Raw genomic sequence first — 72,089 nt, forward strand, 5'->3', positions numbered from 1 at the left:
AGTACTTAACATATTTCTCTATAGTCATTAAAAGATCATTTATAATATCTTCTTTAAAATTTTTCTGTAAGTTATTGGGGATACAGGTGCTGTTTGAGTTACGTAAGTTCTTTAGTGGTAATTTGTGATATTTTAGTGCACTCATCACCTAAGCAGTATACACTGCACCCTCTTTGCAGTCTTTTATTCCTCACCTCCCTCCAACTCTTCTCCTTAAAGCCCCAAAGTCCATCGTATCATTCTTATGCCTTTGGATCCTCATAGCTTAGCTCCCACATATAAGTGAGAACATACTGGTCTCAAACTCCTAACCTCATGATCTGCCCACCTCAGCCTCCCAAAGCGCTTTAGTTCAAACAATTTTTGAACTATTGTTGTTTAGTTCAAACAATTTTTTAATTTTCATTTTGATTCATTTTTGACCCAATGATTATTCTAAAGCAGCTTATTTAATTTCCATGTGTTCGCATGGTTTTGAAAGCTCCTTTTGGAATGGATTTCCAGTTTTATTCCATTGTGATCTGAGAGAGTCCTTAAAATAATTTCAATTTTCTTAAATTTGTTGAGGCTCATTTTGTGGCCTGTCATATGGTCTATCTTGGAGAAAGTTCCATGTGCTGTTGAATAGAATGTGTATTCTGTGGTTATAAGATAGAATCCTTTATATATATCGGTTAAATCCACTTGTTACGAGGTACAGTTTAAATTCACTGTTTCTTTGTGGACTTTCTGTCTTGATGACTGTGCTGTGAGGGGAGTATTGAAGTCCCCTACTACTATTGCATTGCTCTCTATCCCATTCATTACGTCTATTAGTAATTGTTTTATAAACTTGGGAGCTCTGGTGCTTGTTGGCCTCGTGCTGGGAGGAGGTGCTTTTCAGAGAGCATCAGCTGTGGTAGTGTGGAAAGGAACTGTTGGTGGGTAGGGCCCTAGAACTCTCAGGAGTATATGCCTTTTGTCTTCAGCTACCAGAGTGTGTAAGGAAAGACCATCAGATGGGGGAAGGGCTAGGTGTGTTTGAGCTCAGACTCTTTGTGGGTGGGTCTTGTTGTGGCTGCTATGGGGATGGGATGAGGTTCCCAGATCAATGGAGTTGTGTACCTAAGAGGTTTATAGCCATAAACCTCTTAGCCTCTGGTGAGTCATGCAGGTTGTCAGGGAAGCAGAGTAAAGCCTGCAGTCACAGGCCTCACCCAGCTTCCATACAATCCCAAGGATCAATCTCATTCCCACTGTGCCCCCCTCATAGCAGTGAGTCTATTTCCAGGCAGTGGACAAGCATGGCTGAGAACTTGCCCCAGGCTATCTGCCTCCCAGCTATGAAAGGAAAAGGCTTAGTTCCTCCTCCGCCTGTGGAGTCTGCATATCAGATTTGTGCCCTCCCCCAAGTTCTGATCAGGAGGCTTCTCAACCAGTTCAAATTGTTACAAAGTTCAGTTGGGGACTTCCTTCTCCATGTGGAATTTTCTCTGCACTTCTGGCTGCCCTCCCAAAGGATTCCAGTGGTACCAGGCAGGCAGGAATAGTCTGCTTGTGGACTCAGAGAGCTTCCAGGGCCTTTCTCACTGCTTCCTCTACCCCTGTATTTCACTGGGTTCTCCAAATTGACTCAGCTCCAGGTAAGATGGGAATCTTCTCCCACAAACTGGATCTTCAGCTTCCCCAGTTGGGGGTGGGGTGGTGTCTGTCAGTGGAGGATCTCCCTTTCCCCCTTCCAGTTTGGGCACTCACTGTTTTTGAGGTGTCTCCTGGGATATGCAGGGGCATTCTGCTTCCTTCAGAGGGTCAGTAGGTCCTTCTCAGATTCCTGATTTATTCCTGGAGTCATTCTGCAGCTAAAATTCACAATGTGAGCATCCACGCACTGCTCTATCCGAGTCTGAGCTGCAATCTAGTCCTGCCTCCCCTCCACCATGTATTTATTATATCTTTTTGCATAAATGATTCTGGAAAATGGGGACTGTCTTCTGGTCTAAACCTGCTATTTACAGATGTTGAGGGAGTAGAGCTTAAACAATACCCAAGCTTTCTGTCATCACAAAAAATCTTGGAGGAATCACAGACTGAAAATTATAATTGTCAATCCAGGGAATAGTAAATTCCCCAAAATGAGGGCTCTTGTGTTCCATCTTAGTCCATATTGAACTGACCAAAAAGTTCAGCAGAATCCACAAAGACCAAAGGAAAAGCTATTTAGAGCTAACAATTAGACATATACTTAAAGTATACTAGGAGTTTCCAGAATAAGGCACCATCTATAACAGACTGTGTTGTCTGCCTTGCTACCTATCCTGGGTCAAATATCTAGGATTCTAGATCGGACATCTGTGTCTACTGTCCTAAATATTCATACCAGATATGCAGCTGCCTCATCCCTCTATCAGTATTTAGTCTAGTGTAAACGTTCCCTATGGCCTAGCCTTCCTGGTATCCCTTGGAGGCATCTGAGGAGTGTGCTTACATACATTTGAATAGCCCTCAGTACAGTTTCCAAGTGAAACTCCCAGGTTTTTCCCCTTTCTCAGCAACTTCAGAATTGGTGTCATATCTGCCTGCATCACATCCTTTTCACCCAGTGAGGACATTCTGAGTCCCAGTTTTGTTTCTTGGCTTAATTTTTCTCTAAATGTAGTGACCCATGAGTCATAGGCTGATGTTGGAAGAGATGGCAATTTTGCACCCTGGCTTATATACAGGTTCTGGGGCCTTGCTCATACTTGGTTATGGGTCATTGGATTCGGCACTAAAGTTCAAAGATCCTGGATGATGTCTGAGAATATGGCCCATATCACAGGCCCCTTGTTTTTCTGTCCCTCATGATGCACCTCTAGTACCTCTAGGGTATTGCTGTGGACCAAACGTTTGTGTTGTATAAAATTTTGTTATACAACATACAAGATTTTGTATGCTGAAATCTTAATCACTGATACAATGGTACTAGAAGGTGACTAGGTCATGAAGGAGGAGCCCTCATAAACATAAATTAGTGCCCTTATAAAAGGGACCTCAGAAAGCTCCCTTGCTGCATCTACCATATGAGGGCAAAACATGGCAACTTATAAGCCAGAAAGAAGGCCCTCACCAGACATGAAATCTGTCAGTAACTTACTCTTAGGCTTCCTGACATCTAGAGCTGTGAGAAATAAATTTATGTTGTTTATAAAACACCCAATTTATGATACTCTTTCACAGTAAACAAAACTGACTTATATACATATAGAAAACTTACCAGAGGGACCACACTGTTTCTTCAGCCTAATCAGCCTTTTTGGCTCATAGTGAAGGAATGAAAAATGCCTGTCAATTGGCCATGGAGACACAGGAGGTATTAGGTATCTTTGCTCCTTCCCCTATCTGGGATACCTTCTCACCTTTTATTCTGCAGTGAAAATCACACTTCACTCCGAGGAAGTTTAAATGTTAGGCGGGATCCATTGAAGTTGCTTCTATTCAACCGGTTCCCTTTGATTCAACATAGTTCTTCACAGACGTATTCAGGCAGGTGTCTCAAAGTCTTATAGATCTGGAGGGAAAGAAAAGAAATCGTGGCCTTTGGTAAGAATAATAGTGGAGATGAATGGCCAGAACATATCTACATTCTGGGTTGCAATTGGTTGTCCCCAAAAATATCTGACATTGATGAAAGTCATTTGCCACATCAAAGGAATACAATATTTCTTGATTGCACCTCTGGTCTTCCAAACCATGAGAGAATAATAAATTCTGTTACTTTAAGCAACCTAGTTTGGGGTAATTTGTTATGGGAACCCTGACAAACCAATATAAGAGGCTACAGCAAATATCCAAGTGAAGCGTAATGGAGGTCTGAACAAGAGGGGGAGGAGGAAGAAGCAGAAAGGAACATATATGGATGTGGGATGCGAGATTTACGATAAAGCTCATGTGCTGTAGACTCTCACTTGCACAACGCTCCTCCAAAGACTGTACCGAATTATCTATGAATAATTTGAAATTCTTTCATTCAAATAAAGCCCCCATTATATAAATTGCTGGCTGAACAGAGCTTACGCCAGCCTCTATCATATGCCTTGACAACTAACCTACTTAGGTAAATTTTAGAATAAAAGAAAATCAAACATTTCTAGGCTGGCAATCTGAGAGTGATGGTATTAGAAATTGATTAGAAATGAAATTTCTTTATCAGAAATTTGAATTCAGACACTCTTTTTGAAATTAAAAACAATTCATGTTTTCTAAGTATTTGTGACCTACTTATCCTTCAGCACTCAGCTCACTGGTGGGCAGGCAGTATGTAGTTTACTGACTCCAGTATAAAGAAACAATTACAGTCATGGGCTGCATAAAAACTTTGTGATCAACAACAAATGCATATAGGATAGTGAGCCTATAAGATTATAGTGGAGCTGAAATATTCCTGTTGCCTAGTGATGTCTTAGCTGTTGTGACTTCAGGGTACAATGCATCATTACTCATGTGTTTCTGGTAATGCTGGTGCAAACAGATCTACTGTATTGCCAGTCATATGAAAGTATAGCATATACAATTATGTATGGTACACAATACTTGATAATGATAATAAAATATTATATTACTGGTTTATGCATTTACTATATAAAGTGTATTCCTTCTATTTATGAAAAAAGTTGACTTTAAAATAGTCTCTGGCAAATCCTACAGGAGGTACCCAGAAGAAGACACTGTTATCACTGGACATGACAGCCCCCTGCGTGTTAGTGCCCTTGAAGACCTTTCAGTGGTACAAGATGTAGAGGTGGAAAACAGTGATGGTTGTGATCCTGACTCTGTGTAGGCCTAGGCCAAAATGTGTGTTTGTGCCTTAGTTTTCAACAAAATATTTTTAAAAGACAAACCTTAAAATGAAAGCTTATAGAATAAGAATAAAAGGAAAGAAAATATTTTTGTGTCTGCGGTTTAAGATAAGTGTTATCATAAAAGAATAAAAATGTTTAAAAACACATAAAAAGTGTGGGTTTTGTTTTTCAGACAGAGTTTCGCTCTTGTTGCCCAGGCTGGAGTGCAATGGCATGAACTCGGGTCACCACAATCTTTGCCTCCTGGGTTCAAGTGATTCTCCTGCCTCAGCCTCCCAAGTAGCTGGGATTACAGGCATGTAACACCATGCCCGGCTAATTTTTTACTTTTAGTAGAGACAGGATTTTTCCATGTTGGTCAGACTGGGCTCAAATTCCTGACCTCAGATGATTCACCTGCCTCGGCCTCCCAAAGTGCTGGGATTACAGGCGTGAGCCACCATGCCCAGCCAAAAATTAAAAAGTTTTAAAGTAAACTAATGTCATAAAGTTTATAGAGTAAGTTAACGTTAATTTATTATTGAAGAGAGAACATTTTAAAAAATAAATTTAGTATAGCCCAAGTGTGTAGTGTCTGTAAAGTCTACCATAGTTTCCAGTACTGTCCCAGGCCTTTACATTCACTCACCACTCATTCATTCACTGGCTCGCCCAGAGAACCTTCCAGTCCTCTTAGCTTCATTCATGATAAGTGCCCTATACAGGTGTACCTTTTTAAAAAAATATTTTATAGCATATTTTTATTTTGCTTTCTCTAAATTTAGTTATACCAATGTTTACCATTGTGTTATAGTTGACTACAGTATTTGGTATAATAATATGTTGTGTGGGTTACTACACTTGAAGCAAAAGGCTACATACACATATAGCCTAGCTGTGGAGTAAGCTACACCATCTAGGTTTGTGTAAACATACTCCATGATGTTCGTTTGACAAACATGCCTAAAAATGCATTTCTCAGAAGGTGTCCCTGTAGTTAAGTAACACATGACTGTATAAAGAAATGTGAGGAATAGTATAATAGGGGTGTGAGTATGATGCAAAATGGACACAGACGGGGAAAGCAGTTTACTACCACTGTATACTCGGGGTACTACTCAGGGTTTCCTAGAGGGACAGAACTATGTATAAAGGGGTGTTTATTAAGTACTAACATACAGGATCACAAGGTCCCACAATAGGCCGTCTGCAAGCTTGACCAGCAAGGAGAGCTAGTCTGAGTCTCAAAACTGAAGAACCTGGAGTCTGATGTTTGAGGGCAGGAAGCATCCAGCATGGGAGAAAAGTATAGACTGGGAGGCTAGGCCAATCTTGCCTTTTCACATTTTTTCACCTGCTTTATATTTGCTGATTAGATGGTGTCCACCAGATTAAGGGTGGGTCTGTCTTCTGCAGCCCACTGATTCAAATGTGAATTTCCTTTGGCAACATCCTCACAAATACCAGGATCAATACTTTGCATCCTTCAATCCAATCAAGTTGACACTCGGTATTAACCATCACAGGGGAAACCTTTTTTCAGCTTCTATCGTGAATTGAGTCTCATTGGCCTTTTTTTCTGAGACCAAGTCTCTCTCTGTCACCCAGGCTGGAGTGCAGTGGTGTGATCTCGGCTCACTGCAATCTCTGCCTCCCAGGTTCAAACGATTCTCCTGCCTCAGCCTCCCGATTAGCTGGGCCTACAGGTGTACACCATCATGCCCAGCTACTTTTTTTTTGGTCTTTTTAGTAGAGACACCATATTGGCCAGGCTGGTCTCAAACTCCTGACCTCTTGATCTGCCCACATCGGCCTCCCAAAGTGCTGGGATTAAAGGTATGAGCCACTATGCCCAGCCTAATTGGCCTTTAAAGAAAAGTCTGTTGACCTGTCGTTTAAGCCACAAACTACTCAAAAAAAGGGAGGCTCGGTAGTTTTTTTCTTTGTGTCCACTGTGATGTACAGAACACATCGAATAGTAGCCACAGATGCACCTTTAAAAATGGTAACCTGAGTCTTGTGTAGTAATAGACTATCCAAACAGACCCATAAAGCAGATGATAAAAAAATATGAGCCTTGATCTAGGACAAATATCAGGGCTGGAAAGGTGGAATTAGATAATTAACAGAGAGATAATTGCTGAATCTCTGGAATTGACAGAGAGCCTTGAGCGGACGGATATAGAAAGGAAGAGACATGAGGTTGAGCCTTGACTAACAGGAGCACCATGTTAGTTTTTGTGATGAATACAGGAAAGCATTTTTAACTGTAATGATTGTGGAGCCAAAGAGATACTTTAAATAAATACATTCCATAAATTGGTGAAATTAAACTGTATTGTAACTGTGACTTTCTCTGGCTTTTTCTTGTTTGGCCCATCACTTACAGGAAATGTCAAGTGATTCCAAAGACCACCTGGAATTGCTTTAACTTCAATCCCCTGAGAAGCCTTAAAAGGTCAAGTATCATCCCCTACTGCTTCTCAGATTCCTTTACATCGTCCTGCCTTCCTAGTTAATCTTCCTTATTCCTGTAAAATTCACATGTGCCAGTGCTGTAGATAGAAATGATATACATTCTTTCAATTTTGGAAGGAGCTTTTTCTCATAGACTCAAGGGGATAATCCTACATTTTAAAGATAGATTTTTAAATTTTGAAAGCCATAAAGATCAAAAGATTAAAACAACTTTTTTTTTTTTTTTGAGGCGGAATTTCGCTCTTGTTACCCAGTCTGGAGTGCAATGGCGCGATCTCGGCTCACTGCAACCTCCGCCTCCTGGGTTCAGGCAATTCTCCTGCCTCAGCCTCCTGAGTAGCTGGGATTACAGGCACGTGCCACCATGCCCAGCTAATTTTTTTATTTTTAGTAGAGACGGGGTTTCACCATGTTGACCAGGATGGTCTCGATGTCTTGACCTCGTGATCCACCTGCCTTGGCCTCCCAAAGTGCTGGGATTACAGGCTTGAGCCACCGCGCCCGGCCAAAAGATTAAAATAACTCTTTAAAAATTATCTAACAGCACATTATGCAATAATAATGTACATTGTTTTAAAATACATAAATTTAAATCCAAAAAAGAAATAATTGTCAGTGATTTTAGACATACATATTAATCACACTATTGGAGTGTGTAAAAATACATGCACACATACGAATGTACGCATAAGGGAACCTAAGTGGACACGTACAGACAAGTACATGTGCATCGATTACCAATCATGAGGGAATGTGTTCTCTTTCCAGGTCCACAGGGGGCGCAGTTGCAAGGGCAAGAACTTCCCAGCGCCATGGCCCCCTCCCATCTCTCTCCATCCGGGAGATTTAAAGGTTTATGTTTGAATTTCGCGGGAGGGAAGAAACTAAGAGTCAATCACTCCAGCGGAAGTTCTAAGGAACTCCTTTTATGGCCCAGGGGTCTTGGAGAAGGTGGGGGTTCCTCCCAGGTTAAAAGCCCCCTTCTTCCACACCCCTTTGGACTCCGTGTTTGGGTCCCCTTCCACGAACACGCCCTTCGTGGAAGCCATCTTTCTCTCTCCTGGATTTTCCCTCTGGAGTCCCCTTCCACACTCTCTCGTGGAAGCCTGTCTTCCCCTCCTAAACTCCATCTCTCTCTGTTCCCTTCCACTCAGTGTGGAAGCTGCTTTCCTCTCCTGGATTCATCTTTCTGGATTCTCTCACTCAGTGTGAGAGTCAGCTGTTCCTTTCTATCTCCTTCTCCTGTTTCTCTCTCTCTAAATAAATCACTTTCTACAAACACTTTCGAGTCCGGCATTTACTGTGCCCTGCGCTGTGGCCCCGTCTCATTCTTGAGAGGGCAGGAGACCAAGAACCTGGAGAAACGTCCTCTCAGGGGAGCTGAGGGCACCCTGAACCCCAATATTACCTTTTGGTGAGCCGGCCATGAGAGGGGTACACCAGAAAGAGGGGTGCAGGAGGAAAGCGGTATAGCCGGAGAAAAAGACTTCAAAATCGTGAGTAAAACCGGCCCCATTCCGTCCTGTCTCTTTAAGAACACCGGAGCAGCGGTGCCGAGCTTCCTCAGGGCTGGCGGAATTAAAAGTGGTTTTTTCCGGTGGGAGCCTCTGGGGTGAAGAGGGGAGCACGGCCCCCAGGGCCTTTGGCTCCTTGAGCGCGGGAGCAGCCCAGCCCCAGGAGAGTTCAGGGGTCAGCTGGAGAAAACAGTGGGGAGCAAGCGGAGAGGTGCAGCCCCAGCCTGCAAAGGACCAGAGAGCGCGCAGCATGGCGCTTAGTTCTGGCAGGCCTCTCCGGCGTTCTTCTGTCTCAGGCAGCAGGTGAAAAGGCTCCCCGGGACCTTCGCCTGCTGGCCACAAGTCACTGTGTGGGCAGCGGCTGGAAGAGTGGCCGAGGGTCAGACGAGGTCCTGGCAACATGGTGGACGGCGTGCCGCAGAGCTGGGGGCGGGCCTTCCCCTCCGCACGGAGCGCGGCACCGAGGCCTGGCGTTTTTCCTTTGCCAGTGCAGCTGAGGTAAAGGAAGCGGCTGCTGGCTGTTGGCCATCAGCCCCAGCCCCGCCCAGCTTTTATACAGGCCACACCGCCTCAGGGTGCAGCATATTCATTCAAAATACCGCGTAAGAAAGCTTTCTGCCTTCCTTTAATGCAGGCGGCTTGTTTGCACAGTTGGTTAAGGTGTAGTGCCTGCAGCTGCGAGGTTGCTGGTTCAAGTTCCCAGTGGAGTCAGTCTTGAATTGGAACCTGAAGAAATGTCCTCTCAGGGGAGCTGAGGGCACCCTGAACCCCGATAGTGTAATGAGAGCTTTAAGATGCCACTGTATGTCAAAAATGAATTAAATCACTCTAAATATTACCTTTACCTTAACTTCATTTTCTCAACAACGGAATGAAGTAGAAAAAAATTATTTAATAAATTTTCCAACTACAGCTGTACAGCTAACACATATATAATCCTAAAGTGGGCAAGATAAGACAAAGCATATTCTTCGGTTTAATTCAAAAAAGTTGTTTATTGGATGTCTTTTATCTTCCAGTCAATGTGCCACATGCTTAGACAAAATTCCTGTGTTTGCCATAGAAAAAGATATATTAATGCAATTTTGAACATCAAAGGAGTTATTTGCCCCCAAGCTAAATACCAGTCTTTTTTCAGAAGTACAAAGGAGAGATTCCAGTTTGTAAACTATAAATAAGTAAATAATAAATGCTGACAGCCAGTTACCAATGGAGCAGTTTTTTTTTTTTTTTTTCCCCTAATTTTTATCTTTTCCCTTTTCTTTGCCTTCTTCTTCATCTTCTTGCTGACTCTTATAACTTGTCCCATCTTTTCCACTTCAGGTATTCCTTGGTTTACTTAAAAATGGAGTCAAAAGAGGTACGGAAAGGTTCAAATTTCTTACCTTTTATTCCCTAAGATATACTCTAAAGTCTTGTTTAATTTTGAAAATCTGGCTGCTAATATCTTTGAAAATAAAATAGATGGGAGATAATAAAAACTAACATAGGGGAATACAAAATAATAGTAACATTCTTCAATATATTTTCCCAGTTCTAACAAAGGTGGTAATTGAAGGGCTCATTAGAATTATACTCCTGTGTACATCAGAGAGCTTACTAAAAATGGTCTACAGTATGCAACACATCTGTGCTTAGAGTATAGGTTTGAAAAATCAGTGAAAGATTTTTAAAAAATAGATGATTTTCAACTTTGAGGAATTTAAGTTTGGGTAACATTTTATTCCCCTGAAACATAGAAGATGAACACATTGAAACATTTTCTCATACTATATGTTTAATTTTTTTTTTTTTTGATGGAAATAATCATGTAAGTGTTACTACATCCAAAACAAGAGTCCTGATTCTGTTCACTTCATCTGGATTAATGCTTTATGACATATACTAAGGTTTAGCAAATCCTGGGTATTCAAAGTGAGATTGAGCCTGTTCCACCAAAGAACATACAGTTAAATGTGGGAAACAAAAACAGTTGAGCACGCTGCTGTTCATTCATTCAATGTAGTTCATTCATTCAAATGTTTGCTTGAGCCTCATCAAGTACTTGATACTTTTCTAGGTGCTGGAGACAAAGCAGTGAACATAAGGGCCCCCAGATGAGATTGGAAGTCTGAGAGCAACACCTTCAACAAGGTATTACTTAACAACAAATATAAGTTAACTCTAGGAGAAAAATCTGAAAAAGAACTCCTCTCCTTAAGTGCAGAGGAACAATATGTGTGGAGGAATCTGGGAAGGAGATGGCATACTGACTTGGGCATAGATTTTGTTTATTTCTTTGTTCTTCTGTGTTTAGAAGCATTTAATGAAATAGAACATTTAATTAAAGTTAAAGCAATAAATGAGACTCATGAAGGGCCTTACATACTAAATTAAGAAGATTGGACTTGACCCTAAAAACTGTTAGAAATATTAAAAGACTTTATAGAGGGTTAATATAGCCTAGATTTATATTTTAATAAACAATAATAACATTTATTTTGCCCTTATGATGTGTAAAACAAAATGCTAGCTCTATTTAACCACTGTCTAATTTATTTTTTGAGGTCAAAAGAGCTGTCAAATGAAGATATTATTATCATTCCCACTTAAGAGATAAGAAAACAGATGCAGAGAAGTTAGGAAACAAAGCATAAGGTCTCACAGCTTAAGGTCAGCATTTGAAGGGAGGAAACCTGACTAAAAACTATCTGCTTTTCTATCTCAGCAAAGTAATTCTGTTTTCTTAGAAAGATCACACTTACTTCATCAATGTTAAATTTACTCACTGTATTAGTCTGTTCTCACATTGCTATAAAGAAATTCATGAGAAAGGGTAATTTATGAGAAGAGATGTTTAATTGGCTTATGGTTCCGCAGGCTGTACAGGAAGCATAGAGTCATCTGCCTCTGGGGAGCCCTCAGGAAGCTTCCAACCATGGTGAAAGGCAAAGGGGGAGCAGGCACATCACATGGCAAAAGTGGGAGAAAGAGAGTGAGGAGGGAGGTGCCACAAACTTTTAAAAGCTCAGATCTCCCAAGAACTGTCTCACCATTGTGAGGACAGTGTCAAGAAGATCGTACAAAACCATTCATGAGAAATCTACTCTCATGACCCAGTCACCCTCTACCAGGCCCCACCTCTAACATTGGGGATTACATTTCAATATGAGATTTGGTCAGGGACATATGTTTAAACTATATTACTCACCAAACATTTATCGAGTAGGGCAGGGCAATTTGCCATCTTCTACAGTTATGTTGATGAATAGGGATTCTTTGTGCTTCCAGCATACATCTACAGCAATATGAAAACCTCAGAAGTTTCATTGGGAGTTCTTTTTATTTGATTTCAGGCAGTAGTGTTGAGGATATGAATACGGGCACCATGAGCATTAAAAAGGATCAGTTACAACACTACTGCATAGCCAAAGGAGACTGGAGGAGGGCCTGGAGTAGGGCAAGACCTGATTCTCTCCTACCATGTGCTCCAATTTTTTGTTTGGAAAGTAGGATAGAAGTACTGTTGCAGCAGAAACAAACCAACCAAATCCTGGTTTTGTCCTCTGCACCATATACATTAGTGTTTTATTTACTGTGTGCAAGAAAGCTTAGCAAATCCTGAATATTTAAGATAAGAGTATTAGTTGGGGTTTTCCAGAGACACAGAACCAATAGGTAAAAGACTTATTATAAGGAGTTGGCTCCTATGATTTTGGAGACTGGGAGGTTTTCATGATTTGCCACTGCAAGCTGCAGAACCAGAAAAGGCTATGGTGTAATTCAGTCTGAGTCCAAAGAGCTAAGCACCAGGAAGCTGATGGTGTAAATCACAGTCCGAGGCCAGCACAAGATGAGATCAGATAGATGTTCCAACTCACGCAGTGAGGCAGGAGAAAAGGGGGGAAATTCCTCTTTTCTTTGCCTTTTGTCCTTCAATAGATTGGATGGTGCCCTCCCATATTAAGAAGAATACTGGACTTTACTGAGTCCACTGATTCAAATGCTAATCTCATCTAGATACACCCACCCAGACAGACCCAGAAATAATGTTTCATCTGAGCACACCTTAGCCTAGTCAACTTGACACATAAAATTGACCATCACAGTAAGACTGAGCCTGTTTCCCAGAGAACATATGGCCTAATGTAGGAGACAAATAAGCAGATGATCATACTGCTATTTATTTGCTTATTAGAAGTCAGGGTGAAGAAGAGAAATTAAGGGATGACTCCTGAAAACTGAGAGTAATGTTGACTTTCACCAAAGATGGTAGAATATGGTAGAGGAACACAGAGAGAAAGGAAAATGACAAGTTAAAAAATGTGAAAGACAAAATACACACTGTGTGAAACATTTAAGATAATTTTGGGAAGACAATGTATCTAGAAGATTACTAGATCAATCAGTTGATAGCTGTAGAAGCAATCAAAGCTAAAGATAAAGGCTTCCATGTCATCCCAATCTACTGGGAAAACATTTTGCCACAAGGGAGAATAAAAAGGATTTAAAAACACAACAAAACAAAACTTTGTGTGGGTTTGCAAAATAATGAGCAACTGATTTAGGATCCATAATGAACGTTAATATGAAACTTTACTTTTTTGGTTCCCAATTTGCTCTTCAGTAAAATTAAGAACTAAGTCTAAGCATTTTTCTAACGCTAACATCTATTCTGAATAAATTCCATTTCTTTTCCCCCTCTGTGCCCATCCCTCTGCCTTTTCCAAATCTTGAGATATTGTTATACAATAAAAAAATCAGCAATATAATGGGGGTAATTTTTTTGTCAGTTTGCTATGGAATTTCTCATAAATGGATCATGCTACTGGAAAAAGTCATCAATAAATAACCAAAAAAAAGTGTTCCGGGCCAGGCATGGTGGCTTATGCCTGCAGTTCCAGCACTTTGGTAGGCTGAGATGGGTGGACCACCTGAAGTCAGGAGTTTGAGACCAGCCTGGCCAACATGGCAAAACCCTGTCTCTACTAAAAATACAAAAATTAGCCAGGCATGGTGGTGCATGCTTATAATCCCAGCTATTAGAGGGCTAAGGCAGGAAGATCACTTGAACCTGGGAGGCAGAGGTTGCAGTGAGCCAAGATCATGTCACTAAATTCCAGCCTGAGCAACAGAGCAAGACTGTCAAACAACAAATAAACAAACAAACAAAAAAAAACCTGTTCCTTCCTTTTTGCAGGAGTCTTCCTCGATACCCAGGCTGGAGTGCATTGGTGTAATCACTGCTTACTGCAGTCTTCACTTATGAGGTGAAGCAATCCTCCGGGACCACACAGGCACACCACCACACCTGGCTAATTTTATTACATTTTTTGGTAGAGACAAGGACTTAATATGTTGCCCTGGCTGGTCTTGAACTCCTGGACTCAAGTGATCCTCCCACCTCAAGTTCCAAAAGTGTTGGGATTACAGGCATGAGCCACCATATTTTGCCAAAAAAAAAAAAAAAAAAAAATCCTCCTTCTTTCGCTGGAAAATCCACCTTGTTTCTTGTTTCCCCTGCAACTGGGCAACATCTGTGTTGTTGGAAACCCAAAGGACAGCCCCATGGAAGCCCCATGATAGCTGTACTGGAAGCTGCTCTGCATTCCCATCCCAAGAGCTATCAAGCTGGGGTTCCTCCGCAGAGAGGCCATGAGTTTCTAGCACAAATAAAAGGGTTTAGTTCTGATAACATATTACTCGGTCTTACACAGAATAGGTGCAAGTAAAATTTTCTAAATAAGAGTACCAGAGATCTTCCAGGTGTTGCTCATATCATTTTTTTAATTAGGACAGTAAACACTCTAAGATTGAGTAAGAACTTTGGATAAATATTAATCAGGAAAATGACAACAGGTATTTAGCATCTTTTGATCAAATTTTAAAAATAAGAGAGCATGGGTCACTGACTAAAAATGTATATTAAATTAATATGATTCCCATCTTCTAATTATAGTATAAGACCTGCTTGCCAATTCAGAATAATGAATTTTAGGGTATGGCAATTGATTACAACAGGAAAAGATAGGCCAACTCAAATTTGCAAATAAGAACAGTGAAGCTGAATATAGGTGAACTTTTTTGAATGAGATGGATGAACATCTCTGAATGAAATATTCAAGACTATGCAACAAACTGCCTCCCAAGGGAAATGAGAAAATTCAATTTCACGGGTAAATTAAAATTATAATAAAAAGCCTTTAAAACACAGACACCACACATATATATGCCCTAATATTTGTCTTTTGCAGGAATAAGTAGATCACTAGTTGAGCTAACAGATTTTTTTCAACTATGTATTTTGCCTTTTTCCCATAAATAATTGTAATCCTTGTTACAATTATTATTCTGAACCAAGATTGATTTATTTTCTTTAAAATTCAGATATCCTGTTTTTTTTTTTTTACCTCCCTCAATCCTAAAGTAAATGTAGACATTGTATATTTTTGAATAATTTATCACTTTGTGAAGCTGCACAAGTATAAGTAACAGATTTCAAACCGCAGTTGACAGAGAGGGCACTTGGCAATGTCAGGCTCCGGAGTCCAGAATTTTAAGGAGTTTTATTCACTTCTAGAAACCTTGTTTCCCTTCTTTCCAACTAAATAAAGCTTATTTCAACAAATTTCCTCATTTTTTAATATTGCTAACTCTAATTAAGTCACTTTAACGTGAGAAAACTCTGTACTATGAAGCTTATGTATCTTCTGTGATCCCACCATATTTTTATAATATAAATATTATTATGGTCTCCATGTTAAATATTAAGAAACGGAGATTTAGAGAATAAGTAAGGGACATAGCCAGGTTTACAAAGCTAACAAACAGTAAGACTAACATTGAAAATTGACTCTAAAGCCCAAAGCTTAATCACTACTCCAAATTCTTAAACGCTTCAAACATTAAATACGAAATCATTCGGATAAATCATATCAGCTTTCCCCAAAATGTTACGAGATTTTCATGAAATATACCCAAATGTGGCAGAAGATTATGGTGAGTTTACATCATTTTCAGGGTAATACTTTCTAACAAGAAAACCAGAAAATTTAGAAAAAAAATTACAATCGATATGCACAATAAACAATGTTAATGAAGAATAATTGTTTACCTTTAGCCAGTGACAAAGGCCAAACTGTAGCGAGCCTTCTTTTTTGAGTAGGCCTTAACCTTTGTTCCTGTCCTTCTGGGGCCTGCATTGCCCGGGATTAGTAAAAATCCTTCTTAGGTAAGTCTGTAGAGAATTCCTTACCTTTGATATCTGATAATCTTCATATCCCACCATATTCCTTACTTCCTCAATCTCTCATGTGATATCAGCTCACCCTGGCCTGCCTTCAGCAAGAATTGAATTAGATCAGCTTAATAGGAATCTCCCTATTTTTGATGTCTTCCATTAGTAATGTTGCATATACCAATGCCCTTCCTCACTTTTTGGCTATAAATCCATACTTGTTCTTGTTATATTCAGAGTTGAGCCCAGATCTGTACTGAGGTACCTACTGGACTATTTCCTGAATAAAATCTGGCTTTGCTACCTTCCTGTCAGATTTTGATCATTTTTGTTGTTGTTGTTAACACTGTACACATGCAAGGAAAAGAAACATGAGGAAAGGAATGTGTTTTGAGTAGAGTGATATTTTACACCCCATCATTTTTTTTTCTGCCTGTTTGCATAGAAGTTTTTAGAATATGATCATTTAGTTCAAACAGTTGTGGGAAAGTCATCTTTATTTGCTCTGGCAATATTTCTAAACTCGAGAGGGGAGCATGATTGTTTACTTAACTTCTTCAAAATATCAACTATGACAGACAGTGATAGACTGCATCTTTTAATCTACAAGTGGGCACTATCCTACTGAAAAATTATAGAATCAACCTGAAGCATGCTTTGGAGCTACTCCCTCCCACCAGTACTTTGCTTTGATTAGGATTTACTGTAGCTAAAATAATACCCTTATCTTCCTGTTTGCCAGCCTTTATGAGCAGGAAATATCCTTGGAGAAGAAAAAAACAGTTTGATCCCCAATCCCTTCTCCACAGGGTAAACCACTGTTATCATTGATAGTGTTCTTATGGGGTGAGATTCTATTGTTCAAAACTGCATTTCATGAAGCAGTCATAAAAGATTTTCAAATATCATCAAGTGAGCACTTTGAATACTAGAATAACAAAGGCAGAGTTTATCTTTCATTTGATAACAAGTCTTTTGTGATTTCTCCTGTATACTAAAGAAACCATTTACATTAACTGCAGTAAAACAACAACAACAAAATGCCATTTAGCAGCAGGTATTGGATAGACACATTTTCACCAGCAAATTTAGTCCTTTTCAAAAGAAAATGTATAACTTTCATTTTATAGTTTTTGAATTTTTATCATATATGATTAAATTATAACTTTCACAGGTCAGAAAAACTTGGAAAGCCCTATTTACTCCTACCAAAATGTTCTTAAAATAAGTCTCTGTTTTTTTTTTTTTTCAAGAACATGATTATGAAATGTATTCCGTTGCCCAAGGTCCTACAACAGACAATTTCCCATTATTTTCCACAAGATCCAAAAGAGCATTCTTGATTTCAATCAGGTCAGACACCCTGTCAGAGTCCAATCTTGACACATCAATGACAAGGCATATCAGAGCAGTCAAAAGTTTACAACATGTAATAAAAACTGAACTAAAGTCAAGCATGCTATCCTCTTGCAGGCCCAGGGAGACTCTAGGCAACTAGTGATTTGTAGGCTCCATTACATCCCAAATGTTCGATGTATCTAGCCCTTGGCAGGGTGTCAAGGACAAGAAATAATCAGTCTTTAGAGATCACTTTTGAAATGCTATGCCCTCTGCTTCTTTCAGGTGAATCATTCTTTCTGTGTTGTCAGGATCCACTGATGAAAGCTGACTACTTTCAATAGCCTGTGACAAGTGAGGCATCCCCCCTCCATATGTGGAGAAAATGATATTGTGCACACAGCTTTCACCAGGCATGCTGTGAGTGATGAGCCACTGCACAACATCATCCTAGAGAACTTCTTTTCCAGAGTGAAAAGTAAAACTGAGAAGGAGGTACATGATCTTGTACGCAGGAACATAATGGTTGACAGAATAGATGGGAGGATATTTTAAAATTTATTTCAGATGTTTTATGTCTAGAAACCAAATTGTGTCTTCATGCTGAATCTCTAGATTTAAAATGGTGGACTAATATTGGGTGTCTGAAAATAAGGTGGAAGTAAATGATGTACCGTGGTTGTAGTGTTTACATTGCAATACTACCAAATAAGCATTCTTGTCTTAATATGACTTTTAGTCCCCTTTACAGCTAATATATGCTGATTAAAGTACCACTATCAAACAGACAAAGCAAACTAGCCAAATAAGTCTAAGACTTATGCTAGTTTAATTTCTAGATCACTATAAAAAATAGCTTACTACCATTCACTTGGTATTTAGAATGGATGGCATGGTGTAGAAGATGGTATTATAATTCTAGGTAATTGCAAAACTTTTCTTACTGAGAGTCCCACAGCACCCAATTCAAAACACTGACAAAAATGACTGAGGACTCTGATTTAGGGATGTCAAATAATGAATCTTTTATATTCTCGGCATTCTAGACGTCTTATATTTTAAAACAATTACACATAATTGTCCATATATCTGTAAAGAGAATTGTTATTGATTTTCAAATAGCAACTTTTTTTCTCATGATAGGTTTAGATCTTTTTCACTCACTAGAATTCCCACTATTTAAACATGAAACCACAACAGGTAAAGTTTTTCTTATCAATACCCTATAGCTATTATACTTATTGACAAATACTAATTCTTAAAAACTGATCATGTCTTTTTTAGTTAAAGAGTTAGTTTCAGATTTTCCTCTCACATGTCCATATTTAGTTAATTTACTGTAATTTGAGATTAGCAATTAGATAATGATATTAAGGATAAAGAAAAGTAGAAATACTCAATATTTCTATTTTGGAGAAAACATGTAAAACAATACGGAGAGATAGAAAGCAAGAATTCAAATATAATATCAATTACTTGAGGAATCTACTAGATGAATTTTGGTTTTACCTTAATGCATTGTGCTAATGTGAGAATATGACACTTTGATTTCCCAAGTATTCTAAAAAAAAAAAATTGCATAGACTAGGAAATATTGATTATGAAACTTAATCAATAATTGAATCTTAAATATATTCCCAATAACATAAAAAGGTACAAGTATATAGGAATGCATAATCTCACATAAAATATTTTATGTTTTTACAATAAAAATTTGGTAAACATTTAATTAAATATGGCAAATTGTTATACTGTTTTGTATTCTATAATAGAAACAAATTTTAAAGTATAAAAGTCAGTTTCAAAAGTAAACAATTTCCAAATTACAGATAATTCTTCCTGTCTATGAATTATTTTTAATTACTTTACCATTTATTATTTCTTCATTCTTTTTTTTTAGACGGAGTCTCACTCTGTCACCAGGCTGGAGTACAGTGGTTTAATCTCAGCTCACTGTCACCTCTACTTCCTAGGTTCCGTTCACACGATTCTCCTGCCTCACCCTCCTGAGTAGCTGGGACTACAGGTGCATGCCACCACACCCAGGTAATTTTTGTTTTTTTAGTAGAGATGGGGTTTCACCATGTTGGCCAAGATGGTCTCAATCTCTTGATCTTGTGATCTGCCTGCCTTGGCCTCCCAAGTGCTGGGATTACAAGAGTGAGCCACTGCGCCCAGCCTGTTATTTCTTTCTAAGTGCTGACTTTTTTTTGTTTGTTTGTTAAATGTTTTCTTCATGTCTTTTAATAGTCTAGTTCAAGTGCAATAATATTCAGTCTTTATATTACTATTTGAAATACATATGAACTTGAATTTTAAAATTTTTGGTTGTATATGCCATTCTTTTAAAAAACTTATCTAACTATATGTACATGTAAAATATCTATATTTGTATTTAAATATATCTGTCTACATATTGATATTAAGTTATCTGTACTACAGAAATTTTCAGGAAATCTGCAAAGTTTTCGTTTTGGACTAATTACTATATGTGTATTTATACTGTAAAGGAGAAGTCGTTTTCAAGCATCCAGTCTCCCAGGCCTGTAGAAATGTTACCAATGCTTATGTTCTAGTCCCAGCCTCACATTTTTTTTGAGGGAGTTTCCCTTTTTTCTCTTATGTTTCTAATACCCCTCTGCACAACCACACACACACACACACACACACACACACACACACACACACACACAGTGGGAGTGGGAATATTCCAATTTCCCCTCTACTTTAAATACATATGTGTGTCTGTCTGTCTGTCTTTCTGTCTGTGTGCATGGTAAACCGAAAAGAAAATCCTAAGCTCCCTCAACTGACTCTGAGCCAAGGGAAACCTGAACATCTGAATTCCCTACTATGCCAGAAAGGGAGGTCAGACATGCCTCGCTATATCCCCTCCTTCTTGGAATTTAGGCACAACTGACCAGCCATAAGACTAGCAAAACAGATGCTTTGGCAATAAGATATTAAAGTTCAGCGTGACTCTGGTATGGCCTCACACGGCAAATAGATCTCCCTGATGGAAATCTAAATACTTTACCCCAATGTATGTTTTTGACATAGTTCCAAATGGCCTTGCAAAACCATTTTGTTGGGAAATTTTTATATCTGTAGTGAATCTCCATTGCTGCAGCTAGGCCTTTCCCACATTTAGAAGACATTAAATAACCAACCGTCTGACACTTTTTCAGGTCTAAAAAACATCATTTGTGATCTATTCTCTCTGAAGCCTTCTATCTGGAGGACTCATCTACATAGCAAGAACTGTGGATTTCACAAACCCCCTTAACTCAAGCATTTCTTCTGCTAATTTCAAGTCTTTAGTTTAACTCTTTCAACCATTGTCAATAGGAAAATCTTTGAATCATCTATGACCTATAAATACCACCCGCAACTTCCAAGATGTCCAATTGTTGTCGGTGGGTAGGTGCAGGTTCTTGACTTTGCTGCACAAAAGAATTTGTGGGCAAGCCTAAAGTGAAAGTAGGTAAAGAAATTTATTATTGCAAAGGGAAAGTATACTCTGATAGCTGGGTCAGAGGGGACTGCTCAAGAATGAGACAGTGTCATTCGGCACTGAGGCACTTCCCTTTGTGGGAGATTTACATTATTTATTCATAAAGGGGTGGGAAGAGGCGTTGGTTAAGCACGTTGTGGGTGGTTTCCCAAGCCTGCATGCCTAGTGGTTGTACATGCTAGTGCATATATAACTTGCTATTAGCATCTTCAATCTCCACCCAGGGATGTTTGTTACTATTATAATGAGCATATGTCAGCCCAAGGACACAAATCATCTGTTTCTCCACTTCTGTGAATTTGGGGATTTTTCCTCCTACACTTTTACCTCCTTGCTGCAGAATATTCTAACCACAAACCCAAGATGTGTTCTGTGTGCTGTTGGGTGGTTTGTTCTGTTCAGCTTTTTGGCAAGTTTGTTTCCCTTTAAGAGAGGCTGTGGCCACCTTGTCTAACCTACCTCACCACCTTTCTGGGCTGACCCAATGTATACCTTACACATGGTTTATTTTTGTGCTTGTAACTTCCATCTTCCTAAAATGTGTAAAACCAAACTATAACCTGACTGTATTACTCTGTTTTCAAGCTGCTAACAGAGACGTACTGGAGACTGGGTAATTTATAAAGGAAGGAGGTTTAATTAGCTCATAGTTCCATATGGCTGGGGAGGCCTCACAATAATGGTGGAAGGTAAAAGGGAAGCAAGACACATCTTACATGGCAGCAGGCAAGAGAGAGTGTGCAAAGGGACGGCCCTTTTATAAAATCATCAGATCTTGTGAGACTTATTCACTCTCATGAGAACAGCATGGAGAAAGCCTGCCCTGTGATTCAATTACCGCACACCAGGTCCCTCCCACAACACTTGGAATTTATTCAAATTCAGGTTAAGATTTGATTGGGGAGAAAGCCAAACCATATTACTGACTGACTCAGGCATACTCTTAGGACCTCCTGAGACTGTTCCTCAGACTGCAGTCACTCAAATATTTTACAGAGTTTGGTTTGTGTGTGTGTGTGTGTGTGTGTGTGTGTGTAAATTCCTTACAATTGCATCCTACTCATTCAAGCTGAATAATTCCAAAACAAGTCTATGTGTTTGAAATAAAGAGTTGTGGTAGATATTTAGGTTAACAGCCTATCTTAACGTGAAAATTCAAATGGGAAATGTTTTTTGAATGAGTTATGCAATTTATGTTAGTTTGAATTCAAATATCATCAATTGAATATATGTGCTTATATACAATCTTCAAATTTACAAGAAACAGTTAGAAATTTTAAAACATATACATCCATCAATTTTTTAAAAAGGAGAAAATGTATATCTGATTTAGCACATGTGAAAAAGATGATACCTTCACAAACATTGAGAACCAACAAGAATCTGACCTTGGCAAGGCTCGGGAATTTAACAGCTGGCTTTAAATGCAAGTCTTTAGAAGAAGCAGTTTGATCCCTGAAAGCCTGGAGCCTTCATATCCAGGCAACTTCCTCAACCTAATAATGAGGAAAAACAGGAGGTTATTCATCTGGAGATATTTAATTGGAAAGACTCTGTACTTTGGATATCAGGACAAGGTTGAGAGTAAAGTGAAGCTTAGTTCTCCTATTAGCTTGTTTTCATGCTGGTGATAAAGATGTAAGACATACCCGAGACTGGGTAATTTATAAAAGAAAGAGGCTTAATGGACTTACAGTTCCACATGGCTGGGAAGACCCCACAGGCATGGCAGAAAGCAAAAAGGCACATCTCACATGGCAGCAGACAAGAGAATGAGAGCCTAGCAAAAGGGGTTTCCCCTTATAAAACCATCAGACCTCATGAGACTTATTCACTACTACAAAAACAGTATGGGGGAATCACCCCATGATTCAGTTATCTTTCACTTGGTCCCTCTCACAACATGAGGAAATTATGGGAGCTACAATTCAAGATGAGATCTGAGTGGGGACACAGCCAAACCATATTAGTTCTCAATATAAAAAATTAAGGCAGCAGTCTCCTTATTTACTTTTAACCCACTGCCCCAACCAAGAGTATTAGAGAGTCTAAGAGAAAACATTTATAGATTCCTTCATTGAGGAAAAGGCCTAACAATACTAAGTCTCTGTTATCACACTACATTGAGGACTGCTAGTAGACAAACCTTGTTTATTCACCAACTGTTCAAAATCAACTTTTCAGTATCTTCCACTAAGATATAAATGGCACATAATAATCAGCATAGATCTGACGTAAGCCAGAGATATGAAAAATGAATCCAACAAATGAAAATGCAAAGAGCATGGGAGCAAAAAGATAAAGAGCAATTTCAAGGAAACAGGGAATGTGTAGGGAGTAGCAGAACTTCAAAGTGCCTATTAATCTTCAGAGAACCAAGACATGACTGTATACAAATGTTACCAAAAAATAAAAAAATATCAAAAACACTGCAGGAAAAGAAATTTATAGAATAAGAAAGAACTCCTGGAAACCATAAGAGAAGGGCAAAATTCAGAAACAACCACCACCACCATCATCACTACAACAGAACTAGAGAAAAATGGAGGACAGACTTGGAGACATGCTTCAGAAGGTTAGAAAAATAACAGTAAAAGTGAGATGGATACCTAGAAAGAAAAAAGACTAAAAAAAATTCATATGTTTGAATATTCAACTAATACAGAAGTGAACAAGAATAAAAATAAGAATGGGAAGAATCACCAAATAGATAATATAAGGGCATTTCCTTGAACTGAAGAATAAGATATATATTTTTTCAAAAGCCACTCTGGGTACTTCGCACAATAAATTAAAGAAGATCAACACAAAAACATATTTTTAATAAAGCTTCAGTATTACAGAAGGTAAAATAAGACTATAACCTTACAAAGAAAAAAAGATTCAAAATGAGAAGAACATCTGAATTCTTTAATAGTATTGCAATTGAAGTCAATGGAACAATGCCTTGTTAATAAATGAGGAAAAATGACTTTCAACCTAGAATTCTACATCAGTACAAGCTGTCATTCAAGGGTAAGACATAATGTTTCAAAAAGGTTTCAAAAGATCAGCAAAGTACCTTACTGACCAAGACAACCTTAGTAATTCCCTTGGCTACACTAAACTGAAGACCATCTTCCGTACTCTAGATCCCTGATCTCTCTTCTGTTAGAGCATTTACTTTAGAATAGCTGTCATTGTAAATTATTTCTCTGGCCCTCTGAGGTGTCAATTTTCTAAAAAGACTTGGCAGTTTTACAGCCCAGGAATCTTTTTCTCAGGGACCTGGGAGCCATCCCTTTGAAGTGTAATCATCAAGGAAGATAGAGCCCCTATCTCTCAGTTTTCCTGGAAGGGTAAGAGACTAACTTTAGCAGGTGTCTTTCTCTAAGTTGTAAAACCATCTCCTGTCATAAAATATGAGGAGTTTATTTTCATTTGAATAAAGCCAGTTAACAAGCACAGATGGCCTGTGATCCAGATCCACCCACTCCAGTTCTTAATAACCCCAGAGCCCCTTGCTTCAGTAGATAGAAACTCAGACTGTGTTTTGCCCTTGTTCCTGTATTACAAGAGCCTTTAATTATTTCTTGCCTGTTTAAATTTGTCCAGTTAAATTTTTGCTTTAACACAACTATAGGTTGTGCTTTAAAAGGTGTAAGAGATAGGATCCAAAGTAGGATTATGTAACAGGAAAGTGATGAATACAATCTCCAAGCTGATCATATGAGAAATCCTGAAGAACTGTCAGAGGTTGAAAGCATCAGAATACGTTGGAAGAGAAAGATAGTATCTTAGTCAGCTCAGGCTACTGTAACAAAGTAACCACAGACTGTGCTGCTTAAATAATAGAGAATTGTTTCTTACAGTTCTAGAGGCTGGGAAGTTCAGGATCAGGGTACTGTAGGTTTGTTGTGAGAGCCTGCAACCTGGCCTGTAGGCAGCCACCTTCCTGCAGTGTGTTCACGTGGGCTTCCCTTGGTGCATGCGCATAGAGAGAGAGAGAGAGAGCTCTGTCTTCCTCTTCTAATAAGATTAATAATCTCACCAAGAGCATCCCACCCTCTAATTTAAACCTAATTACCTTTCAAAGGCTGCACTCCAATACCATCACATTGGGGGCTAGAACTTCAATGTATGAATGTGGGAAAACAAAATAACACATATAAAGTTCAAGAAGAAAAATCACAGAAATGAAACTAGTAAATTTGCAGATAGCTTTAGTCATATAGAGACATACAATTCTATCAGAGAATTTTGTCCTGAATCTGTTAGAATATAAACATAATTTAACCAAAGAAGTATCTCAACAATTATTAACTCCAATGAGAATAATAAATTACATAAGGGAAGAAAAACATGACACCCTGCTTGTCTCACTTTTGAATATTTACACAGTCAACATAAATCTTAAATAAATGTGGATAGGACCAATATTACCATACAATTATGGTAGAAGGAAGGGGAGTAGAGAATGTACCTGAGAGTAATTAAGCACAGGAAAGCAAAATCTTCAACTGCCTTATTAAGAGTACAAAGATGTGTCTAAAGCTTAAATAGATAAATAATGCAAAATGGTTCAATACTGCAAGCAATGATAATCAATTTTGAAGAAATTGATTATCAGTTCAGAGACTTGGGGTAAAATGGGTAAGGCTAGAAAAGAGTTGTTTTCCCTTGTAGTCTGAAAATACTATCCAACTTTTTAAAAGGCAAATATATAAAATTGAAAGATAATAAAAGCAGAGTCTATAAGAGAAAGAAACATATATTCTTGCTGAAAATGAACATGAAGAAAAAAATGATAAGGGACAAGGGGAAGGAGCAGAAGGAAGAAAAAGAAAAGAAAGGAAAACTTGCATTTTTCATACCTAATAATCTTTCATGGGCTATTATCTCCAAATAAACTTGTGAGTGATCATTGGCCTTAATGAATACTGTATTAGCAAAGAGCAACTTGACTAAAACTCCAGTCAGAACCTCAAGAAACTGCACTCACTTATGAATCACAGCTAAATCTGCTTTTTTTTTTTTAGATTGAGTCTTGTCTGTTACCCAAGATGTGGTACAGTGGCATGATCTCAGCTCACTGCAAACTTTGCCTCCTGGGTTCAAGCACTTTTCCTGCCTCAGCCTCCTGAGTAGCTGGGATTACAGGTGTATGCCATCACACCTGGCTAATTTTTGTATTTTTAGTAGAGACGGGCTTTCACCATTTTGGCCAGACTGGTCTTGAACTCCTGACCTTAACTGATCTACCCACCTCATCCTCCCAAAACTGGGATTACAGGAGTGGGCCACCCTGCCTGGCCCTATAGTTCTGATTAAGTATATTGCAGAGTTACTGTGAGGTCTTCAACATTGCTCTGGACCCATTTACCTATCAACACTTTTTGTCCCAAATGAGATCTTTTAAGAATTCACCATCCTATTTAGGTCCATTAACGCCCACCATGCCATCTTTATTCTCAGCAATTAACCTTACCTTTTACCTTACAGAGAAATTAGACAAGATCAGATCTCACCTCTTTCTCATTCTTAAATTCTAGATCTTCAAATATATCCTAATTGTCAGCTACGCATTCTCCTTTCTCTCTTTGCAGGAGTGTTTGAAAACTGGATATTTTGCTTCACTTCGTGGTGATCTCTGTGAAGTTTCTGGCTAAAGTAGTGAGTACCAAGGCCAGTTCAACTCCGTTGATTGTGTGAAACCTGCTAGTGTCTAGCAACATGTAATGAAACACTTCTAGCCCAGCTGTTAAAAAACTTATTAGAAATATTTCTACAGGTATTTCTATTATTTAAGCAACTTCCCATGTTGTAAATGTTCTCCAACTCATGCAGTCCAATATCATCCTTCACCTCCACTATGAAGTGATGCTGCCAAAGAGAAAAATGGGACAGATTTTTATTTTGCACATAAAGATACTATATTCTTAAGGGTATGTGCCATCTTTCATATATATTGCCAGCAAATCTTGGAGGTGGCTTAGTTCACAAATTATTTTGGTATCAGGGATATTTTATTAGTTCATAATCATTCCTTGCAACAAATCCATTTTCTGGATCTTATCCCTTTAGTTTTTATGGATCTCACTCAGGTTTGTTTTTAATCTGTTCATCTTCACTGGTCTTTTAACATGCATATATGCTCATGTTTCTCCCAAGATAAAACATAGCATTTCCATACTTTCTGCTAGAAATTTTCCTTTCATCAATAAATCCTGCATATTTTACCTCATTAATATATCTTCATTCTCTTCTCTCACGCATATCTTCATCACTACTGGCCCTTCCTACTAATCATTGTAGTTGCTGCATTAATCTCTGATTGTTTTCCTGATCAGTTATTTTCCTCCAGCTCTATTTCACAGATATCTCTCCTTTGAGCTTCAAACCCCACATGTCCAATTGTTCATTAGTACATAATCACTGAAACTGACGATGTCCAATCCTGAAATCAGTTCTCCCTCTTATTTGTGTTCTTTCTTTCTGCCCTAAATCACTACAAATACTTGTTCCAAAAGATTTCCAATTGCCACTGTACATTGTTGTCTAAACCAGATTTCTGCTTATTTTTATTTTATTTCCTCTTATACGCTCTATACAGTCACATTCTCTTTAACAGTTATCAGATTGTAAAAATTCTATTTGGAAAATATCTCACAAATCTAGTCACATTCCTCAATTCCCACTGGCACTCTCCTTATTTAAATAATGATTATTTCCATCTGGATTTCCAAAACAACCACATGGCTGATATTTCTGCCATCAGATTTGATCCTCATCTGCCTAATCTTCTCAGAAGAATATACTTGTAGTGATTTTTATACACTATACATATGATTCTATGCTCTCCTGGTTCAAGACTATCATTTACTCCCTGTTGCCCTAAGAATAAAGTTCTAACATCCTTAACTTGGCTTTTAAACACCTTAATATCCAATTCCTATATTCCTCATTAGCTTAGTCTCTTGATCTTCCACTTCAATATTTCTTCTTAAAACAATTATTTTTGTTATGCAGGTGCAAAGTATTCCTCTCCTTTAGAAGTTTGCTCACCTTTCATTTTGCTTGAAATACTCTCTTGCTTTGCAAATTATTATCTTCAACATTCCTCAGGTTTGAGTTAGAGAATCTAACTACATTAAGGAGGGTGTCGATGTTAATAATATGTAATTTTAACTTTATGTTAAAATATTCATTTTTGTAGGCAAAACACAATACACATATCTTTTAAAATTTAGGAAATTTAAAGCATATTCTTCATTTCTCTTCAGTTCTACAGACACTTGTCATTTGTACTTTTTTCCCCTCATCCACTTTTCAGCTTATTTTAAACTCTTGAACATGCTTTTGAAATGCAACTCCATGTATAAGCTAAGCAATTCATTGTTAGATAAGCTACTCATAATTGACTTAATCTTATCACAAATTCTAGCTTAAAATAATATCAAAAGGAACTCTTCAAAGTTATTACTTTTGCAGCAGTGTGAACCTTTGCACAAAGGGACCCATTTAATGCTGATGGATTTTACATAATTGTTTTGATGAGAAAACATATACTTACATTTAGCTTGTTTGCTGGACATTCAAAATGCAGTATGAATGGATTTTTAAATTTAAATCAAAAACCATACTTTATTTTTTCTTTAAAGCATACTCATTTCATTGATTTCTACTTTTATTAATGAATTATTTTTCTCTACAGCTAGCAAAGACTGCATCAAAAGTCTCCATTGTTCTGAGATCAAATTTCCCTGGTTTTATATACAATGTAACACAAAGCCTTGTTTTTTGTTCCTCTCTATTGTCTTCCATTTCCTTACTATGCCTACTGCTGTGAGGAATAGTCAGCTCACAGCCTGATTCAGTGAGTCTTAGCAACATGAAGCAACATATTCAAGTTTGGATTTGGGGCATATTTATGTAATTTTCCTACCTGAAATATTGTGATATATCTGCTACTAAAATTAGAACATTATTTGAAGAGAAGCAATACCTTACTGGGAAAAAAATAACCAGAAATCATTGTTTTAATCTTCAGTTATTAAACATTGAATGATTCTTTTTACATTTCCCCTAAGTCTGCATTTTAAAAGATACTTTAAACTTTTATACTACACTGTATTTTGTAGAAAGCAGTTCTAAAATATAAAATACTTGAATTCTGGCAAGATCAGCTTACTGCTTCTCCAGTTAAGGAAAAACATAGGTAGAAGAATATATATAAATATTCTTATGTTTCATAGATTGGAAATAATAATTATCAATAACTACCAGACAATATGATACATTGTTTAGTTTAAAAATAATAAATTTTTATTTATAGCTAAATTATTTATAGTTACAACTGATTGATCATTTCCTAGGATAATTTGATTTTGCCAATAATGAGGCCAAGGTGTTTTATTGATACTACATGGACTTCTTTGCAGCTGATCTTCTCTGCCTGCTTAAAATCCATAGAATTTTGAGGGTTCAATTTTAGTCTAGGTCTACAGTAGGTTTGTCCATATAATTTCTCAAACAGCTACTAAAAATCTGTAAAATTAAAATCTCTTTCTGAGAGATTATATGGACAAACTGTCAATTACTTTCTCATCTATTTGATTTCAGTGAGACTCTTGACAATAGACACACCAAAAACTATGAGCTGAAAAAATGAGAGATCAAGAAGCACTAAGATTATTGCTAAATTTAATTGGGGTAACTTAAGCCTACCATGCTTCCACAAGAAAGGAATGCCTTTTTTTTCTTTTCCCTAAACTATATTTTTCCAACTGAAGGAATTTTCTGGGTACATTATAGCCATTGAAAGGTTTTAAAATGGGTGTTATAACTATATCCTAATATTGACCCTTAAACCAGCATTTTATGTGGCCTCTTAAAAAATAATTATTCAAATGTTTTGCTAGTTTTGTATATTGTAAGTGGAGATAAGTACCACCTAAACTTCCAGCTCAGAAAGCCATCCAACTCTGTATTTTCCCTACTTTCTTTAAAGTCTGCTTGCAAAATGGCCTGTTCTTTTCTGAGCTCATCTCTCTTATATTATCCTGGTAAATTCAACCAATAACAAAAAAACCTAACATTGTTTTAAAACCTTTTAAAGATAAAACATATTAGGTACAATATTTCTCACTTAAGTTATCATAGATAATATTTTTCTAAATATTTTTGCCACTGCATGACATGTGTTACTACTCTTCCAGCCTCTAATAAGAGTTTTCTTGACACCAAATACTTAGCCTCAAACCCAGTGTCATATATTTTATTTAGGTTGTCTGTTAAGGAAGCACTTCAACCCAGTACTAATTTGTCTAATAGTCATGATTGTCATAATTATTCTGTGGAAAAGAGCAACTTGGAAATCTTAGTGTCTGAAAACAATGATGTCTATATCTTCTTGTTCATGAGATGTGGTACTGCATATGTCACCACAGGGGCTCTTTTTCAGGCTAATAGAAATTCCATTTTAAGCCATTAGCAGAGACATAAGAAAAATGAGAGAGCATGGTAAACAAAGTGTTAACTCTGAAAACTTAAGCCTCAAATCACATAGGACATTTTTTTTGCTCTCATTTTATTGAGCAAAGCAAATAACATAATGTGCTGGGTTACATAGTATCTGCCCAAAATTTATGCTCACCTGGCACATCAGAATGTGTGACCTTATTTGAAAATAGGGCTTTTCCAGGTGGAATTAGCTAAGATGAGGTCATATTGGATTAGGGTATCCCTTAAATCCAATGACTGACATTCTTACAAATAGGCTAAATGAAGACACACAGACATAGACATGAATAGAAGGAGGCTATGTGAAAATATGGGCAGACAGTGTAGTGATGCAACTACAAGCCAAGGAGCACCACAGATTGCCAGCAGCGAAGAGAAGATGAGAGAAACGCATGGAACAGTTTCTCCTTCAGAGTCTCTAGAAAGAACAAAACCAAAAGACTCAATGATTTCAGACTTCTGGCCTCCTAAACTGTGACAGAATAAATTTATGATGATTTTAGACACCAGGTTTATGGTAATTCATGATGGCAGCTCTAGGTAATTAATACACATGGGATACTTTAATTTGAAAGGTTGCAGGTATATAATCTTCCTATATGTAGGACACTGAATATAACACAAATTCTAAACATAGATTATTTCCATACAAATGTGACTACAACTACAAGAATTTTAAAACTAGGTTTTCAAATTTAGGCATTTATTTTGCAGTGATGGTCTTAATACTTCTTGGTCATTTATTACAGAAAAAAACGGAATTAAGCCCTGTTGATCCAAAGTGATGGTCTATTAGACATAAATAAATGGAATTCACAAAGCAAAATGACAAAATAGTTTTGTTGTAGTTTTTATTTTTTTAACATAGCAAACTAAATCTTTTTTTGCTTGGGGTGCCATAACAAAATGTTTTAGACAGGGTGCCCTATAAACAACAAACATGTATTTCTCACACTTTTAGAAGCTGTGAAGTTCAAGATCAAGATGCCAACTAATATGGTATCTAGTGAGGGTCCACTTCCTCATAGATGGCTCATTCCTCACAGGGTGGAAGGAGCAAGGGAACTCTGTGTGTGTGTGTGTGTGTGTGTGTGTGTGTGTGTGTGTGTTTGATAAGGACATTAATTTTATTCATGGAAGTGCTGTCCTCATTAATTAATCACCTCCCAAATCCCCCCCCACCTTCTAGTCCCATCATATTGGGCATTAAGGATTAAGATATAAATTGTGGGGTGACACAGACATTTAGACTGTAGCACCAAGCATTCTGAGATTAAATAAACTCAAAAAATACGCTTGATTTTAACCCTTTTATTCTATGCGTTATTAGAAAGTTATATACGAAAACCAAATTATCTGTAGTTTTGTTACTAAAATATATTTTTAAAAATATTTTTGTAATACTTGTTTACTTTTATAATACTTGTTCTTATCAAAGTATTAGTATCTAATATTTTTCTGTAAAAAACACAACTTAAAAGACAATGGAGACCTCAAACCTTAAAGATGGAGAAATCAGTACCAATAAGAATTTTAGCAGAGTTTAAATAACCAACTTTAATCAGACTTTAATTCTCTCTGTTAGTAGATCAAAAGCTATTATTTTGGGGGCAAAATACCTTATGAGCATTATTGCTTTGGAACAGAAATAAAGCAAGTATAGCATCATCTAGTGTTCACACTTAACTTGGTAAAGTACTGTATTGGGAAATTAGTACATTTATCCCTCATTTTTCTATTAGTTGGGGTTTATATTACTTACCCCAATGGAAGCGGTGCTTAGAAAATTCGATTACAGAATGTAATGTTTCTCATTAATGTCAGTATCCAGTATACAATCTAGCAAATCAGTCATATTAATCCTGAAGGGCCAGTTGTGCCATATAGACCTTGATATGAGAAGTCAGCAAGAAAGGCTTCAGTGATAGAGTGAAGATAATTCTTTTTAACTTATCTGCAGATAGGGCAGAGTAAAAGAATAGTGTATTGAGGTGTAGTCTAGAAGATGAGATGGTTAATGGAAAAAAGGAAGAGTAGTACATATTATGGAAACAGTATTTGCTTTAAAAAAAAAGCGTTAGCCAAAAAAAAAAAAGTTTGACTCATATATTGGGAAATACTTTAAGGTAATAATCAGAATTTGGGAGGGCAAGTACATTTGTGATACAAATAAAGGTTATCTAAAGTCTGTGCAGTAGATCCATAAAATGTTATATTTGTGAAAAGAGAAATCAATTAGAGAGTTTTGGGACATGGAGTAGAAGGATCTTAGGGTCAATAATAAAAATGACTTAGAGATGGAATATAAAACTGCAATTTTTGTATGGGGGGAGCTGAAGGGAAAAAAAGGAAAACACATTATCAAATGATGGATAGGGTAACTCTAATGCTCTCTTCACTAGTGTTCATTCTGTAGACAGGCTGTGATTTCCATTTCAGGATGAGCTGTTGGCTTTGGTTCCCATTGGCTTGGGTTGCACTTGAGTGACACCTGCTCTCCCTTCAGCTTGTGTGCCAAGAGTTGCTCAGCTGGGTTAGGCTTGATTAGGCTAAATTTCAGTAAACAAGAGAAGATTTGGGGGGAAATTTGTTTAAGATATTTTTGAAGGAGAAGTAGAGACCAAATGCCCTGGATAAATGAAGAATGACAAAACTTTGAAAGACCATCTTAGGTACAAATTGCTTTAAGAAGTGTTGGCCCCCATGATTTGCTTCACTTAACAGATGGCATTGACAATGATTTTCATACACAGAATTATGTGTTATTCAGTTCTTGAGCTAGGATGATGAATTGGAGAGAATAGGGAATTCTATTTCCAGAAAATCAAAGTTTTGATACAAGGAGATCTAGTAACTGAAAAGAGAAGGAGAAATAGGAGCAAAATGTTATGCGTAGGTTTCTGGTTCGGGTAGTTGGATCCATGTGATTTTTGTAAGCAATGTAAGGTGGTAGAAGATAAGAAACACAAGCACTGAGAGGTTTTGTTTGAGAAAAGGGTAATGTAGAAAATAAATTAATTTGTATATAATAATACTGCAACTAGTGGATAATAACTGGGTAAATTAGCCAGAGAAGTAGAAAAAAATCTTATGTTAACTCTGGAGTAACATCAGGAATTACAGAATATGCAGAGGTAAAGAATCTCTCAAAGAAATCTAAGCAGAAATATTTAGAGAGAGAGAGAGAGTGAGAGAGAGAGAGAGAGGAGGAAGAAAAGAGGGATAGAGAGGGAAGAAGATTATTATATAATGAAAACCAAGGGCAAAGCATTTCAGGAGTTAGAGATAGGTCAATAACACCAAATGCTTCCAAAGTTTAAGTAAGGTAAAGACACTTCAATATTTAATAAATGTAGCAATAAAGAGATAATTATAATTTTCCATGATCCAATTTAATTAAAGTGACATGAACGAACTTAGACTGCAGCTGACTGTAGAGTGAAGAGAAGTCAAGGAAATGGGGACAGCATTGAAACAAATGTTTTCTTTTCTTTTTTCTTTTTTTTTTTTTTTTGAGACGGAGTTTCGCTCTTGTTACCCAGGCGAAACAAATGTTTTCAATAAAATTTGCCATGATGGGAAGAACAAAACTAGGGCAGTAACTAGTAGTCATATGGGAATGTGTGTTCAAGGAAAGGATTGGGAGTTTTTCAAGATGAGGAGTCAAACAGTTAAATGCTGACAAAATGGAAATAGCATTTGCAGCACAGAAGAGAGGGGATGAGAGACAGCAGTAGAGAGTAATTAGAAGTCTCTAAGAAGATGTGAGGGGAGAGAAAGTAAAGCTCACTGGAGAATTTGCCAACACAGAATCCACCTATTCATCTGTTAGAGTTGTCATTTCTTTTTTGTTCTTTGATCCCAGAAGTCTGGAACACAGAGAGGAATACTCTGATAAAGATATCAAAAGCTATCCTGCTATGCATGATGTACCAGTCATCTTGATCATTTAACTATTAAAATGCTATGTTTAAGAAAATTATAGCTTATTATTTTTTATTTTCCTAAATGTATTTTAGTCACTAGGAGCTTTTCACAAACTTATACATGTAAGTAACTCAGTCACACTGATCTTGTATTAGTACCTTATTACGTTTTATCAGCTCTCTGTCCCAGTACAATGTAGGATGTCCACATTATATGGTTTGGTGTAGGTCCATATGCTCTTAAATTCTTTTTTCATGTATTTATTTTCTTAAAACTTTCAAAGTAGCTCATTTAGGAATGAGTATTTTAAAACACCAATGTTTTAGTTATTCTACTTAATATATTAATACTATGAAAAGAAGCCAATATACATTTTAGTTATCAGTTGAGTCATAATAACAAAGGATTTCTATTGTTTTTGTGGAAGTCACATGATGGGAAATGTCGGTATGAGGTTGGTGTCTGAGTGATAAAAACTGTCCCTAAAATCCATAGATATTATTTGATGTGGACTTTCCAGGCATCAGAATTCACTGACCCTGGTACAGAATGAGTTCATTCAGTCAAGGCATTTGCATTTGGGTTTTGAGAGCCAACTTTATCCCAGTGTGGGAATAGTTGGTCTTGGAATAATAGGTCATGCTCATTTACATTTTCTTACTTTAACAAGTATACTTTTACTTATTTCAGCTTTTATTTGAATGTATGTCAAAAGAAAAATAATCCCACAACAAAGAGGGAGAAAGTGTTAACCTAGTTTCTTTCCCTCTATCCCATAAAATACCATCAGTGCTTTCCCTTGGCTGACCTGAGCCCAAGGTAACATAATATAAAAGCCCTGTGTGATACCAAACAGAAAGTAGAAGAGATTCTGAGGAGCCAGGACTGGCTCAGAAATAAAATATTTTTTTGAGAGATAAAGGCAAAAATTACAAAGTCTCTGAAGCATAAAATGAAAAACACAGATGTCATTGTCATCATTATTATGTTATTCTTGAGCCAAATATTGTTGACTTGTTTACCTCATTTCCCTATCCAGTCTGTGCCAGGTTGTGTTGGTCACAGATGTCTTTATTTCCAATCTTTCAATCATGGCTAATGCTTTGAAATTTCAGGGAAGACTTCTGTTGGTTAAACTCTGACTCATTTAGTTCTTCCTGGAAATAAGAAACCCAATGATCTCTTTTTTGGTGATTCAATTACCTAAAAATAAATAATTTCTCTTTTAAAAAGATCAAGTTGTATCTTACAGGATTTGCAAAGAGGCATTTTTTAGTTCTCACATTATCTCATGCCCTAAATTTGGACTATGCTATGCTTTAAAATAATTTATCCACCTTTCTATATATTAAACAATAATTTATCACTAGTTTATTCTATCTACCAATATTTCTACTCTTTCTGTTCGTCTTTCTTGCTGCTTCAAAACTTTCCACCATTTTCATTTTGTTTCTGTGAGAACTTCTTTTAGCCTTTTCTAAAGTTTAGATCTGCTAGTAAAACATTCTTTTATTAGTTTTCCATCTTCTGATAATGTCATTATTTTCCATTTATTTCTAAATGCATCAAATTAGCGGTTCATAGTTCTTTCAGAACTTGAGAGATGTTATGGCACACCTTTATGGCCTCCCTGGTTTCAGATGAGAAATCTGCTATTATTTGAATAGCTATCTGTCTATAGGTAATTTTTCCCTGGCCTCTTTCAAGGTTATTCCATAGTCCTTTGTTTTCAGAAGTTTGATTATGATGTGTCTTGGTATGGATTTCTATGAGTTTATACAGTTGAACTTTGCTCAGCATCTTGAATATGTTGGCTTAAGGCCTTTCAACAAATTTGGGAAGTTTTGTTTGTATTCCTTTGGATATGCTCGACTCCACTCTGTCCTCTCCTTCTGGAATTCTGATGATATTAATGACGGATCTTTTCTTACTGTCCACAGGTCCCGGAGGCCCTGTGCTTTCTTTTTTTTTTTGTTTTTAGTCTATTTCCTCTCATTTGTTCAGGTTGGGTAAATTCTATTAATCTTTCCTCAAGTTTACATATTCTGTCTCCTATTATCTTCACTCTAATGCTGCCAGGTGCCTTGTTGTGACAGGACATCATTGCTGTTATCTGGTGCCCCACCCTAGTTATGTAATGTCTCCAAATGAAGTCCCATTGTGGAACGAGGACTCTTTCCCTGGCTTATTAGGGTCAGCATGGCATTTGGATCACTGATTCTCCTTGTTAGCTTTGTAGAATAACCTTGTATTGTTGAGTTTTGGAAAGGAATAAGCTTACCTTATCCACCATTGGTTGCTTGATCAGGAGGTGGAAAGTATGGGGCTTGGGTTGTCATCTGTTGGATGGGATTTTATAAGAGTTGTGCTTCTACACCATTCATCCAGTCCTGGACTCCCTACCCTTTTTCTTCCTCTTACTAACCCTACTTATCCTTGGTTTTCTCTTAAGTCATTTAAGGGGTTGACAGTTGTACTGAGAGGAAACGAGCAAGCAGAAAAAATTCTACACCATCTTATTTCAACTGAAATTACTTTGTCTCTAATTAAAACCAGCGGCTCCCAACTCTAAGCAATTTAGCTCTCATATACAGTTGCCAATGTCTGTAGACATTCCTAATTGTCACAACTTAGGGTAGTACTACCGGTATCAAGTGAATAGAGGCTGAAAGTGCTGCTAAGCATTGTACAATGCACAGGAGAGTTTCAAGCAGGAAAGAATTACCCAGTCCAAACGTCAGTAGTGCTGAAGCTGAGATAATTTAAACATCTAAGGAATAAAAAAAAAAGTTGGCTACTTTTCAAATCTGTTGCAGAGTTAGACATTGACATCATTTTTTTCCCTTCCTCTTAATAACCACTAGTTTTGCTGAAGAACTCTATCTTTCTAATATGCAAAAAGCCTTTCTAAATATATGCCTGAGGACTTGTCATTTTTAATTTTTAAAATGTCATTTGCTTTAATTTGATGCATTTATAAATCAAAAGGGTAGTTATTTTATAGCATGGCCTTGATACTATCTACAGTACACTCAGTCAAGAAAATTTTTTAAAAGCTACTAACATTTGCTCCTCCCATTACATTTCACACAATTATATGCACAAAGTGGTTTGGGGCTTTGGGCTTCATTAACATATCTTTTATTGTGCATGCTAAATATAATTTGGCATACACTTTAACATTTATTATTCTAGTATCATTTGATGTTCTAATTTACTCTCTGTGCCAGCATCTACTTTACCACTATTTTTTTTAAGAGTTGAGTAAAGATCCTGGAAACCTTGCTTTTTTAAACACTGCTACAGATTTGGGAACTCCTATAATCAAAGAACAACTTAGTGTGGCAGCTCATTACTGAACTGTGAGCTCTGCATATATTGAGTTACTGTGAAGAAATATTTGTACTTTATAGTCATAGACTTTATTCTTCCATCAGTGAGATCTAAAGTGGACTATCTGAATGTGGCTTACACTTCTTGACGATCTTCCTTTGCACAGAGGAATCTTCGTCAATCTCACTATATCTCTGCCCTTTAGGAGTGGTATGCTGGGGCCAATAAGCAGGCAGGTACTGCTTCTGAGTAAACAGCTCATCAAAAGTCTGAGAACAGAAGGTTTCAAATGTATCAAAGCAATTGGCACAGTTGTTCACTTGTTAATTAGGAACACAAAGGCACTTTCATCGAGCTGCCCAGACCAGGGGGCCATCTGCATGACAGCATTGCCTTTCTGATGATAGTGCAAATAGAGCTTAGCCAGAACTCTCCAGGGAAGGCTCACTGACCTTCCTGCTTTAAAATATATATAAAGCATATGGATGAAATAAAAAAAATGAATATAATCATAGAGTAAGCCCCATTTATAGTATTTAGTCTTCTGAAGAATTTCCTAGGGACTTACGTCCTGTTTATGTTAGTTTTGATAATTGCCTTCTTTTACTGCTACATATTTCAGTAATAGTTGTAATTATTCCCAGTCTATGGGTGTCAAGGCATTTCTAATGCAATAATGCATAATCTATTATAATTGCCTTTTAAGTCTTCTATTTTGTCCATTGTATGTAAGCTCTGTGAAGGGAGGAACCATGTCTATCTTGTTTAATTTTATGTTCCTGCTACCTAGTAGACTTGTGGAAAATAATCAAATAAGGTGATGTTAGTAAAGTTTTCTTTTTTTGAAATATAATGTGCTTAGTTCGCTCTGAATTCATGTATCTACATTTTTCTTTGTAAATAAGCATGTTAGTGTATCGAATTGTGTTATATAACAATGTTTTTGCCCCACACCACTTTTATATCTGAATGAGGTATAATGAGGTATATCTGAAAGCTATTGAAATGTCTTCTCTATTGTACTGATATGAAATGTTTAATATCACTTATCTCTGTTTATTCTAACCTCTTTTTTAAATATCTAAATTGCCGTCATCATAAACATCAGACGTTTATGCCAGAAAGATGCTGTATGAAGCCACTGTGTGTTTCCTTTCCTTGTTTACAGCTCAATCAATGACAATGAATGGAATCCTATTCCTAGGACTCTTCTAGCTCACTTACACATTTTCAAGAGACAAACAGAACCAATGCACTTGGATCATCACCTATTTCAGGTAACCTTTCAGCTTTCTTGGTAGAAGTAGATGCGTCTTCTCTGTGTCTCCACAGTTTTTAATATTTTAGTGATAGTCCTATGCATTTGTATGTCTATTTGTCCAAATGTATTTAGCTGACCCTTCACCAGTGGGTTAGAACTGCATGGGGCCCACTTATTGATAGATTTTTTTTTTCCCACAATAGAGTTGGCAGACCATATGGAGTTCTGCATCTGTAAACCCAGGACTTTGGGAGACCAAGGACGGAGGATCCAGATCACTTGAGACCAGAAGTTCTAGACCAGCTGGGCAACAACATAGTAAGACCAGTCTCTATAAAACACATTTAAAAATTCTTCTTTTAGAGATATTTCACTTTCTAGGTTAGGTAAATTGCTGGGTATTTTATTTTTTTGGAGCTATTGTAAAAGGAATTGAGTCCTTAATTTGATTTATAGCTTGGTTGTTATTGGTGTATAGCAGTGCTATTGATTTGTGTAGATTGACTTCGTAGTCTAAGACTTTACTGAATTCATTTATCAAATCTAGGAGTATTTTGGAGGGGTATTCAGGATTTTCTAGGTATAGGATTATATCATTGGCACACAGTGGTTGTTTGAATTTCTCTTTTCCAATTTGGATGCCCTTTATTTCTTTCTCTTGCCTGATTCATTTTGATAGAACTTCCAGTGCTAGGTTGAATAGAAGTGGTGAAAGTGAACATCCTTGTCTTGTTTCATTTTTTGGGGGAATGTTTCCAGCATTTTCTCATTCAGCATGATGTTATGGGTTCATCGTATACTGCTTTTATTATTTTGAGATATTTCTCTTCTATGCTTAGTCTGTTGAGGGTTTTCATTATAAAGGATGCTGGATTTTATTGAATGCTTTTTCTACATCTATTGAGATTATCGTATGGTTTGAAAAAAATCATAGCACAAACAAATGAAAACACAACTCACGTTCACATATTGGAAAAATTAATATCATGAAAATGACCATACTACCCAAATCAATCTACAGATTCAGTGCAATTCCCATCCAAATTCCAACATCATTTTTCACAGAATTAGAAAATACAATCCTAAAATTCATGTGAAACAAAAAAGAGCTGACATAGCCAAAGCAAAACTAAGCAAAAAGAACAAATCTGGAGGCATCATATTACCTGACTTCAAACTGTACTACAAGGCTACATAAATCAAAACAGCATGGTACTGGTACAAAAACAGACACATAGACCAATGGAACAGAATAGAGAGCCAATAAATAAATCCCAAATACAGCAAAACAATCCTCGAGAAAACATACAAAATATAAACTGGGGAAAGGGCACACTATTTTTTTTTTGGTGCTGAGAAAACTGTTAAGCCACATAAAGAAGAATAAGACTGGAATAAACCTTATACAAAAATCAACTCAAGATAGATCAAAGACTCAAACCAAAGATGTGAAACTTGAAAAATTCTGGAAGAAAACCCAGGAAATACTCTTCTGGACATTGCCTAGGAAAAGTATTCATGACTGGGACCTCAAAATCAAATGAAACAAAAATAAATATAAATAAATGGGACCTAATTAAACTAGAAAGCTTCTGTACAGCAAAAGAAATAATCAGCAGAGTAAACAGCTCACAGAGTGGAAGAAAATATTTGCAAACTATGCATTCAACAAAGGACATATATCCAGAATCTACAAGGAACCCAAATCAGTAAAAATAATAATCCCATCAAAATGTGGCAAATGACATGAATATACATTTTTCAAAGGAAGATACACAAATGACCAACAATCTTGTGAAAAATGATATTCAAGATAATTAATCATCAGGGACATGCAAATTAAAACCACAATGAGATACCTACCACCTTACCCCTGCAAGAATGGTCATTATTAAAAGGACAACAATATGAAAAAAACAATAGATGTTGTCATGGATGTGGTGAAAAGGGAATACCTATACACTGCTGGTGGGAATGTCAATTTGTACAACCTGTATAGAAAAGAGCATGATTTCCTAAAGCACTAAAAGTTGACCTACCATTCAATTCAGCAATCTCACTACTGACTACTCAAAGGAAAAAAGTCGTTATATCAAAGAGACAACTGTACAACTATGTTTATAGCAGCACAATTTACAACTGCAAAGACGTGGAACTAACCTAAGTGCTTATCAAACAATAAGTGGCTAAAGAAAATGTGATGTGTGTGTATATGTATATATATATGTATATATATGTGTGTATATGTGTGTATATGTATATATATATGTGTGTATATGTATATATGTGTGTATATATATATATACATATACACACACATACTATGGAATATTACTCAGCTATTTTATATATACATATTACACATGTATATATATACATACACACACACACACATTATGGAATACTACTCAGCTATTAAAAAGATTGAAATAATGTGTTTTGTAGTAACTTGGATGAAGCTGCAGGCCGTTATTCTAAGTGAAGTTACTCAGGAATGGAAACAAATACTGTATGTTCACATTTACAAGTAGGAACTAAGCCATTGGTAAGCAAAGGCATACAGGATGATTTAATGGGCTTTGGAAACTCAGAAGGGAGAGGGAGTGAGGAAGATAAGGGTTAAAAAACTACATATTTGTTACAATGTACACTACTTGGGTTATAACACTAATATCTCAGACTTTACCACTATATAATTAATCCATGTAACCAAAATCCACTTGTACTCCAAAAACTATTGAAATCAAAGTAATATTAAGAAAAAAATTAAAAACTGTCTAGGCATCATGGTGTATACTGTAGTCCTAGATACTTTGGAAGGCTAAGGTGAGAGGATCATTTGAAACTAGGGGTTCCTAGCTGCAGTAAGCTATAATCACACTACTGCACTCTGGCCTGAGTGACAGAGAGGGATCCTATATTTAAAAAATAATAATAATAAAGTAAATATAGTCTTTTCAGAATGTGACTTCATGGATAAGAAGGGCCATTTTTTTTTTCTGTAAGTGGGTTCCACAACAAAAACTGTAGAACTTGATTATGACTAGATTTTTGTATCCGACTTGTGTGTATGTGTGTGTGTCTTACCTGTCTGTTCCTGTAAAGAACAACTCAGGTTTTCTAGAACAAAATAGCCAATTAAAATAAACTCTAATTCAATCTCTTCAGTCATATCTGCTGTTATCTTTTGTCCTTTAGGAGTCATTTCTTCCTTTCTAAATCAATTAGGCACATGGCTCATATCTTTCCTTGTCATCAGCTTTTTGACTAGACTGATAATAATTATGGGATCTAGAGATCTTATTCTGTTCTGCATTAACAGTGTTTTATGAATACTAACTAAATACATAAATTAGTTAAATATATAGCTCTTTTCCATCCCTCCTTTCCTCCTTCTCTCCCTCCCTCCCTTCCTTCCTTCCTTCCTTTCTTCCTTCCTCTCTTTCTTTCTTTCTTCTTCTCTGTGTGTGTGTGTGTGTGTGTGTGTGTGTGTGTGTGTGTGTTAGCGACATGGTCTTACAATGCTGCCCATGCTGGCCTGGAACTCCTAGCTCAAGTGATCCTCTGGTCTTAGCTTTCCCAATAGCTGGGACTATAGGCATATATTATGGCACTCAGCTTCCTTCTTCATTTTCTAACTTATTCTTTGAAAACTTTTTCCCTCCCTCCCTCCCTCCCTTCCTTTCTTCTCCTTCTTCTCTTCTTTCTTTCTTTTCTTGAAATATGACAGTTGTGTTAGGGTGTCCAAGATCACGTTCAACTTTAGTGATATACTAGATACACAGAACTCAGAGAAAGCTGTTATACTCACCGTTACAACTTATTGCAGCAAAAGGACACAAGCCAAAAAAATAAAAATAAAAAAAAAAAAATCAAGCAAATGAAAAAAAGCACATGGGCAAAGTTCAGGAGAAAATGGACGTAAGCTTCCAGGTGTTCCCAATCAGTGGAGTCATGTGAGAATGCAATTATGTCTCCCCAAAATAATATCTGACCATACCTGCAAAGTGGTACCAAACAGGGAGGCTCTACCAACACTTGCTGCCCAGGATTTTTATTTTTATTTTTATTTTATTATTATTTTTTTTTGAGACGGAGTTTCGCTCTTGTTACCCAGGCTGGAGTGCAATGGCGCGATCTCGGCTCACCGCAACCTCCGCCTCCTGGGCTCAGGCAATTCTCCTGCCTCAGCCTCCTGAGTAGCTGGGATTACAGGCACACGCCACCATGCCCAGCTAATTTTTTGCACCTTTAGTAGAGACGGGGTTTCACCATGTTGACCAGGATGGTCTCGATCTCTCGACCTCGTGATCCACCCGCCTCGGCCTCCCAAAGTGCTGGGATTACAGGCTTGAGCCACCGCGCCCGGCCTGCCCAGGATTTTTACTTAGGATCAGTCTAATAGACATGCCACACCCTCCAAACTGACCTCTGTTCTCAGGTTCCAGCGACTCAGCCTCCCTCTCCATAGACATTTATCAGAAATCACATTGTTAGTTTAACTTATTTGATCAAGCTGATACAGCATTACCCAAAGCCTCAGGCATATAAACACTGTCTTACCAAGCACAGAAGGGCTCGGAAGTCATTTCCCAAAAGTGCACCAAGGGCCCTTCCTGAAGATAGGCCTTTCTTTGGAATGTGCAGGTTCTGAGAAACACAGGCATGCTGATTAATTCTTTCTGTCCCACAGTTACTAGGTAAAATACACAAAGTGCACTAATTTTAGGGTAAGAGTTCGATAATTTTTTTACAAATTGTACAGCTATGCAATCATTATCTATATAAAGATACAGTTTATTCAAGTAATCTCAAAAGTGTCCTTTAACCCCTCTCTCAGAGGTTAATGTTGTTCTGATTTCTATCGCTGTTTATTACCACATTCAGGTAATAAAGGAAAAAAATCGTGATTATTTCAAAGCATGCAGAAAAAACACTTCATAAAATTCCAAAACAGAATTAAAAATAAAATTTGTTTTATTTTTTGTTTGTTTTATTACAATGCAGTTTTTCTTTGTATGAATATAATGTGATCTATTTAATCTTGATCTTTTTCATAAAGTTTAGAATTATTTGAGTATGAAACTTTATTAAAGTTTCTTTTATGTGAAAATAAACTTTTTCACAAAAGTTTCTTTTGTGAAGACACTTTTCATTGAAAAGTTTTCATTAAAAGTTTTATATTCAAGTAATTTCAAACTTTTATGAATAAATTAACTTTCTTGTACATTCTTACAGTTGCATGCACAGCAAAATATAGACATATGCAATTATTTTTCTTGGATGTATTATTAAGAGTGAAATTGCAGAGTTATAACGAATACTTGGTTTTAACAATTTGTGTTTGTCCTACCAGTTTCTGACTATTGTAATTGCTGTACATGTATTGACAGTCTTTATTTTTGGCTATTCTGATGCTTGTGTAGTTGTATCACATTGTGCTTTGAATTTTCATTTATCTGATGTTTAATACATTTGAACAAGATTTAATATGCTTATTTGCCTACTGGATAAAATAGGATACTCTTTTGTGAAATGTCTGTTTAAAGTATTACCAAAGACTTCTTCGTATATTTTAGATACAATTATTCAAGATCTATAGAATGTTCAAATTTCTGTATCTATCCAGAATATATAAACAGCACTCACAAGTCAATAATAAAAAAGTAAAATCTTTGACCTAAAAACACAGAATATATGGAGAATTGTAGACACAAACACATATGCATTCTATATATACATATATATTAAATATATAGGTTATATTTGTGTATATTTTTATGTGTCTGTGTGGTAAATATGTAGAGAGAATATGGACACACATGCATATATTCTGTTTTTCATATTTAGGTCAAAGGTCAAATTCTAATTAATTTTTAAATATGGTATAATGTTAAAGGGAAAGTACATTATTTTAAAATCTCATACATATAGATAATTTATGCAACACTTCTGATAGAAGTGACTATATCTGGCTTTAAATTGAGTTTTTATGTTGATGTATTTTGTTGGCAGATTTATTTGTTGTAGCTCCAGTATCACACTGACTTGATTTGCTGTAGTTGTATAGTAAGTCAGAAAATTTGGCTGATCAAGGCCTTTAACTTTGTTCTCTATCTTTCAGGTTAATTTTTGATTTTCTAGACATTTTACATTTCCATATAAATTTTAGAACAGATTTGCAGAATTCCACCAGAAAAAAAATAATACATTGGGTAATTTTTGATTGGCATTGCATTAAATATATGTTTTAATTTAGGAAGAAATGAAATATTGATAATATTGAATCTTCACTTTCATGAATCTGATATAGCTCTTCATTGACTTAGGTCCTGCTTTTTGAAAATTTCAGCTATGTTTTATAGTTTTCATTACAAAGGTCTTTCTCATCTTTTGTTAGGTTTTTCCTATTTATGTTACTTTTTTATATTATTAGAAAAATATTTTAAATTCTCTTTTATACTTATGTGCTCTTAATGTATATATATATATATATATATATATATATATATATATATATCCTTTTCATTCTTTTACTATTTATATCCTTATATTTCAAGTGAGTTTCTTGTCAATTTTATTTAGTTAGATTTTTAACCACTCTCATAATCTTGTATTTTTTAGTTGAAATGAATTTATGATTTAGATGGATTTAAATCTATCACAATATATATATTTTGTTTCCCAGATGTGAAATTCTTACTTATACTTATGACTCTCATTGAGCCACATTTATTTCCTATATCATGAATTTTCATATATTAGCCAGTAATATTCTGTCTTTGCTTATGGGTGTAGGGTATCCAATGACAGATCATATTTCCCATTTGTCCAGGTGTGGCTATGAGATCATTTCAAGCTTGTGGAAATTTTGACAAAATGATGGATGAAATGTGTAGGCTTTCACCAACTTAAAATATACACACACACATATTATATGTATATATATAAAACCACTTTTTCCATACTTAGTCTCATTTTGCCTAAAATATGAATGAATCAGTAACCCAAATTTGTTTGGGTAGAGGAGGGTGATGTTCCAGAATATCAAAGTGACAAGTTAGAAAGAATCCAAGTCCTAGAATATTTTGGTTCATCCCAGTTGCCCTACCAGCTGAATTTGGCTGCAATCTACTGGAAAGAAAAATATACTTCCATCATATAAATAAGTCACTGTACTTTGAAGATTTTAGTTTATTCGTTTATGCCCACTTAACGTTGAGGTAAACATTAATAAGACCTATTATCCTATAGCTATTTATAATTAAAATTAGCATCTGTCACAGTTTGCACAGTAATTTTAAGGTGCTTATTACATATAGCACAGGTATTTGATTTTGTTTGGCTGTGTCCCCACCCAAAATCTCATCTTTTTTTTTTTTTTTTTTTTTTTTTTTTGAGACAGTGTGTCGCTCTGTCAGGCAGGCTGGAGTGTAGAGGTACAGTCTCAACTCACTGCTGCCTTTCCCCTGTCTGGTTCAAGCAATTCTGCTTCAGCCTCCTGAGTAGCTGGGATTGTAGTCATGCACCACCACAACCGGTTAATTTTTTTTATTTTTAGCAGAGACAGGGTTTCATCATGTTAGTTAGGCTAGTCTCAAACTTCTACCTCAAGTGATCCACCCACTTTGTCCTCCCAATGTACTGGAGTTAAAGGCCCAAAATGTCATCTTGAATTGTAATAATCCACATATGTCAAGCATGGGACTAGGTGGAGATAATTGAACCCTGGGGTTGGTTTCCCCCACACTGTTCTCATGATAGTGAGTGAGTTCTCATGAGATCTGATGGTTTTATAAGGGGCTTTTCCCTTCGCTCAGCTCTCATTCTCTCTCCTGCCCTCATGTGTAAAAAGCTGTGTTTGCTTCCCTTTCTACCATGATTGTAAGTTTCCTGAGGCCTTCCCAGCCATGCAAAACTGTGAGTCAATTAAACCTCTCTTCCTTATAAATTATCCAGTCTCAGGTATGTTTCTATTAGCAGCAGAAAAAAGGACTATGACAATATTCAATAAATTAAACTTGACTTTTTGACTCAAAAGGTTGTAATACCAACCCTCTCTTTTGTCCTAGTAAGTACATTTTTTTAAAACTAAAAAACTTTTATGATTTTATAGGCTAAAAAGATAATGACAGATTTCATGTAGCAGAGAAACAGTATTCCCCTAAACAGTCCTATTCTTTGGATATATAATATTTACTGTGCTACATCCTAAATACACTCAAGATCCTATCCAGTGCTGCAGTGCAGACACCAGTTTTGGCTTTTCCATGTAACTCTTGTGTAACCAGTAAGTTATTTACATTTACTGAACAATTATATAATGAATCATATCATGGATATGGACAAATCAATGAACTAGTCAGAAGTAAAGGTTTACCTTCATATATTGTCTTTGTTTCTTTCTTTCAACCTCTCTTTTTATTGAGGGGGAGTACCATCTTTGATTGGTTTTGGTATCAGAGTAATACTAATAAACTGGGAAGCATTCCATCTTCTTCTATTTTCAGGAAAAGATTGTGGAAAATTGGTATTCATTTATTTTTAAAAGTTTTGTAGATGTCTTCAGTAAAACTATCTGTGTCTGGGGTATTATTTTTTGAGAGCTTTTAAATTATAAATTCAATTTCTTCAGTGATTTTAGGACTATGCAAATTATTGCATCATCATGGTTAACTTGATATTTTGTGATTTCTAAAAAATTGATTCTCTTTTTCTAATTTTATGTACATAAAGTTTTTCATTTTATTATTACCTTTTTAATTGCTGGCATTTCTACAGTAATGTCTCCTATTTGATTATCTGTTTGATTTTTGGTAACTTCTCTCTTTGTATTTTTGTCTATATATATATATATATGTATATATATATATATATGTCAATCTTGTAGATATATATAAATTTGTCAGTCTTGCTGTAGATATATATATATTGGTCAATCTTGCTGTAGATATAGATATATCTATATATTTGTATCTTAAAATATATGTAGCTGTATCTACAGCAAGATTGACCAATATATATATCTACAAATATACAATATTTTTGGCTTGATACAAATAAATAATATTTATATATTTTAAGATATATTTATAATATATAAATATATAATATTGATATATTTAAAGATATATATTTAAATATATATAATATATTTATAAATATAAATATATATTATATATTTATATAATATTTATAAAATTTAAATATATATATTTATAGTATAAAAATATATATTTATATCTTTTAAATATATATATTTAAAAGATATAAATATATCTTAAAATATTTAAACATTTATATATTTTAAGATATATGTATCTTAAAATATATATATTATATATTTGTATCAAGCCAAAAATTGAAATACTGCAAATGTCCATCAATGATTAATATATATAATATGTAACATATATATTTTAAGATATACATATATTTTGTCGATCTTGCTGTAGAGAGAGAGATATATATGTATATATAATCAACTTCTGTTGCATTGACTTTTATATTTGGGTTTCTATTTTTAATTTTATTCATTTCTGCCTTTATCTTTATTAGTTCTTTTTCTGCTTGCTTAATTACTTAAATATTGGATATATTTATACTTTTTCATTTAGTTCTACATACTTTTAAATATATCCTTTGATGCTGCAACTCTGACCTATATTTAGATATACATTTATCAATATCCATATATTTAGAGTTTTTTCTGTTGTTTTTCTGTTATTGATTCCTAGCTGCATCCTATTTTGAAAATAATTCACTATGATTTCAATTATTTTACATTTTCTGAGGTCTGTCTTGACGAATATTCCTCAGGCATTTCGAAAATGTCAGTTTTACTGTTATTGGGTAGATGTTCTATATAACTATAGGTTGTCCATGTCCTTGTTATCTAGCTACCACTTGTATCAGTTCCTAAAAGTGGGATGTTGAAGTTCTTAATAATTGTGAATTTGTTCATTTTTTTTTTTCAACTCTTTTTTAGTTTCATGTATTTTATTTCAAGGCTCCTTGTTTGGTTGATACATTTTTAGTATTGTGTATCATCATACAGTGATTTTAACCTCTGACACTTTTACTGTTTTGTCTATGCAATTCCCATTTCTGTATCTATTAATTTTCTTTTCTCTCTAGTTTACATATTTAAATTTCAATATACCACTCACTCATGCTTCTTTGAATAACATTTGCATGGTAAATCATGTTCCATTCTTTTACCTTCAACTTACTTTTGTCCTTTAATTTGAAGATAGTTTATTGAAGGGGGATACAGTAAAGTCATGTTTTATATCCATTCTGCTAGTCCATGTCTTTTGTTTGGTATATTTAGCTCATTTACATTTAAGATAATGATTGGTAAGTTAGAACTTAAGTCTGACAGATTTTATTTGTTTTCTGGATTTTTTCCTTCCGATTCTTGTCCCTAAATATGCCTTGTTTTATCTTTTCTAAAACATAGCTTAATAAATCATCTTGATTGATTTGTAATATATTTGAATGTGTCTTTTTTATAGTTTTTAAAGTGGTTGCTATCAGTCTTATAATACAAAAATACACAAAAATTGATATAAGCATAAAATGAGATTATGTGTATTAATATTAATAATAAAATGTTTTTAAGTAGGAAGATACTTGTAATCATTATTATCCTGATAACCCAACTAAACCCAGAATTGTTTAACTTAAATATATTTTTACATATCCATATGTTTACCTTATTAAAAAAAACAGTTTATTTGTGATTACAGAGCTTCTATTTTACATGAACTATGAAATAGGAATTCATGGTTCTTCTGGGAGATAAACACAAAATTATCGTATAACCCTGCAATTCTATTTCTACATATATACCCAAAAGAAAATAAAATATGACTACAAGGAAACATGTATACAAACATTTGTGTCAAGTGAAAAATTGAAATACTGCAAATGTCCATCAATGAGTGGGTAAACAAACTGTGTGTGTGTGTGTGTGTGTGTGTGTGTGTGTGTGTGTGTGTGTATATATATATATATATATATATATAGAGAGAGAGAGAGAGAGAGAGAGAGAGAGTATTGTAATGCTCCAAAACGATTATGCTAAGTAGAATAATCCAGAACAGAAAATTTTATATTGAATCTTTCTTATAAATATGATATATCCAGAATCTAGGGTAGGAGGTGAAAAAAATTACTAAATGTGTACTGGGCACTTTTATGGAGTAATAAAATAGTTTTGAAATAAGAGATTAGAGCATATGGCTGTATAATGTGAATAGATGACCTATTACTGAAATGTACACTTTAAAACGGTAAACCTTATTCTAACTATGGATTTCATTCCATTAAAATATACTTAAAATCAATTAAGGAACAGTGACTTGATTGCAAGCTCCTTGAGGGAAACTACATTTATATCTCCTGCCTAAGACCCCAGTAAATTCAGAAACTGGACAGCTGAGCATAAATTCTTGTTGATTATAAGTTTATTCAAGTTACCTCAAAAAGCATAGCAAGCAATATCATTGCAATAAGGATAACTTAAACTAAAACTTGTTAAGCAACAACAAAAGCATATGGTAACCATTCGGTGATAAAAAGTCAAACTCTGGAAAATATTTTGAGAGATTTATTCTGAGCCAGTACAAGGACTATGGCATAGCTGCAGGGAGTTCTGAGAGCATGTGCCAGCATGTCGTCAGGCTACAGCTTAGTTTTATACATTTTAGAGAGACATAAGACATCAATCAATACATGTAAAATACACATTGGTTCAGTCTAGAAAGACGGGACACTGAAAGCTAAGAAAGGCAGCTTCCAGGTCATAGGTGGGTTCAAAGATTTTGTTTATTTTATTTTAATTTTTTCATTTTCAATTTTTATGGGTACATAGTAGGAGTGTGTATGTGGTTGGATGGATAGATAGATAGATAGATAGTAGGTGTATCTGTTTATGGGCTATATGATATGTTCTGATGCAGGTATGCAATATGAAATAAGTATATCATGAAGAATGGGATATTCATTTTCTCAAGCATTTATCCATTGAGTCACATACAACCCAATTACCCTCAAGTTATTTTGAAATGTAATTAGTTATTATTGACTATAATCACCCTGTTGTACTATCGCATAGCAGGTCTTATTTCTTCTATTATTTTTGTTGTTGTTGTTCCCATTAGAGGAGGAGTAATCACCTCCTCTCTGTCCCCACTCTCCGATGACACTTCCCAGCCCCTGGTAACCATCTTTCTACTCTCTATGTCCATTAGTTCAATCATTTTGAATTTTAGATCCCACAAATAAGGGAGAACATGTTGATTGGCAACTGCTTGAAAGAGTTAAGTGATTATCTAAAGACCTGGAATCCATAGAAAGGAGTATCTGGGTTGTGGAGACCAAGATTTTTATCCTGCAGATGAAGCCTACAGGTAGCAGGCTTCATAGAAAACAGTTTGTAAATGTTTCTTATCAGCCATAAAAAAAAAAAAGGTGTTAGAATTTTAGTTTATTCTGTCTTGAGGTAGGAAAGATCTGGAAAGAGAAGGGGACTCTACAGAGTGTACATTTTCCCCACAGGAGACAGCTTTGCAGGGCCATTTCAAAATATGTCAACGAAATATATTTTGGGGTAAACTACTGTCTCATGTTGGTATCTTATTGCTACAAATAGCCTGTTTTGTCCGTATTATGGTCGCTGTTTTAAAGTTAATGCTAGTCAGCTATTCCTGAATTATAAAGAGAGGAGGGTATAGTGAGAACTATATGACCTCCTCTTTCCATTCTGGACTAAACAAGTTTTTTTAGGTTAACTTTGGAATGTCCTTGTCCAAGAGGGGGGGTCCATTCAATCGGTTGAGAGGCTTAGAATTTTATTTTTGGTTTACAATTCTTTCAAGTTATCTATGTCCGTGAAGTACAGTTGTACATTCAAAAGTCAGGAGGGATTCTCAAAAGAGTGCTGGAAACTTCTACTGTCTACACTGCTGCTGCCCTCCAGATCCCTGTCAATGGCTGTGGCTGTTCACCTGCCATGACAGTCAATTTAGAGGAGCCCTAACTAGAAATCCTCACTACCACCTGGCACTGAATTCCCCCTAGGCTTTTCATGTTTTGGAGTTTTTCAGCAGGTCAGCAGACACAGCAGTGTTCCTACTCCCAGGAAAGCAGTATCCCATTTTTAGACTGTCATTACCATGCCAGAAAATCATAAAGTTAGGATACACAAATATCTATCCTGCCACCTAATGCAAAGCTCAATTGTTCCCTACAGCATAGTCTCATACACTTTGGTGCTGTCTAGTTTTAAATGATTCAGCTTCTACAGATTTTTTTCTTCTTTTTTTTAGTGTGTGGTATGGCACCCAGTAATTTGAGTCTGAAGCTTTGTGAAGTTCCCTGGAGAGAATTGGTTCTTCCAAGTCTGAATGCTCTCATTTACATAAGAATAGGCTCCCAGGGAGTTGGGGGCACTTAACCTTTGCCAGCTTTCTTTTAAAAAAGGACCCATGTATTATAGGAAGGAAAGGAAGAAAGCAAGGTTGTAAAATGATTTTCACTGGTACTAACTTTTCCTCTAAAATGTCTGGGAATTTTTTAGCGTATTCCTCACTGTTGCTATTTCCGTTAACAGGATTTCATAGGACTCCACTATGTTATTTTCCTAGGAAGACTATTCAGTGTTTTTACTCACTGCTTAATTTCTCAAGTTCATTTTAGTTATTAATATACTGCTCACTTGCTTAGGGACATATTGGGAAAACACTATTCAATGTTGATTTCTGGCTATTTGACATAAATGTGCAGATTACATAAATGTAAGTCTGTTTAAAATAATTTCAATGTCAAAGTGCAAAGTGCTTTCTACTTACAGCACTAGATTCTAGAGATAGAAAATGTATAAAACATGGTCTTAATCCTTATTTTGCTCCCAGAGCACCTCACCAGGAAAATGAAAAAGTGCTGCCTGTAATACAGGGAAATTATCAGCAATTGAATAAAAGACACTTGTGATAAGAATTCTGACGATCACTCTACCCCTGCGAAGGATTGGAGGTTCCAAATCAAAGGAGAACTGAAGGAATGATTAACTTTGCTAAGGTCAGAGAAAGGGGTAACTTTTGCCTGTGTCTATTCCCCAAAAGGAGTGACAACTGGTAGAGATGCAAAGTAGTGTTTCAACAGCATGCTTCCTGTGCCATGTTTCTTTAAGAGATGCTGATTTTTTTCTTTTATTGGCTGTTGTTATATAAATATTTTTTTCTCTGTGGGGCACATCACTCTCTTATTAGAGATACACATATCATCAATATCCTGAATTATTTTATTCATTAAAGATTTTTTTGAGAGAAAAATTATTCACATTTTGAACACATCACAAAGTTACAGACATAGTATATTTTTATTTTTAAAACACTTTAAAAAGTTTCACTAAGCAGATTGTGTGTGGACAGTGACAATCCAGTAAAGTCTTAGACTTTTGAACTGCCTCTCCCACCAAATTCTAAATCATCCAGAGGTATGATGACTTCACATGAGGGTCTCTAACCAACTCCTTGCCAAAGATTTTGCTTCTCCTGTCTGCTTTAGGGCACAGTTGGTTGCTGCTTCCCTGCACACTTCTTTAATGCCTTCTCCAGCAGTCTGTGGTATTAATATACTTTTTAAACATATTATTTTCCTTAATGTAATTTTAAGCTCCTTTTCTTCCATCCCATGGAGAACAGATGGTCATCTTTAGCACACTCTTTTCAATATCATTTTTATTGTCTTTCACTTTTTATTGAAACATGGTAGAATATTTACTTATGTGAGAAAAATACCTGTCTTTCAGTATTCCTAGAGATGGGTCTACGAATTTGCATAGTATGAGTAAGATATTTCTTCAAACCAAAATATGAATATTTAATTTCAGATTAGCCCCATTACTATAAGGAGCAGCTGTCAATGTACCTAAGCATGAAATAGTAGAAGAGCTTGCTTTGTTACATTCTATTTTGTTTTTCTACATGACCTTTGGTTAATCTTCAATTGTAGACCAGATGAGGTTTTCATTAAGAGTTTAGAAAAATTGAAATTGGTGATTTTCAAATTTTGGTTTATTTGAGTGCCTTTTGTTGATGTTTTTGAATTTTAAACACATTTTTATACTCTGAAATGTCTACTCCAGTGAGCATTTGGTGAGAGCCCAGAATAGATAACAACAATTACAAATCAAACCAGCCTGCCATCAATGTCTTTCTCAGAAACCTCACTGTCCAAAATCAGTTAAAACAGTTCATAGAATGTGTAGTCTGTACAAAAGTAGACTGCAGAGCATTTTAGGGAGATCTCAGGGAAATAACAAATATTCTGTAATTTTAAAAGCTTTATACCTATTAAGACAGGACAATTGTTTCTGATAAACACCATTAATATAATAATATACAATGGTAACATGGTTTGGCTGTGTTACTCCCCCAAGAAATCTCATCTTGCATGGTAGCTCCCACAATCTCCTCAAGTTGTGTGAGGGACCTGGTGGGAGGTAATTAAATCATAGGGGTGGGTTTTTCCCATGGTGCTGTTCTCTCGATAGTGAACAAGTCTCATGAGATCTGATGGATTTAAAAAGGACAGTTCCCTTGCACACACTTTGATGCTGGCTGCCATGTAAAACATGCCTTCGCTCCTCCTTCACCTTCCACCATGATTATAAGACCTCCCCAGCCATGTGGGATTGTGAGTCTATTAAACCTCATTTTCTCTAAAAATTACCCAGTCCCAGGTATTTCTTTATAGCAGTATGAAAATGGACTAATACGAATAGAAAAAATAGCAAAGTAAGGTGATGAGCAGTGATGGGGTTCAGGCAATGCTATGCTAAAATATGGCACCATGGCATTTGGAACAATAGCAGAAGCTCTCACCTCCCCCCTGCCCTTCTTCCCTGAAACAGGTTGTAAGACCTATGTAAGGGTACCCTCCTTATACCCAGAAGAAAGGCACATTCTTTTCTCAAGACAAAGCACCACACAGAAGAATCTGAACAGACAGGACTTGCTGTTTCCTCAGTTTATTGCCATACCCTTTGTCCAGTCATATTTCTCCATGTCTCTCTACTCTTCATCAATCCAGGCATAAGCATACACAAATCTGACTGTTTCTTCTTGTCTCCATTTTCTTATAAAGGCTTCTGTGTTCATAAAACTTAAAGAAATTTCTATGCTTATCTGTCTTTTCTTATAGGGGTGTCAGCTAGAACCTCAAATAGGCAGATGGGTTAAAAAAGATGTTTTTATCTCCCCTACAAAAGAAAGAAAATCACTGTAGCTGATTTAGATCTTCAAGAAAAGTTTAAGAAGGATATATTTTTTCATCAAGGCTTATATTTGTACTCTCCATAGAAATATTATTCAAGCTATGAATGTGAAGCACCTGTATAATTTTAGTTTTTCTAGCAGCCACACTTACAAAAACAAAAACAAAAACAAGCAGGATGAATTTGTTTTAATAAAGTTTTATTTAACCAAATATATCCAACATATCATTTTAACATGTAATTAATTTTAAGAATATAATATTTAGCATTCTTTTTGTCCTAAGTGTTCAAAATCCAGTGTACACTATTATACTTAGAACGTATCTCAATTTTGACCTAGCCATATTTCAAGGGCTCAGTAGTTGAATGTGGACATATATGGACAAAAGTCACATACTGGACAGTTCGGATCAAAAGTAGTAAAAAAGAATAGGATTTGGGAGGAGCATTTTAAGAAGGAATGACAAGAAAGTACTCTGAAAGGTGAAAGGTTTATATGATACTGAGTAGGTTACTAAGGTATAAAACACATTTGAAATATAAACAGATTTGTCGTTGAAAAAATTGTAAGCTTTATTTTCATTTATTTATTTTGTACATATTTTTAAGAGCTGAGGTCTCATTATGTATCTCAGGCTGATCTCAAACTCCTGGGCTTAAACTATCCTCCTGTTTCAGCCTACTGAGTGGCTGGAACTCTCTCCCTGTCCAGCAAAAGAACAAGGTAGCTCTAGAATCGAATATACCACATAAATTAGAATAATGTTCAGTGGCAAAAATAGAAATATCTCAGGAGTTTAACATAATAACATTTATTGGTTTCTTGTCCACTATGGGCCAGCAGTGGGAATGTGTATAAGAGGTCGTCTCTGCTCCGTATCAGTCTAGAATGGATGGAGGCTTCACTGTCTTGAATATCACTTGTTGCTTTGGTAGCAGAAGAAAGTGGTACATGGTACTCCTGTTTGTTCCTCCTAAATGCAAAAAGTAAATGTAATCATTCTGTGTACCCTGAAGCCAAGACAAAGTATATACAAATTAGCATTAAAAGTCTCTATATCTACCAAAGCCTAAAACATTTTTATGACTACAGGAAAATTACTTTATTTCTGAGCTTATGCTTTGTCTTCTGTAAAGTGAAGAAAATAACCATAAAGTAGGATAAGAGTAAGCAAAGCACCTGGCACAGTGTCTTGTACATAAAACTCAAGGAATTGGTAGTTATTATTTTTGTGCAGTAATTCGGAGTTCTGCCCCATGGATGTTAGTTGTTCACAACTAAACTAGAATAATATGCCCAATAAGGTCTCAGGAGATATCTGACCAGTTTGTTTTAATATTTTTATTAAATTTTGTAGAGCAAGTTAATTTTTATATGGAATTTTAATCTCTGAAAAGTTATGGATTTTTATGTCTACAGTAGTTACCATATTTGTTTTGTGCTATCATTTTAACTTGCCTGTAATCTCCAACAGTAGTTAATACAATTTCCCAGAATAAGTATGTTGTCTTATCTATTGTATACCCTAAGATCATATAAATACACCTTGCTTTGTTGAATGAAACTATAATTTTGGACCCCAATACTAGCACCTATAAAAAAGTGTACTGAATCACCCATATCAAGATTACTTTTATCAAAAATATGGCCAAGTTGGCTTATTTAAAAATGCATATCAAAGTATATTGACAAAAGTGGTGGAAAATCAATGAAACAAAAGTACAGCAGGGTCACAGAGTCCACAGGCTGACTGTGACTGTGGTTTCACTAAAAATGCCAATATAACTTAGAAAAATTGAAATGCAGAGGCAAGAATTAATTATTTTATGTATTTTTGCAGTAGCCATGAAAATTTATTCAATTTTGACCTATGTTTTGTAAAGGAGTTGAAAGGCTAGTGAGTACACAAATAAGAAAAGTTGGCCATGCCAAAGACTCTTAGAAGACAGGTAGGAGGAACTCATCTGTCTACCAACCAGCCAACAAATCAATATATAACGCAATAAAAAGGAATAGTTCCTTTTAACATAATGGGCAATTTCGTTTTTTAAAGAGGAGATTAAATGATTGCATAGTAGATATTTCCAAGTACATAATTATAGACATAGCAATACTGTAAAACAAAAGCAGAGTAAGAAAGGACAAACAAGAAATGTTTTGTTGATACGTCCTCTAGGGAAAATTAGTAAAGTAAAATTAGCAAAGTAAAATTATGAAATAAAGGGATTGGAAGAATAAATCATTATGGCTGAAATTTCCATTTTCATCTCTTAAAATGTTATATACTATTTTTTTGAGATTTCATTGTTGATCTCTGTGAGAAAGGGTTTGAACACATGATTGAGTGAAGTGGATTCCAGCTCTGTGATTCCGTTTGTAGCCTTTTAGAGGGTTTATAGGGGTTTTAATTTTAGAGTTTCTAATTCATTAGAAAACCAAGTTTTACAAGTGAACTAAGACACACAGATGTACACCCAGATGCAATTATGAAAATGATCCACAGATGTGTGATGTGTCACATAATAATTTCATTCTAGATATAGGATTTATAATATGATTAGCAACTTCAGACTTTCTACAAATAGTTTGAATTTTCTTGTTTCACAGTTACCCAAGGCAGTAAAAAAAAGTAGGCTTTTCTCCAGCTACAAAAGTAGTGACAAATACAGCAAATACGATCATTAGTAGTTTCGCCTTCAGCTCTGAGCCTTATTTCTTTGTCTTCTTGAGCTAGTCAATATTTTTGAATTGGCAGGAACCAAATTAAATCTAAGGTGCAAGTATTCCAAGGAGCTAGAATGAAGGGAAAGGCAAATTATCCAAACTTGCCTCACAAAGTGGGTATAAAAAAACAGAAGAGTGCCCAGAGGGGTCAAAGTTATGGCAGAGATGTTAACGTCATACTTCAAAGCCAACTGCAGAGGAAATGAGAGGAAAGGGAAAATAAATAAGGGGGTAGAAGGGTTTAGAGTCCAGAAAGGGGCGGAAGGATGTGTTAGGCATGGCTTGAGGTGAGCACTCTACACTAATAATGTGCTGGCTGGTGTTAGTCATGGATAACTTCTTTTTACATGATGTCAGTCCATATTTTAGGGTTTTACATGACAAATCTAACTGGACCCTTTCCAAAATTAAGTTTCATAACTTTATTATTATTGTTGTTTGTTTTAGTGGCAAAATAATTCTGTCAAATTAAAGATCATGCAGATATCTCTATGGAGGTAATGAAAGTTGGACTATTTGAGTTGAAGCAGGAGTGGTTTATTTACCTTCTTACTCAATTTCTCCCCTTCTTGTTTGGAGAGATCTCTTTTTGTAATATGACTGTTCTGTGTTTTGGAAGGTAAATACATTGATTTTTTTTAAGGAAGGTTTGAGTCACCTCTTTCTCAACAACTTTAATTTTGGCAAATCTCTTCTTGATTACAAACAGCATTCATTATTCATGCTGTTTCTAAGATCTTGTTACTATATTCACTTTCTTTTCCTAATGTACATTCTCCCATAACATTCCTCAACTTCTTATGGTCACAATCAACAAATTTAGGTGTATTTTGAACAGGAAGTATCTTCCCAAGACTATTAGTTCAGGCTGAAGAAGCTGCTTCATTTGAAGTTACCTGCCTCCTGCCACTTCAAATAATAATCAACTATCAAAAGACGCCCTCCAGGAATGTCACAGAGATGAACAGCTACATGTAAAGAAAGCTTTCAGTACCCTTGGAATAGACCTGAATTTTCCTCATAGGCTGACGACTCATTACCATTACAGATTTGAATAAATCATGTATTCTACTTTTCCAGATGAAGGCTGTTGCTACGCCTGTAGAGTCCATAATCAAGGTAGTTTTCTAGATAATATAAGAAAGAGAAAGATACATACTTCTTTTGCTTCAATTAGCAAGATATTCAAAGTACATAGTTCAAAGCATGTTTTTGCTTAAAATATCAACATAATAGCTTCCATACTCTTTTTTGAACAGTGTGTAGAAAAATAAACAATTTGAAAGAAAAGGTATTGTTTTTCCTCAGTGGACTTTCAAAAGACACATCAGAGTAGCTTCTGGGTATGTTATAGAAATGCATAGAAACTATAAAAAATAATTGAAACTTGCAAAGTGATTTCAGAGTTTTAGTCACTGCTGAATTTTGCAAACTTCAACTTTGCTCTGCTTGAACTTAAAGAACTACATAATTTTTTCAGAATTTCTCAAGGTTACCTTTGTTTTTAAGGATATTTCAACCATGATCTAAGCAAAAATAATAAACTGTTAATGATTTATTTAGTCTAGTCGTATTCAACCTGCCTGCAAATTAAAGTCACCTGGAGACTTTCAAAAAATAATGCTGCCTAGGCCCCCCACCTGCAAAGAATTTGATTTAAGAAGGCCCAAGCATAAGTATTTTTTAAAGATCTCCCAGGTGAGCCTAAAGCACAGCCACTATTAAGAACTACTGAGCTAGTAAATATCATGGGAGACTTTTACTCATTGCCTGATAATGAAATTTAACCTACTGTACTTGTCATATTACGACAAATTAATATCATAAATTAATATGTGTCAAGTACATCTTAATTCAGAAAACTTCAGAAAATAAACTTTGGTTTTGTAGAAATTGGTGGATCATTTTTTTGCCCGTCCTTCCCTTCTCCAATTCTCTATCCTAAGTCACTACATCCATCTACTTATAGACTTAATATTACAGAAAATGCTGATTTGTGTAGGAAAAATATCAGCCATCAAGTCTCATATGGAGGCATGAAATTGTTCTTGTTGACAGTGATCTAATACATTGCCTCCAAACTGATATTCCTTTACCTCCATTATAATGTTACGCTTTTTTCACATACCACTCTAATGCTCTTTTCTAAGTCTAAGTCTGATCGGTGAGTTTTTGTTACCCTATTTATCTCCTCCTGGCCCCATTCAAAAGATGCTTCATCTTATCACCCTTGATTCTAGTTAGTGGCTTGTTAATGAACAGGTCAGCCAGAACTGATTAATAGAGTCCACAAGCCTCTAGGTATTGTACTAGCTAATGATATGCACTAATTCTTGCTATCATGGCCCCTACCTGATTCCAGCCAGCCTAAAGGACTCCTGACAACCATGCCTTTGGGACATTTAATTTGAATTTTGCAGAGTAACTACTCAGTAATACCTTAGCTGAGTAATTTCTTCCCAAAACCTATAATTTTCTGTTCTGGCTTTCTTGCTTCCCATACTGCTTTGTTTTGCTGAGATACTGTTTTAGTTTATCCTTCGTCATACATCTAAAGTTCTGTAATTTGAATTTTGGGGACTAGATGTTTTTCTTTAATTTTTTCTTATTTGTAGTTATATTTACAAATCTATGTATTCATTTATTTGCCTACTATGCAGTTGCTGTAGATTTCAAAAAGTGCCATATGTGCTGACAACCTATAATTTTAGATTCTTAAGAAAATTAAAGTTTCCAAACAAAAGAAAAAGCCTAGGAAAAGCAATGCCCTGGAGATCAGATATGGTTTAGTCATTAACTCTAGGCCTGGGGCATTCCAAATGTCTTCCAGCAATTTTTTTTTTTTTTTTTTTTTTTTTTTTTTTTTTTTTTTTTCTGTTTAAACTTAATTGAACTTGCAAAATATTTTGCTTCCAAATTATATGCTGAATTCAAGTATGCAATATTTATATCATCAGTCTGTAAATAGAAACTCAAGGAAAGCACAGCCCTGAATTTCAGTGTGTGGTTCTACTTCTAAATTTTGATAAATGCATTTTTTGATCATTATAAAATGAATTCGAGTTTACTTATTCTTGCAAGAATGTTAAATTAGAAAATATAAAAAATTATATGAATAAGTATGTATAAAAAACCTTCCCAGAATTATCAAGATATGTTAAAGGATTTCAGTAAAGTTAATATGATACTCAACATTGTATCACATTATCATTGGTTTCTCATAAACTCTGCAAAATTAATTTGATATATTAGAGTTTTATCTAATGATTACCATGCTCTCTTTTTCCCTGGAGTTTAATATTCCACTCTTCTTTCAAAACAAATGCCTTTTACATATGTATTCAAATGACAGATTATTGTTGCATAAAGTTCTTTTATATATGTCTAAACTATAAAACCTTCATACCATGCGTAATACTACAATTCAAAATGAGTCAGTATAAGGCAAACAACACCTCAAAACTTAAACAACTATGAAAAGGGAGAAATAGAGAAGCTGTACGTTTTTATCAATCTTCATGCAAAGGATATTTTACTATAATATGATGTGGTAAATATAACCCTGGAACTCTACTGTAGTCTCCTGTAAACTTACTGAAATGACAATAAAGGATTAGAAACTAGACAAATCCACCAAACAAAAGAGAATAGGAAACAAGATGACAGCAGATGAGAAATTCCAGCCAAATATTGGAAGATCAAAAAGAGATTTACAGAGTAACTAACTCAGCAGATGGGAAAAGCTGAAAAGCTAAGTGCCTGTAGGCTGGTGAGTATCAAGAAGCTGGCGTACAATGCATCAGAATGTAGAGTTGAAGAACAGCACAACTGGTCGAATGCCCTTATTTACTGTGTGGGGATCTGGCTGCCTTCCCCCAAACTCTAAACATACCTGCAGTTTTGTTCTCTGCAAAGGTTGAATCAGAGGGCCTCTGAACTCAAGTGCACCGGGGACAGGTGAAGAAAATCTGCATCCTAATTATTTTTACTTCTATTCCTTTCCACATTTGACTTCCAGAAAACTGGTAGGCTGGATCACATAGAAAAGGAAGAAGAATAAGGAAGATTTCTCTCAAAGAGCAGAGAACTACATCTACTGAAAATGGTTCATCAACAAGATGGTTACATCTCTCTTCTTGATTCCCTACTTGATTCTCTCTGCTTGATCTCTAGCAGGATAAGGGTCTCCAAAGATGCCCTGTTCCTTATCTTCAGATACTACCAGTATGATGCCTTCTATGACAAAAGGGGCTTTGCAGATGTGACTAAGAGGTGATATGGAAATTGTAGCCTGTATTGCCCAAGTGGGCCTAATCTAATCATATGGGTCTTTAAAAGCAGATAACATTTCCTGGCTGTAATCACTGGGAGAGGTGATTATGACACTAGGCTGGAATGAACTTTCTACCCCCTGTTGCTGTATTTGCAGATGGAGAATTAGGGCTAGGAGTCAAGGAATGTGAATGGCTTCTTTCTAGAAGGTAGAAAACAGAAATAAATAGATTCTTCTAGAAGGCATCATAGCCCTGCCAACACATTAATTTTAGTCCAGTGAGACCTGTGCTGAATGTCTAACATATAAATTTCATGTTGTTTAAAACACTAAGTTTGAGGTAATTTGTTATGTCAGCTTTAGGAGATGTGTCCATACCAATACATATCCCTTCACAATCCGTCACTCAACAAGCCTGCTCATGCCCAGAGTTTCCAGTGGGCATTTTTATTTGTTTTTTGACAGTTTTGCTCTATCACCCAGGCTGGAGTGCAGTGGATCTCGGCTCACTGCAACCTCAGCCTTCCCTGTTCAAGTGATTCTCCTGCCTCAGCCTCCTTAGTAGCTGGGATTACAAGGCACCCACCATGATACCTGGCTAATTTTTTTTTTGTATTTCTAGTAGAGACAGGGTTTTACCATGTTGGCCAGGCTGGTTTTGAACTCCTGACCTCAAGTGATCCACCAGCTTTAGCCTCCTAAATTGCTGGAATTATAGGCTTAGCCATCATGCCCAACCTCCAACAGTTTTGTTTCTCACTCAAAAACTTGAAAAAGCCCTGGATGACTAAGTATTTAAGAACAATCTCCGACATAAAAGAGAGAGCAAAATGAACAGGGGAAAGGTACACATGAAGACAAAAACAAGGCAGAAAGCAAAGCAAACCCTAAAGAAAAAAAGAACTGTAATTATGGAGATAGGTAGAAGAAAATTTTACATCCATTGTAAAACAATGCTTCCACATAATAAAAATTATATTCAGAAAACAAAGTTTTTAAGAGTTCTTAAAAATTAATAATTGAGAACTGGCATACATATACATACATGAATATATATAAAAGTAAATATAGGATTGGCATATAAGTAAACATATATATAAAATAGAAAGAGAATGAAGAAAGAAGAAACAGAAAGAAGAAGGAAGGGAGGGAGGAAGGGAGAGAAGGAAGAGAAAAGAAGGAAGGAAGGGAGGAAGGATGGGTAAAAATGATTAGGATGAAGATTTTCTTCAGCTGTCTCTGGTGCACTTGAGTTCAGAGGCCCTCTAATTCAACCTTTACAGAGAAAAACTTGCAGATATGTATAGAGTTTGGGGTAGGCAGTCAGATCTCCACGCAAAGTAAATTATATATATAATAAAGCTCAAGAAATCTTCCGGAAGACAGGAGAAAAGTCCAAGAAATGGAAAATAGAAAGGAAAATTAGAGGATTGATTCAGGAGCTCCATTTTTCTCTGATCCATTTTTCCTACTCTGTAAGAGAAGCTCCAGACAGATTAAACAAGAGAAAGACATTATCAAAGAACTATTGAATAAAGAGAGCCTTACTTTCTAGAATCGAAGGGCTTATTGAGAGCCTAGTAGCATAAGAAATGAAAAAAGAGCACCTATATCAAAGCATACCATCAGGATATTTTCCAGTAATTGGGGATAAAAAGATAATATTTGAGGACAACGATAGAAAAAAACTTTACACACTAACTCAGACATATGGGATGAAATTTCTAAATATCAGAAAACTGTAACATAATGGAACACTACCTTCAAAATTTGGAGGTAATATTATTCCCCAAATAGCATGCTATACCAAGTTAAACATTCAAATGTGTGGGGCTAAAATTAAAAAAACAAACAAACAAACAAACAAACAAATTCAGGTATACATATTTGCACATTTTTTTTCCATTCATCCTTTTTTATGGAGAAGCCATGTGATGTGCTCCATATAAAAAGACATAGTAATAAAAAGATAATAAAGAATAAAAGGGGAAGGTGAAGTTCCCCCTTCAAAAGGGGTGACAGCTATGCAGCAGGACTAGAAAGCAACTGGCCAAGATAGAAGAAAAATAGGAAAGGGTCTAGAAGAGAAATAGCAAGAAAATAAGATATTTTATAGATTATATGATAGGTTTTAAATGTTTTAAATAGAGATTTATATTTTCCTTGTAGAGTTTCAGGCTGAATACTGATTATGACAAAGAAAATGAAGCAAATAAAGATGGCAATGATTACCTCTAGGGTCAATAGAAAATGGTTTGAGAAAGCAAATATAATTATAGTGCATTGCATGACTTAGCCCTGAATAATATTTACATTGTGTAAATAACGCAAACACTAAATATTGCTTTTGCCAAAATGGATATAGTTATATAAGGAACTTGGGGGGAGGGGAACTGTGTGCAGGTACGTGAGGTTGCACAGGCATACACAAGTGCGTGTGTGCTCACTGGATGGAAGTAGAGGTAGGTTTCAGAACTAAGTTCCCACCTTTATAGAAGCAAAGCAGTAGATAAAATAGTTTTGAAAAATTAAAACAGGGCAGAATAAGCATATGACTTAGAAATCTGTGAACAAATATTATGGTAAAAGTAGCCAAAAAAGTTTAAAGGCATTTTCAATATTCCATGAGGCATTGCACACACACACACAAAATTTTTTTTCCCAAGTCAGTTAAAATATTTGAATTTGATTACTCCATAAAACAAACTTTACATATAAAAAGTACTGTGTGATAAAAGGTGATAAAGATAATCATGAATAATCATGATCTGATTTCCAATGAAAAGCCCTATAATATGGTATATTTTAATATCAAGTAATTATAATTGAAATAAGGATTTAGCAACCAGAAACTGCTTTATGATCTGCACATAGGTTATGAAATAATCAAATAGATAATACTAAACTATTCCTTCTCACCTGCCAATGTAATTCACTAAGAGTCTTCTTATAGTAAATTAATATTGACTTTCAGATTTAATGATTTCATTATAATAGTCATTAAAGTAATACTGAAATTCATGGTGAAATGGAAATTGGATTTAAGTAAGATATTGAAATTATAAAATTAATCGAGTATTGCTCTAGAAGTACACTCATACAGATGATATCTGTTTCTATTCCTTCTTTTTATAATAATTTATATCTCTACTTAACATATTTTATTATGTTTTGTTAGTGTGACATATATAACTGGACTTTTTATTATTTTAAATCTTTACAAGCAGCATTATGAAGATTTATTCACACTTTATATATCTCATAATTTTCCTTTACATACAACCTGCTAATTTTGCATAAGTAAATAAAGGTGGTGTTTCAAACCTGTATTTCACTGGAAACAACTTCTACACTTTCCTTTCTAAGTAAGAATTGCTGGCTACAATTGTTTGTCAAGATAAACTATGAGAAATAACACCTATGCAGGGAGAAGTTAAAGAGTTATCAACATTCTACATTCTGTCTTTGAATTGTTCTGTGTGCATTTTGGTGGAAGTTCCTGCAACTCAAGATCCAGGCTTCTTTAGAAAAATCCATAGGCCTCTATTTTTAGATGATTATTATTTCTTGATTAAGCCAGAGGTAGCATTTATTTATATCAAGTACTGTCCTTGAACATTGATAGATAATCCAAATCTACCTTCCTGGTTCACAGATTGCTTAACTTGTTTCTAAATGTGAATATCTCACAAAATCTAGAAGGGGTTTTAGTAAAGTGGGTCTTAAATAAATAAGTTATTCTGTATATTTCTACAGTAAATGTTCACTTTAGATGGTATAGATTAGTGGTCCTCTACCTTTTTGGCACTAGGGACTGGTTTGATGGAAGACAATTTGTCCATGGATGGGGGCAGGGAGGCAGGGAAGCTGTGGGAGTAGGGGATGTTTTGGGGATGAAATTGTTCCATCTCAGATCATCAGGCATTGGATCCTCATAAGGAGCATGCAACCTAGATCCCCAGCATGTGCAATTCACAATATGGTTTGCAGTCCTATGAGAATCAAATGCCCCAGCTGATCTGAAGGGGCAGAGCTCAGGTGGTAATGCTTGCTCACCTGCCACTCAATTTCTGCTGTGTGACCTGGTTCCTAACAGGCCATAGACCAGTACAGGTCCACAGCCTGGGGGTTGGGGACCCCTGATATAGGTCACCCATGTCCAGGGGCCACAATGATCTCCTTGGTATTTTCTAATTCTAGTATGTGTGCTGTCAAAGCCAGAAAACTTATTCACTTCTTTAAAGAAAATAAACAACAGTCACCCAGAAGCCTCATCTTTCATAGGCTCTTTTTATGTAAACATTCTCAATGATTATGTTATATATATAGGTACTATTATTTAATGAGTTGATTAATGTGATCCAGAAATGTCAACTCTCTTCTTCAAGCTTTCATAGACAGGATTTGAATTCAGGACTGCATACACCAAAGGCTTTAGAGTGAGGTACATCTTTAACATCACTGGGAATGCTACTGGATTCAGTACGAGCTTTTCCTGCACATCAACCAAACCACAATGCTTTCTTCTCTCTGAAAGAGATATAATTGATAAATTGTCTCTACCGTGAATGTTCTAGCCCGAAATATATTTTATCTATCTTAAGGAAAAAAAAGAAATGGAAATATTTTCTTCTACCTATCCGCCACTAAGATTTTGTTTGTCTACTAATTTTGTGTGTTTATTCTAGAGACTACAAAACCCTTCTTTTAGTGTTTCAAGAAAAAAAAAGGAAATATAATAATTGGAGGACAAAAAACAGTCCCTTTTGAAGCAATTTCTACGTAGTAACCATTAAGCTTGACTTTGGCAAACCTCTTTGACAATCTCTTTTGTTTTGGAAGAATTCCAAAAAAAGTAACTTGAAAAAAATTTTCAAATTATTTCTAATAGTGTTCATCTCACTGCTTTGAAAAACTAAGCAACTAATTAATGGGGAGATTTGTGAAAAGGCAGGAGCCCTCCATGATTTTGGCAAGTTCCCAAAATGACATAGACTAGTGTGTTAAGAATTACAGCAGGGGTCTAAGAAAATTAAGTTAGTTTAAGCCATTACAAGTTATTATAGCATAAGCAATGTGGCCAAGCGTAGGCTTCCCATTAAGTCTGACATGCAGGGCTGTGCCAATTGTGCCCTACAAGAAGATGCCTGGCTGGGAGCCTGCAGGTGGGGGCAGAAGTCTCTCCCTCACTAACCTAATCAGCTTTGCACTCTAGAGTGAACTGCTTAGTCTGGGAGGAGAGATGACTACTATTTGAACTACTCAGATAAGATGGCTTTTGGCAATGCATATAATAATTTTGTATATGTTGGCAGTGGGTCCTGTTTTATATTGGGAAAAATAGGACAATAAATAAGAATCAGAAATTGAAGAGGAATAGTCAGTCAGGCTGCAAAGAATGTAGTTTGGCTCTAGCTTACTTTGGGAGAACGTAACTCCCATTAAGGATATAGATGATGGGGGGATGGAGGCAGCAAACCACCTTGCCATGTATGCACCCATGCAACAATCCTGCATGACCTGCACATGTACCCCAGAACCTAAAGTACAATAAAAAAATACATATTTTCAGGTGTTAGTTCATCAAATACAAATTTTTAAAATAAACAAAAAATTTGTGGTGGCAGTGGTTGGAATTGAGAATCTCGGGAAAGAGTGGCTATAGTGAGAATTTTCATGCGGTTATGCCACACAAGAATAGCTAATGACAAAGTTAAGCAATCTCTATGAGAATGGAAATGTGGCTCTCTCCATCTCCAGCTCTATACTGATACCACTATCCTCTGGATTGGCCACCCTTCATGCCTCAGTCTGTAGTTACTTCTCCATTCTTGTCCTCTATATCTGCCTTAAACTACCATGACTTGCAATTACTGGGCCATTTGATAGTTAAAATAAAATTTATAATTTATTCAGTTATGCACAATGCAGATATATTTGTCTATATATGTTCATGAATGTATATCACACAAATATGTCTTATACACGTACACATATATACTTGTGCATTTATATGTGTACATTTATATATTCATAAGTATGTGCATATAAGTATTAATCTGTTTAAGGTGTGTTTGTGTGTGTGTGTGTGTGTGTGTGATATAAACACGTATATAAATCCTACACTTAGCCGTCTTTTTTTGGTCCAAACAGAAGAACTGATGTTAGAGAGAAAATTATGTTTATAGTAATGTCCTTTTGGTATGTTATTAAGAATTGTCCTTGGATTTAAAATTAATCAAATATTGGTTTAAGGTAAAAATCTAAAGAGCAAAATTCTAATATGTGAATATATATGTATATATGACCAAAGTGTTTCTATTAGAAGATATTAATGGACTGACAAATAATTCCTTCTATCTTAGAGAGAAAATCTTGTGTCTAAGAAAAAAATAAAAGAAGTAATACAGATTCTACTTTAATCTTCTGTGAGGCTTAAGTACAAGTAATTATTACTATAGCAGACAAAAAAAAAATCTAGTGTTTGAGCCAACACTTAAGATTTGTGGCCTCATCTGTTCAAAGCCTAAAAGTGGAGTCTCATTTAATCTACAGAGGCCAATCCTGTGGTAGATAAATAATTAAAATCATAGGGAACCCAACATACATAAGATATCAGGCAAATGTTTGACTCAACTTTATCAAAAGTCATTGCCAGAATCTTCTAATTGTGGTTCTCTGAATGTAGTTCATAGGTGATTGTGTGAAATGCCTGTTGTAATATAAACTAGTTTATTAATATGTAAGACAATATGTAACATCAAATAAAAATTGTTTATTTTAATTGGCTGGAAATGAGGTATTTACATTTTAATCTGAGAAACAAAAGACTTCAAATATCCTAGTCACACAAATTTGTTCTATGAAAAATAATGTAATTTATTTAACACATTAATGTATGAATATAAAGAATTTGGAAAACTTTCTGGATGAACCAAACACATGTCTAAATTTAGAAAATCATATCCAATCATGCATAAGTGAAATCTGCTACAATCATTTGTGAATGTTAAATGTCAATCGTGATGGATATTTATATAGAGAAGGAAGAAAAGGTGGAACAGTGGCATTATGGATCAAAGTTTTTCCAAGTGACATTGATATGTTTTGACAGAAGGGAGAAATAGTAAAATACTTCAAGAAAGATTAAAAAGTAAAAAAATAAAATAAAAAATGGAAGGAATTTGCATCATGTTCTATAGTCAGTAGCCTGAAGGGTCAGCACAGTTATTTATTCATGGGTAAGAATTATTTGTCAATTGCATAGAGCATTTGCTTTCCAACCAGGCTGCCAATAGTCCCATGGGTGGCCTTGGAGGAAGAGCATTGTTTTCAAAAAGCCACAAGTCGGCTGATTTAGCTAATCATGTAAAACAGAAATGACTAATTTTTGACAATCCATTGGACCTAAGTTCTATTCACATCCTTCCCTTGAGATGGATCTAATTTAAAGGTGGATGCAATTTCACCCCTTTTCATTAATCAAGAACATTAATACATTTACAAAATGAGAGATGATAAGCAAATACTACAACAGAGGATAATTTAAGATTTTAGGAGTGAAGTATAATTGTGACATTCATGACTCTCAAAGTTCTATGCATAGTTCTTTGATGATAAAGGCAATATTATCCCTAACAATATTTAACTGAGCCAAGAATGCCACAATTTTAGGGAGAGAAATTAAAAACGTAAATGTACTTGACTTTTTTTCCATAGTGCTAAGTAGAGTTTTGAGAAAGATTTAGTAAATTCAAGTAAGTTATACTTAGTAAACATAGATTAGGCACTTAAGAATATAATAATTTTTATCCATTAAAAATATTGAGTGCTTACTTTAAGCCAGATTCTGTTCAAAGAACTATTAATAAAATTAATCCATCCTTACAAAAACCCTGTTGATTTTACATATGGTACAGTACAAGTATTATGTTTCCACATTTTGTAAATGAAGAAATTCAAATTTGGTGAATTTCAATTACTTCTGCAAAATTTTCAGCAATTGACTAGCTAGCACACGTGGCATTTAAAACTTGACTTAGACAAAAATCCATAATCTTATATACTATAATACACTGCAAAAATAATGCTAGTACTATAATTTTTTAAGTATAATTAAGAAGAAGAGCTAGACATTGGGAATGGAAACTTGTGAACATCTTCTCTAAAAGGGAAGGTTTCTAACATAACTGACTTCAAAATTAACGAATTAAAGATAATTACAAAAGTAATTTACCTACAAAATTAAGGTTGTTAGGATACATTTTGGTCTAAGAAGAAACTCAAATATTTTAGAAAAAATTAAAATTTACGAATACAACAGTAGAAAATCTCATTTTTACAATATAAAATGTGGCTGAACAATTTAGTTGATTTCCCTTCAACTTATTTTAATTAGGGGACTTTGTGTCAATGTTGCCTTATGTTTGCTGTTAGGGTCAATCTGAATAACTTTAGGTCTTCTGATTAATAGTGCAATTCAAGTGTCCTCTAATATTCAATAATAACGTCATCTCATGTGATAAAATTCCCATATAGATGCCTATACACATGTCCAAGCATATGACAGTAGTTCACTTGCCATCACATCAGATAACGCTTTCAATTCTAAAAGAAGCTGTTATTACTCCCTAGCTTGGATCTTTTATGTATGTTAAGATGACACCAAAGACCTATAAATAATTTCTAAATGAGTTACATAAGTCTATCAACACATCTCATTTCCATTTTCTCTAAAATAACTCCTTTGAGTCACATATCCAGAGCCATCAAGGAAAATGCAGACTCATTTTCCATGGTTATACAAGTCACAGCGAGTATGTTGATGTGGGAGGCAGGCAGGCTGAGAACATGAATTGATTAAAATCATTCCCACCAAGGTGGTGTCAGTAGCAAGCCAGTGTCTTGTTGCTAAGATAACAATGATAGACTCTCCTATCTGGTTATGAGAATGTAGCAGTAACTTAATGAAACAAGTCAGTTTTCCAAATGCTCTTCTTTTTTGTTAAACACACATTATGACAGATTTAGATACTGATGAGATCTCTAAGCTGCAAAACCATCAAGTATGCTATCAGTTTTCGGCGATCTCCTAGAAGCTTTATAGTCTTTTATTACCCAGGCAAAAGAAAGTGTTTCATTATATTCGTTCTTTGGACCAGTCAGGGTAAGTGACTACAGCTTTAACAAGGGACCCTGAAAAATGTAGCTGCTTAAATCTCACAGAGCCTGCTATATGATCCATCACAATCAAAGCAAAGATTGTCCAGCAGCTCTTTTAAGGCAAACACTGTTTCTCTGTTTGCCTAATATGTTCTAGTTCCTGAGATGTGCCAGAAAGTTTCACCACACAGGAAAACTGGAATTAAAAGCAGAACCCCATATTCTTAAGAATAAAATATTCCAGGACAAAAATAAATGGGAAAAGAGCATCAGTTTGTAAGTGGAATGCTTCTTATTTCTACCCATGACATGGAGAAGAAACTATGTTTTAGCTTTGAGATAGTGCCCTTAAAATGTTTAAATAATTTCTTCCCCAGCATGACTCAGTCCTAAGATCTCTTAGCACAGGACCAGCACCTGTGACTACCACTAAGTGGCAAGCATCTTACTCAGTGAAAACATTTTATAAATTCTTTGGGGAAAAAATGAACTTCCAGGTTTATAATATCCAAAAGCACATAGATGGCCAGAAGATAATGGCCTTTATTATATCATGATAATCCCTATATTATGCAGATTCTGAAAGGCATGCCTGGTAGAGGATAATCATACTGATTTACTTGCAATAACTAGGGTTGCTATTGTTCCAGCGGGAGCTGCTGAATTCATGGGATATAACATTATTGATCGCAGTAGTGATCAATAAGCAAGCATCATATCTATACATAAGTTATTCTGTTTCAGTTTGCCTGTATTTATCAATCAG

At 35.6% G+C, this 72,089-nt stretch overlaps 1 long non-coding RNA gene across 1 annotated transcript; it reads left to right on the forward strand.

Annotated features, from left to right (window-relative positions):
• Positions 1–10,845: 10,845 nt before the first annotated feature.
• LOC104651245 (uncharacterized) lies at positions 10,846–41,073 on the forward strand. The gene is made up of 5 exons (XR_744738.2): positions 10,846–10,921; positions 19,316–19,388; positions 26,442–26,508; positions 38,786–38,894; positions 39,082–41,073. It is a non-coding gene; the product is annotated as an uncharacterized LOC104651245 (long non-coding RNA).
• Positions 41,074–72,089: the final 31,016 nt, after the last annotated feature.

The sequence above is a fragment of the Saimiri boliviensis genome, chromosome 16, assembly GCF_048565385.1.
Source record: "Saimiri boliviensis isolate mSaiBol1 chromosome 16, mSaiBol1.pri, whole genome shotgun sequence".
Lineage (NCBI taxonomy): Eukaryota > Metazoa > Chordata > Mammalia > Primates > Cebidae > Saimiri > Saimiri boliviensis.